This window comes from Cyphomyrmex costatus, unplaced genomic scaffold (genome assembly GCF_001594065.2).
Source record: "Cyphomyrmex costatus isolate MS0001 unplaced genomic scaffold, Ccosl1.0 scaffold8, whole genome shotgun sequence".
Taxonomy (NCBI): domain Eukaryota; kingdom Metazoa; phylum Arthropoda; class Insecta; order Hymenoptera; family Formicidae; genus Cyphomyrmex; species Cyphomyrmex costatus.
Genome location: NW_017280375.1, coordinates 1587804 through 1659892, shown reverse-complemented (window position 1 = coordinate 1659892; position 72089 = coordinate 1587804). Strand labels below are relative to the sequence as shown.

Below are 72089 nucleotides of genomic sequence, written 5' to 3'. Positions count from 1 at the left end.
GGTATTTAGTCAGAATGGATCATCCTGTTAGCCATGTTTCCTGGAACGATGCAGTTGCTTACTGCAATTGGATGGGAATGAGATTGCCAACTGAAGCAGAATGGGAAGTTGCATGTCGTGGTGAACTCTCTGATAGGCTTTATCCTTGGGGAAATAAACTAATGCCAAAAAATCAGCATAAGTAAATTGTTATATTTATGTATTTTACATTTTTTACAACAATACTACTCCCATTGTAAATAAATATCATTTCCGTTATGCATGTACAAAGTTTCCTATAAAGATCACATTTACTGAATTTCATTGCTACACCAAGTATGCATCATAATTTTAATTAATATATGTATCACATAATATAATATTTATTATAATATAATACGAATATAATAACAATATATTTATCATCATATTGTAGAGCTAATATTTGGCAAGGCAATTTTCCTACAGAGAATACTGAAGAAGATGGATACAAAGGTACATCACCAGTTACTATGTTTTCACAGAATAGATATGGTTTGCATAATATTGTTGGAAATGTTTGGGAATGGACAGCAGATTGGTGGGTAATAAAGCACTCAAGCGATCGATTAATAAATCCAGTAAGCAATTAATTTGTTTAAATAATTTCTTAATATATAATTATGTATTTTATTTATTGTATATACTTAATCACACATATATACACACACACACCTATACGTACACGTATATGCTATATATCGTACTGAAATAGTTCTTGTTAAATTTTTAGATTGGTCCTTCTAGCGGTAGTGATAAAGTGAAAAAAGGTGGTTCATATCTATGTCACAAAAGTTATTGCTACAGATACAGATGCGCCGCGCGTAGTCAAAACACACCTGATTCATCAGCTGGAAATTTAGGTTTTAGATGCGCTGTATCAGCATAAGTGATGTATTAAAGTATTAAAAAGATTAAAACTTTGAAGTTGGATATATCAAGATTATAATAATATATAAATAAATATATATTTTATTTACGTTTAAAATTTGTTTCAGATATTTGTATATACATGAAATTATAATGTTACGTCTAATAAAACTTTTTAAAATAAAATAAGAGATATTTCTGAAAAAAAAATCTAAATTAAATTAGGAATACCTACTTTTCAGTTTAAGCAGATCTTTGTGCTTATATATCTAAGTACAGTACGTAACAAGGATATTTGGAATTTGATTTTAGAAGTCTACATTTAATTTTTAGTTATTTTTACGTTTCTATTGTGTTTTAATAATCGGCTGATGTAACTTCAAATTTTATTTTCTTATTGACAAGTAAAAGCAATTACACTTTTCCAAAATCCAATATTTAAAAAAAATCGAATCTCAGACATTCTTGCTACATACTGTACATACTTCTGTGTGAATTTATGTAGATTTTGTATGGTATGCAGAATCACAATGCATATGTAAAATTCACATAGAAATATGTATTTTTGTTATCTCAATGAAAGTAATCTAAATTAAATTAAATCTATTCGAACCTGCACGATCTAATTCTGTACCAGGAGAAATTGACCGCGGATGAACGGGTTAAAAAACCTATTTTACGATTAAATAACAATACAGTGAATTAAAAACGCTCAAACTCGAAATAAAAATATATTGTAGTATAGAAATGCAGGAAAACTGGTTGAGATTGTCGGACAAGCCACTACGTAAATAGAGTAGAGAAAAATCAGGAATCAATATCGTTGAAAAATATTGCACATGTAAAAGGGCAAGATATTAAAGAAGCGAATTCCAAACGTTGAACGGACGGTCTGAAAAAGATCTGAAAAGACGCACGAAACAAGACACCGACCATAATAGACGAAGTATAATAAAATAAGACGCGTAAATAATACTCGTAAAAATAAGGTAAGAAGTAACAGTGAAGAATCATAGCGTACACTAGCGGCAAAGAAAAAAAGAGACAATAAGGACGCAAAGAACCTAAGGTGTGAAAAATTATCAAATTACACAAATGTGCGCACAGCAAAATGCCTATAATGCTAATGGATGTAGGGCTGTAGTATCTAATATAAAATGCTGTGAAAAAGATGGAAAACATCGGAAAAAATAATTAATGTTAAATACAAATATAATAATGTAATGTACAACTGAGGACATACTTAACATCATATTGTCTTCTCATATATAATATATTATAATCCTTTATGTAAAAAAATGGTAATTATTTGAAAATAAAAATGTGTGATACGTTATATATTTCTTAGTTTTTAATGTGCAATATTTTTCAAGAATGGCCTTGCACTAACAGTATCAATACTGTTCATTCCAACAATGATGATAACATTAAGTATTTTTTCTGAAATACTAGCCACGAGTAGTGTTCACCCAACATTAAACAAGGATAATGTGATATACGACGGCACCCGGATATCATTGCTGCATGTAACTCCACAAAAGTGTCTTGTTGTCATAGTGACTAGTCAACAATCACAATATCGTAAAAGCACGGAAACATTGCTACATTCATATATTGTCAATACATTTGTATAAAAAGTTATTTGGAATTAAAGTAGTTAACTAATTTAGAATTTTACAAAAGTTTACCCAAAGGTTCACATATCATAAATTAAATTTTGAAGGATTAATAAATCTTAATTTTGTGACAAAATATATATATATATATATCTTCGCAGAAAGAAATATTTATTTGCATATATATACACACACAATAAAGTGTAATCTAACCGATACATCATGATGGATATGGAGATGAATGCTGAACTAGACGGTGTAAGTAATCATTTATTATTTATAGAAATATATAATAGATGTGCGTTTGAGGAGACAGTATTAATGCCATTTGTATCATCCTATCTTTATTAGATGTAAAATAAGGGCAAAAGGAAAATAGCGCTAATCTCATCAAATGCACATATAATTACTAATTTATTATTTAATTCTTTATGATATGATTAAAAAGCTCTTTTTTTAAATTTATATCGAAAATTATTTAAAAGTACGAAATATTTTATTATTATAATTATATTATTATAATTATATTCATGTAATCTTGTTTTACTTTAAATGTCAATTTTATCGGATTATTTGTAGTTTGGATAAGTGACTACTCATATCAAAATAGCAATTAAATGATGCTGCTTTTTAGGCTGAAAGTGAAAGCAGTCAATCGTCCTCGGAAGGAAGCTCGGCAAGTAGCACATTTTGTACTTTGGAAAAAGATTATGCAAGGGTAAGATATTTTAAAAAATTAATTGTTGTGGATTTACAAAAATTATTAAAAAATATTTTGCTACATACTTATATTTATTCGATAATATATGACCGTTATCGTAATTTTGTACGGTTTAGTTTTCAAATTTTAAAATATGGGAAACTATATATGTTGAGTTTTTCTATGGTTTATTAAATTAATATTTTGCTAAAAATATTTTATTCAGTTTTTTATTAATATTAATACAAATTTATTAAATTTAAATACATTTTATTAATTAATTTCATAGTAAATAATACCTATACATATTTTATTTGAATTATACAATACATAAAGGATTTAGCTGTTTACATTACAATATTAATATAAACTTAATTATCTTATTAATACTCTTAGAAAGACAAACATACAGAAATATATAAAAAATATAAATGACATATTTATTACATTTTTGTATCTATTCATATACATACACATACATACTTATTGTATTATGTTTTACATATATTATACAATCTAACTTAAAGTAATATTTTTTTAAATTCTATTATAATAATTTTATATTTTTCAATTCTTTTGGCATATTAAAATTAATTAAGAAAATTAACAATTTATTAATTTTTTAAATTACATGAACTTTAAGGGGTTTATACATATAACAAGTTTTAGATGTTTATCTCTTAATAGCAAGATATATAATAACATACAAATGCAGCTATACTTATATTCTTTAAATTTTAAAGTTTTTTTATAATGAATTTAATTATAATCTATATACATATATGCTAATTGTTTGAAATTTTGCTTGAAAATTTTAGATCCGATTTATAGAGTGCTATTAAACATCTAACATCTCATTGCTATTAAAGTTCTTTCTGCTTCCTCCAATTAATGTTCTAAAAGTGAAACTATGATCACCTTATCTTCTCTAGATAACGAACGAAATGAGTGCTAATGAAGCACTGGCTCCCTTTGAAACTGAATACACGAGACTTTATGAATCCTTATACAAAGCTCATAGAAATGAGAAGGAACTATCGGAACAATGCATGTTGCTCAAGGTAAAATTGAATTGTACCAAATCGAATATAATTTTTTCTTTCCTTTTCTCGCTTTTTCTTTCTGTATTTAGAGAATTCATTTTTGTCTCCATACGTTTCCTATATATGGCAAATATTTTTTCAGAATGAAATTATGGATAACACGCATAAGATATATAAGCTGAAAGAAACAGTAGAAGCTCAAGAGAATGATATAGCTCGATTAAAACAGGAAGTCACTAAAACGACAAAGTTAGCCGATGCGGCACACGCACGTGAGCAAAATGCACAAGAGATGATTGAAAATTTGCGACTAAATATTACGAAACTGGGCCTAGAAATCGAGCAAAAGAATAAACAACTAGCAGCCGAGAAAGAGTGAGTCCGTTGAAGGATAATTAAAAGGATTTGGATCTGTGAAGCTAGCATGACATTCTGTAGATATCAAAAAATTTACAACAGTTTCAGTAGTACTTTTCGTAGTTCTACAGTTCCTTATAAAAATAAACAGTAGTTTCACATTTATAATACTAATCCTAACCAAAATTCAATTTATTTTTTATTTCTTTCCAATTCTACAATTAGAAAGAGATAAGGAAAATAAGTTAAACCTCAGTCAAGAATTAATAACCATAAGTTGTGAAATTAGGCCTAAGATGCATTTTCTCACTTAAAGTTTAACCATAATTATAGCATTACCGTTAGCAAGAAAAAGGAGAATCTATTGAAAGAAAGGGAGATACTCATTAGCGAGCTGGAGACTATGCGGCAACGCATGAAAAATATGTCCAGTTACGCGGAGGAGCTTGAGAAAAAAAATAGCGAAGTCAATCAGCAAATGACAGAGATGCAGGGAACCATTGGCATGCAACTGAATGAAATCTCGCGTGAAAAAGGTGTTCGAGAGAGATTAGAAATGGACGTACGACAACTTCAGGAAGAGATCATTATAAAAAAGAACGAATTGGAGGTAAACTGTTCGTTTATTAAAAACTGGAAGAATAATATAAATTTACTTATATGCATCATATATGTATGTTTATAGATATATGAATTTGAACAGTAGGTTATTAAATAATTACTGTACTCTTAACTTCGATTGTACGGAAACTATTACTTCAATAAATCCCACAAACATCTATAATGCTAATTATTACATTTTCGCAGTTCTAATTAAAATTAAATAATTGTATGATGTATTCAAGAATATTTTTTTAATACTTATGTTATAATACATATAGTGTTTCAAAATTTTATATCTATATGTATATATATTTAATATAAGTCTTAAAAAATTATTATAAATACATATAGGTTGCGAATGTATCAATTGAGGCAAACACGAATAACGTAACAAGATTAGAAAGTTTGATGAAAGATCAAAAAATAGCAGATGAGAAGCTGCGAAAGGAAATGAGTAAGCTGATGCTAAAGAAAATAAATCTACAAACAGATTTCGACAATGCAATCATCGAGACAGAAAAATTGGAAAAAGAACTCTCCGACAGAGGGAAGCAGATAAGAAGCATCATGTACGAGCTTAACAGGTAATAAATAGAAGCAAGTTACATGTTATATGAAGAACTAGTAATTTTATTGAATAATTAGTAACTATATTTATATATTATATATATATATAACAAAAATTCCTTATACAATTTATCCTTAGCATTATATGATGGTTTTGGCATCTTTACTAGACATGATGGATCTTTCTGGGATAAATTCCATCACTTTAACAGCATATGTAAAAATAATTACGTGAATTTTACAAATACGTTGATATCTTTAAGAAATATTTATAAATGTATATATACTGCTCAACAAAAAAATAGGGAAGACTTTTGAACATATTGCGCAATTATCAGAACATCATAATTCGGTGAAATGTCGGAGCAAAAAGATTAAAAAAGCATTTGTTACACCCAAGCTCCAAATTGCTTTAGGAGTATGCAAGTTCGAGGTTCCATCACGCTCAAGTCCCAGAAGGGGACTTCAAGGAGCTACAAAAGAGCGTAGCTAAACTCTTGCGGTCGATGCCCTCGGGAGCGTGCCACGAATCCAATACACTTTTGTGAGGGAGGGGGGTTCAGATATATGTCAGAGTACCGAAATACGGAACTCTATGACATTATCTGAGACAGTGTGTTTGTTTGGTCCTTTAACTTTCAGGTCAAGGAACGTAATCCATATGACCTGGGAGAAAATCTGTGCGACCTCGAAGGAGTATCGGGAAAGAAGACGGGGTATTTAATTAAATTTTATCAGAGTTGCAAGAAAAAGAACTAACTTTCATTATTATTTCTTTTACATACATAGATACTAACATTAGGGTTTGAATATATAATATATATAAAGTAGGGAAAAAGGCCGATAAAATCGATTCAGGGAAAAAGATCCCTGAATAACTCGAAAAATATGAATTTCATAGAAAAATATTGTGTACAACAAAAATAGAGCTTAAACAGATCTATTTATTGATCTTATCAGTTTGATCTTGAGTGGTATCGCCAAGGTCAAGTCAAGGTCATATTGATTTTTTTAAATGGAATATCCTATTTTTTTATTTCAGAATTGAATAACTTGCGTCAAGAACTCTTCAAAACACTGTAAAAATATATTTTTTCATTAAGTACTTTCCAAGTTATGAGAGTTGAAAGTTACAATACGGCCGGTATTATCATTATCCAAGGTATATCAATGAATTCATTTCTTCAAATAGATCTGTTTAAAAGCCCTACAAATTTTGTTGTACACAACATTTTTCTATAAAACTTATATTTTCCGAGTTATTCAAGGGTACCGATCCTTTTTCCTCACCCTGTATATTTCATTATATCATTTTTACAAATCCGATTTTATAGTAAATAATAAATGTTTTAGAGCAAAAGAGGACAGCGCTAAATACAAACATGAGAAGGATCTGATAGAAAAGCGATTCTTGAAAGCGGAATCTGAACAATCTAAACTAAAGCGAGAATTAAAGCAAACTCTGATTATTGTCAAGAATGTTGAACACGCTGCTCAAACCTGTCAGAAGGAACAACTCGAAGACAAGCAACGTTTCGAGATTCTGTTACGAGAGAAAAATAATATTGCCCTTAGTAAAGAGACCGCATATGAACAAATCAAGCGATTAGATCACGAACTATTGTTATGCGGACGTGGCAAGAAAAAACTAGAACATGAACTGAACACACTTACACAAACCATAGACGACATGAAAAAACAAATGGAAATTATAGAGAAAGACCGGGACAGATATAGTACAGCAGTACAGGGATTAGAACAGCAGGTGAAGTATAAAACATTTACAAAATACCAGAAGTAATAGTAAATGTGAACAAACTTTTGGCAATTGCTAATTAGTAAGAATTTGCTTTAATTCACTATATATAATAAGAAAAAAAATCATTTCTTGAGTTTTCGCGGCATTTTTCTTCAGCTGAAACGCGAAGAGAAAGCAATGCCTCAAATGCTGTTTTTCGAATAATATAGTTTTTACTACTATTTTTGAGATATATTTTTTGAGATTTGATTTGCAACATTAACATCTATTATACCTTATTTTAAAACTTAAGGATAACGCTTCAAAACGATTGTATGGTGAGAAAAAAATTCAAATTTGAATTGAATAAGTGGTGTAGTCGACTGAATATTGGGGGGGCCGAGAATTTAAGTTGTAGATCTGTAACTAATTGTGAATAATGAGTATATTAAGCAAAAAGTGATGATTAAAATATTATATGTTGGCAGCTAGAGAAACAAATAAGCGAGACTAAACAAAAACAAGTGGAAGTAATGGATTATAAGAAGCGCTTGGTTGATTCCGAAACCAAGTACCGTCAACATCAAAGTCTATTTGAAGCTGTTCGTGCAGAACGGAATCTGTGCAACAGAAATTTGATAGAAACGCAGGAGGAGGTGCAAGATTTAAAGAACAAACTGAAAGTTACAAGTCAGCAGACTGAGCAATTGAAGGAAGATATTACGATGAAGGAAGCCAATCTTGTCAAAAAGGAATTTCGTAAGCTATTCTAATTTAATATCTTAAACTCAGCATCAATTGATCCATCTTGGATACAACTTACTTATTAATTTTGAGATATATGCAATGAAATTTATTATTTATTAAAACAAATAATATAGAGAAAGAGGGCAATGAGCCAATAATTTTTTTATTATTTATCATTTTTTATAGCAGCTTATCAGGGTCAAGTATTTCGTTGCATTTATGTTAAAAAAAATATATACGTTATAACTTTATCAGAAGGCACGGGAGAATTTCAGGTATCAAGTCAATCAATTAGATTTTTAGATTGACTCTTACAACAAGGCTATATGTACATTAGACTGTCAAGGAAAAAATCATTTCCTTTTTACAGCTTAAAAGTTTCCATTTCATGTCAAGGACACCAGTATCCAACATTTATTTAGTAATAGAAAGACAATCTTAGATTAGTAGAAATAACAATAACAATAATCAAAACGTATAAGTCTAGAAAATCATTCATTTTGCAGTGTTACGGAAAGTTGAGAAAGAAAAAGAGGAACTTAAGATTGATTTGCGAGCTTCTCGTATGGAAATATCCGACTTACGACAACAAATTGAAGAAGCAAAAAAGAAGGAAAAGAGCCTTAGACAAGCCATACATCAGGCAGATTCAGACATCGTACGTCAGAAGAAAAATATTGACAACGTTATGAATGAGCGTGACATACTCGGTACACAATTAGTTCGAAGAAATGATGAACTTGGTCTGCAATACAGCAGGATAAAGGTATGATTCTTACATCTTTTACAGAGAGGTTGTTGTTTTAACTATTGTTAGAAATAATTTTCAAATTTAAAGGACTCTGCACAAATCTTATGGAAAATGTCCCTCGGGTAAATTGGCTAGAATTAATGTATGTTATTGAATAAAAGTCTTAAATAAAAGTCACAATAGGCATGATTTTTTAAATTCAATACTTTTCCATCCAGAGACGTTTAAAAGTAAAAACTATGGTTGTATCATGCTTCTTTATGAACCAAATATATGAATCTCTCTCTTTCTCCCTTCCTCATTTTTTTCTTTCCATCTTTATCTCTCTTTCTGTACTTGCATGTGTGCGTGCATATTATATGTCATAAATTTTGAATAGAATATTACAGTATATGTAATGTTAATTTTGTACAAAGTAGTACTTACAAGTAGTATTTAAATGTATATGTATATATATACAAATGCAATTAATTTCTATAAACTGAGCGCCGATTTGATTTGTCAGACTTGATATATATTATGAACTGTAATATTATTTACTACATCTGAAGTAGACAGTATTTTCTTCTGAAATGAATATACATATATGTATTCTTATATGCCATAGGTCTTGAATAGAACATTACAGTGTGGCGAGAAACAATACAATCAAAAGTTAGGAGATATTCGGCTACTCAAGTTTGAAGTGAAGAGACTTAGAACCGAGAAAATGTTATTAGAAAAAAATATTTTCAACGTTAGCGATTTGCGCCAAGAAGTTTTCCATTTAAATCGTGATCTAACAAAAGAAAAGCTTAAAGTCACTGCACTTGAGGAGGAAATTCAAACGCCACTAAATATACACAGATGGCGAAAGCTCGAGGTGAGTTTATTTAGGAGCAGGAGAATTAGAAAGTTGACTGACATTATGTTAAATAAAAAGAAAATTTAAATGATAAACTTAAGTAACTTAAAAAAGGAGAATATGGTGCATTTTATTTCATTATATACACTATTACACATATTTTCTTTTACAGGGTACAGATCCTACTGCTTTCGAGCTTGTTAAAAAAATACAAATTCTACAAGAACGTATTTTAAAAATGTCCACTGATATAATCCATAAAGAGAGGAAACTAAAGGATACTGAGAAATTATATATGAATCTTCGTGACGTTTTATCAAAGCAACCAAATATGCAGATAGATACAAGCTTAAATAAAGTTCAAAACATCCTACGTAAAAGGGCAGAGAAAATCAAAGTAAGTAAAACTTCAAAAAAAATTTGATTAATCGAAAATTCTTAAAAATCTGAAACTTCGCAGAAATCAAGACATGCATACCTAATCATGTAGTAATTTTCTATTTCAGTTGAGAAATGGTATTATAGATAAAAATACCTTTTTAAAAATGTCTAATATTAAAAAAAAAAAAAAATTAAGAAACTTTAACTATTGCTATTTACTACTACTTAAACTTTATAAACTTTTACTATTGCTATTGCTATTCCCTCGCATTGTGTCTGGGGCTTTAGAGATCTGTCGTAAGATTTACCTACTACGCAAGCACGCCCTAAGTACGTTGAAAGTAGGGTGAGGAACTCCGAGTTTCTTGGGAACAAAGCTTTCGCTGCTTTTTCTGTTTCCAAAGTCCCAACGGAGCGGATCAAAGCCAGTCGCTGTTTTCCGCTGCGTCATTTATGTCCATTTCCACCAATGCAGATTAACTCTAATCTCGATTCAATTTGTTCTTTGTCTTTTTCTAGTTCTATAAATTAGAAAAAGATGAACAGTAAGTTAAACTGAGATTAAAATTAATCTACATTGATTGGCATTAATTGTATAAGACACGTGTTTATCCTTAACAGAAAACAAAAAAAATTTTTTAAATTGAGATCTTTACCATATTTTGGTCCAATATATAGACCCAGTTTCACAACTCACAATTTTTAAAGAGAGATGAGGAATAAAATGAATCTTGATAAAGAGTCATTCATGAATGTGGAACTGGCCCAATAGTGCTGTCAACATCATAACGTTTGCGTGATGATACATGAGCTTTGCAATTTGTAGATACGAATTTGTAGTCTCTAGACTAAATAGCAGTTCACATGAACAAATGACATCAAATGCTCAAAATTAGACTCAATATCTAATTTGATATGAAAACGCGTTACGAAAATTTACGCATATGTATGCGATTATGACGCAGTAATATGTAGTAATAATGTGTCAATGATGTATATTGTATTTGTGAAGTCCTACTAAATTGATAAAACCGAGTATTTTAATATTCTCTTAAAGCTATTGTGATAAATAAATGCTTATTCTCTCTACAGTGTCTCATCATGGAGCTGAATATGTACGAGTCGCAAGTAAGCGAATTTAAAGATGATATAGCAAGAATGCACAATGAAATGTGCGAGTTGAAGAAAATGTTTTATACACAAAAAGGAAAACTCCAGAAGTTTAAAGCTATGACCTTGAAATCTACGTATAAAACTATTCTTCCAGATATTTCAGTACACACTAAAAAATTTTATGGAGGTGGCTTCAAGATAAAAACATGTACTTCAAAAATTCAATGTACTGTAAACTCTTCAGCAAGCAAGTAAAACAAATCTATATATAATGAAATAATCATGAAAGAGATATTTATCAATTAAGAGTATTTTTTATTTTTGTTTTTATGAAGTTTATAATTTATAATACATTATATATATTATGGCTCAAATAATAAAGAAATATTAAATTTATAATAATGCACCCATACATATAAAAGCAGAAATAGTTCTGCGTTCAGTTCTATAAAAATTGGTGACAGCAGCTAAATTAATAATTCACATTAATGGGAAATTTTTGACAAATTAATTCATATTGATTAAATTTACATCAATTGAATGCATGCTCTGAATTTAACTCGATAAAATCGGTGATAGCTTAAATAGAATTCCTACTAATCACGTAAAAAGAGGCCGAAGTTTCAATCTACGTCCTGCCATAATGAATGTGAATTCATCTGCATTTTCTTTGAGTTTCATAAACATAGAAAAGAAATAATTTATTTAAAGTAATACATGATTATAAAAAAAATTATATTTAAATACGAAATAAACTAAACAGTTATATTATTACTTTGTTTATTAATAATTACTTATCGCATTTACAAAAAATTATAACTTTTTTAAGTTATATTCTTAAAAAAGTAAAATATGCAAATAAAAAAGTAATTATAATTAAATAGTGTAATGCAGCATATTTTTCCCGTCCCACTTTAATCTCGTTTACAGTCAGTCAGGAGACGTCGTCTCCGCACAACATACAACTATCTCGAATCCCGACTGATTATAAACACGATCTTACAGACTGCGGACTGTCGGATATATAATATTTTTAATGTATATCCGGTGTGGTTACAAAAATGTGGTGTATTGCAACGCATTATATAATGTACAATTAATTCACCTATATAATTACATTACATTATAATATTATTAAATATACATTAAGAGAAAGGATTTTGTTATAAGAACAAATCAAAGAGTAACAAATGTAATAGTTGTTAAAAAAAATGATTAATTAGTTACTATTCGAAATTATTTTGTCAATAATTAACAGTAATACTAGCAAATAGAAGATAAAAAGAATAAATAGCAAACAACAAACCTATTTGTTGTTACATATTTACAAATCATTTATTAAAGGTACTAATGGCTTGTTAAATTAACAAAATCTTTTCTCAAACCCATATTTCAGAGATATTTTAAGTAGCGTATTTTTAGATATTCTAAAAGCGAAATTTTCTCCTAAATTTTTCCTCAGATGTGATTTAATTGTGTAAATATATAAATTATAATTAATCGGACAAAATAATTGAGCACGCATCTTTCCTCTGGCTCAATTAACCTGAAGGCACGTCTTCTAGTAGAGAAAATGTAACTTTTTCAGGAGATGTGTCTGAGTAGAAGTGATCTATATAATAAATATAATAAACTATACACATATTTTATACTATACTTACTAATAATAATAATAATAGTAATAATAATATTAACGATTTGTAACTCTAATGGTGTTCTTGATACCTTTTACATACTTATTACAAAATATAAAAAATATAAAATTACAAAATACTGGCAGTATTCTTTTTAATGATACTTATCATAAAATATAAACATATAGAATCACTGGCAGCTTTCGTTGCACATGATTACTATTTTTCACGCCACTCGATCTTAATTCATCCACAGACATTTCACAGTTCTATCGACGTGAAAATCAATCTCCAAAACTAAGAGAACAGTGGAAAAGTGGTGCTATACATTCTTTCTTCCATGTCAGAGTCGCTTTGCAATCTGCCTTTTAGAAGCAACAAAGTTGAAAACAATAAACACGCAGATAATAAATGCCAGTTCCTGGTACGAACTGAAACAATTTTTTTTTAAGGAGGAGAAAACCTTGCATAGGTTCTCCCAACCCCCGGGGAAGGGTCAGGAGGTATGTGAGATTCCTATACTCACTAAAAACTTCTCCGTGCCTTTGCTACTAGTAAGTATAAGGATATATAGTAGGGATAAGACCCCGTTTTCGATTTAGCAGTATGTTATAAGCGGTCATGTTTTTGATGACATCAATCCTGATCACATAAAATCCATATAGTTCTTTCTTTACTATAATCACGCTATGACATATCGCTGCGCTTGTCTAGTGACGAGACGCTACCGTGTCTCCTGAATAGATGATTACAGCTATTAATTTTATGGAGCATGTGACTGTGCGTGGATGTATTCGATTGATCACCGATTTAGTGGTTCTGGAAAGGTAAAATTTTTTTTATGTCCCTTTTTTGTTGAATATAGACCGGTGGTTCTTAATATTATTAATACGGTAGTTGGTTACCAAAGATATGGTGGATCCTGAAAACTCGTCTGAAAAAGATCAAAGAGGTGATTGTCCTTACTCTATATCTTTATACTGTACCCTTGTTACACCATATTGTAGAAAGAAGAGGGCAACTACTTCGTCTCCACATCCTCCCGGATGTATTTTAGAAGGTTGAATCGAGGCTCGAGTCGCCCGCTCGAATCTGACCCATCGACCTCAAAGGAAGATTGAAGATCTTCCATGGTTCATCAGTGAAAGCGGAAAAGGAACTAAACACGTCCTCTTTCGTTCTGCTCCATACATATTCGTTAAGGGTGGAAAAGTGGCGCTAAGCTTCCTTCCTACACCTCTGTCAGAGATACTATCACGATCATCTGCTTATGCTTTATTTCTAAAAATTCAACAAAAGAGTTAAGCATTCGTTTAAAATGAAAGCGGTTCCTTGATTTTCTAGTAACAACTTTTTCGAATTAGTAATGAAAGTCTGAACGCAAGTATAGCATAGCAAACAACGTACTGGTCTGTTATATATGCCAGAGGTCCCGGGTTCGATCCCTGGTAATATATTTACGCTCGTGTCTTCAATTCAGAATAGGCCGGCAACCTCCCGAGAGTATTTTTGCTCAGAGGAACACCTCTCGAAAAATCCGTCGTTCGGACCCGGCATTAAAACTGTATGTTCCATATGATGGTTATTTAATTGCTACAATTGTAACAATCACAATAAGCATCACAAGCATATGAAAAATGCAATACTTCATTGTTGCTGATGCCGTTATATAGTATAACTAATAGATATTTTAGTAGCCAAATTGCAGGGCCACAAGGTCAATCTCCGTCAAATAAATCTCCTGAGAAAGCTTTGATTGTCATGTTTTTCTAGATCTAGATAATTAGAATTTTTACACACCGACAAAAATTAAATGTATCTAAACAATCCTATTCCTGGAAAAGACTAAATCAAAATTTAAACTTTAAAGTCCGATTGACAAAACATCATCATCCTTCGTGAACAACCAAACTTTCGCCCACCAGTCTCCTACAAATCTTTTTTTCCTTATTCCCATATCTATTTTATCACCGCTGCTGCATGCTCACTTCACTCTTTCTTTAATTTGCATCTCTTGCCCTCATTTCTCTGGAACACATCTAGATATTCCTTTCATCACCTCTATCTCCCTTTTTTTCTACTTGTTCTTTCTTCATTTACTTCCGCCTTTTCCGAATCTCATAATCTTCGACTTCGCTACATTCAGCTCCAATCCTTTTCCCTCCAGGCAGCTCCCGAATCTTGTTACCATCGCCCAGAGAACACGAATGTCTAAAAAATGTCTTAAAAGAGATATCTTTAAGACTTACCTAAAGTTGAAAAGAAGTTAAATATAATATTTGTATATCTTTTTTTGTAAAGTCAACGCAACCTATTAATGCGAACTACTCAAGTGTCGCTAAGTTCTAATCCATATACGTGGATTTCCAATTTTCCACGATTTATACACAATCGGAGTGTATCCCATAAAAAACGAATTTTTGCTGCTAAAAAAATTAAAAAAATTGATTAAAATCACACACACGCGCGCGCACGTGCGAAAAATAAAAACAGAACTAAAAATAGTAACGTTTGTAAAGTCAATACTTTGAATTAATTTGAAATTACAATATAATAACTATATCAACCAATCTATACTAACGGTACATTAGAATAGCGTAGGTCTTTCCATAGATTAATTAAACAAGTAAAATTTGGTAAAACGTTTGTTTCAAACAAGTAATTTATTTCTTCCTTGTCTTCAAATTATTTGAACGATAAAACACTTTAAGAAATTCACAAATTACTTTTAGCTTGAAAAAAAACTTATTATATAAAAATTTTTTTCTTCATGGAAATTTTTAACATGACATCCTATGAACCTCTCTTACTCTTTTCTGAACATGACCCATAATATAAAATAATTAAAAAAATAGATGGTATAGCGTAATAAAAACACTGAACAAAAGCGGACAAAAATAGAATGTTTAATCGAATTGAATATTTCCATCTTAAGAAAAATCTAAGTTGGGAATTCATCTCAGATAATTCCATCTTAACTAAAACAGCAATAGAAAACGAGACCGTCGCATCGAAAATGTTCCCCTAGTTGATCTCACGGATAACAACTCCTTAATTCCTTGAACGATTCTATCATCGTATGTACAGATATATTTAAAAAATGTTTATTGGCCATTTCATTATGATTTTTTTTTAAATTAATAAAATTAAACGAGAGAAAGTCTATGGCAACAATAAGAGTTCTCTAGAAGAGATGCTATAAACGTTGAAAAGGTTTTTTAATAAGTGTAAACGCGATCAAGCCAATTTAATTTATTCAATCGAATTGCATGCATATAAAATATTCATATGTATTATTATAGTAAACGCGAAAAATCATTAAAAAATTGATACGTTTTAATCATATTTAATTAAAAGTATTAATGAATAAATTCATAGATTTTACGCAAATCATTAAATTCAGTAGTGCATCTGTTAATTTTCTTGATAAATATTCTAGCATTGGCTCTTAAGGTAGTGCACTTGCAAAATAAAAACAGCCAGAATTTTTTGAAATTGAAACTATAGATTGTAAAAGTCCAAGAGTCAATGACCGAGAGTTGTGACCTTACGTTCGAGATGATTGGTCCCCCATCGCTCTCATTATGAGAGAAAAACAACTGTATTTCTGAAGTAGTGGTGTTATTGAATGTTGTCTTCAGTTACTCTCGAATGCTTCGTCTATTTTATAAGTCTATGGTTCTAACAAAAGTGAGCATCTGGCAACACCGACGTCCGTCTACGTCTATCCGTATTCATTTTCTTTTCGCGTGTGCGTGTGGCCTTAGACAAATTTAGTAAAAAATTTCCTCACTGGCAGGAGTGGGTGTATCGCCAATAATGAGCGCGCGATGGGATTTAATTTTTAGATGATTTTGTCGCGAGTGTACTACCTTAAAATAAAATCCGCAATTTTTATTCGTTATTCATTCAAGCATTCCATAAAATCCACACATATATGCACTAATTACATTATACTGTATACATATCGATACTATATGTAGGCTGCTCCGAAAGTTTCCGCAAAATTGTATACAAACGTATAATTAATTTCTGAAATTGGCTTTATTGTTTCTCAAATACTCTCAAAATATTTACAATGTCAATACACTTTTCTATTCAATAAAATCAATCAACGAAGCATTATTTTGACCATCTTTCCAACACTTCTACCGCACTTCAATTTTGTTGAATACGGCTCAACATACACACTCGATTGTCGCTTGCTTTCCGATTCATAGCAATGAATCCATGATTCGTCACCTGTTACGATGTCATACACTGCTCTGGACCGACTGTGATCATATTTTTGAGCATTTTTTGCACCATTTAATACCTTTTTTTAGACTTTGGTCAAAACACTTTGGTTTAGGAGGCGTCTTTATGATTAAATTGTACAGTATTTAAAAAGCACACAGTTTTCTGACGCTAAGATTATCATGTAAGATTGTTTTGATTTATGTCATACCAGACTAGGAATGCTTTTATTTCTCTGTAAGTCGTGCGATGGTCTTCCTGCAATAAGTTACGTACAGCATCAATGTTCTTTGGAGTGACCGCCGTAGCAGAACGGCTTTCACAGGATTTGTCACTGAGTTCTACTTGATCGCGCTTAAAGTTCGCGTACCACTACTACCACTCATGAACAGTCATTTGAGATCGTGCTTCATCGCTAAATGTCAAGCGAAGACTCTCCACACATTATAACGGAATTAGCGACTTCTTCAGGGGATCCTAAAGACGATTAGTCATATTAAAAATAGCATTTACACACAAACGATTACGTTGACACATCACTACATCAATATCTTACTCACACACGCCACACATACATATATATATAATTTTTCGTATCGCAATTATATTGTAATTAGACATCTAAATCCAATTTTAAGAACTCCACGCTGTTTCTTCATGCAAACTACTAGTCTTTGGACTATTATGTATTTCATAAATACAGATCGCATAGCTTTTATATGAAGTAAATCTTGTCACAATGTGTAATAACGTAACAGCTCCATATTGGACTAAAAAATGAAAAAGTAGAACTCAATTTCGAAATTTTTTGTCATTTTCACCATAGGTTTTTACCTCACAGACGCGCATGTTAATGCATATACTTTAACTCTGGAAAAAAATTTTTGAATCTGTGAATGACAAAAAAAATATTTGCGATACAAAAAATATATGGTTTAGTCAGTAATACAGATGTTTTTAGGATTCCCTTAAAATCATGGATATAAAAAAATCATCGCGCGGAAATGTTCTCGAGATAAATTAATTTTTTCTTTCGAAAGTGTTAACTTTAAATATGTCTCACGGCTGAATGAAACGAATGTGTTTGTTGATATCAAAGGCAAAAGTGCCATTAAATAACAAAATAAAATTAGCATATCAACAGTTTTAATGTGACACGATGTCTAATGCTATTTTGCGAAAACTTTTAGAGCAATCTATGTATATGTATACTACACTATACCATACCATACCATATATATATATACAATAGCATACTATACAATAGCAATAGCGTACTACACTATACTATACTATACTACACTAGACTACACTACACTACACTACATTATACTATACTATACTATACTACACTACACTATACTATTCTATAAGACTATACTACTATAAACAATAGACTATATGTACGTTTGACAGAACTCGTATCAGAGAAACACGACACATAAACGTTTTTATTTTAGAATTATTCTCTATTATCATTTTAATGTGTGAGTTTCCTCCCCTCATCCTCCGTTTTCCCTTTATTCCCCTGTCTACTTACTGTCTGTAATTCATGACCAGGGAGAGGAAAAGAATACTTGTAACTGGTTTTCTTCTGTACTTTCATTATTTACTCAACTTTTGCATTGAAGAAAATTCACTTAATTAAAACATTTACGTTTATTTTACCTTTATTCAGTGTATGTCCCAATTGTTTGCGAATTGTACACTAGTAGCAAACCGAGTCTGTCTACTACATCACACTCGCGCTCAGTCAAACTTGCGTCGACAGAGTTACTTGCGCATCATTCTTATTTAAATCTTTATTCCTTTGTGACGAATCCTTGTAATCACTGCTCACTGTTATCTCAATGTTTGATCTTGATGTCATTGTTACTGTAGTGGTAGATGTCTTGCTAAGAAATCCTCTGTCCGTCTCCTCATTGTCAAAGTCCATTCTAGACGATCCATCTGCTATTATTTGATCACGTTGTAATCTATTAATTTTTTTTCGTGGAAACACACTATTTTCATTGTTCAGTATCGCGTTAGTGTCCTTTTTAGCACAACATGCCTTAACAAAACTTTTTTTAAAATTGTCACTTAAAAACGCATATAGAATCGGATTCATAGCACTATTGCTATAACTCAGGAAACCAGCTAACAGGAAAGTTGCAATACCAATATTAGTTTGACATTTTTTTGGAGGGGTATATATCAAGGCCACTTGAGTAACCCAATAAGGTAACCAACAGAAGACGTATACAACGATCACTGTTAAGACCAGCCTGGAGACTTTTCGATGTGATTCTTTCTTCTCTTTTGATTTATTTTTTGGTCCCACCGTTCGCAGTTTTTTTATCACCAGTGAGTAGAAAACCACTATGAATATCAAAGGAACGACGAAGCTTAAGATAAACATGTAAAACGTAAAAGTAATATGACCGCCGTGATCATTAGGCCAATAAATGTTGCAACTGACAGTACCATCTATGTATTCTTTGGTGTTTGCATAAAGAAATATCGGTGTCATGAGGAGAACGCTAGTAACCCAAGCTGAAAGCGAAATTATTTTTGAGATGAAAGGCGTCCGCATCTTCGGGGATGAAATCGGGTGGCATACAGCGATGTAGCGATCGGCACTCATGATGAGTAGAAATATGCTGCTGGTAAACTGATTGATACTTGTTGTTATCATATACACTTTACACATAATGTTACCGAAGATCCAATCACGTAAACTGATCGTCGTTACTAAAAATGGTATACCGAGGAGGAAGCACTCATCTGCGATCGCCAAGTTCACAATGTACATATTTGTGACAGTCTGCATGCCCGCAAAGCATAGAATAACATAAATGACCAAAGTATTTCCAAGAAGTCCAACGATAAAAACAACGGAATAGAGTATCTGATTAATTATAGCGATAAACGATAAATTATGTTCGCAATTTAATTCTGTATCATCGTACGTTAAGTTGTCGTAAGTTAAGTTATATATGTTATCCATTACATATATAGAATCTGAAATGTAAACAAAAGCATGTAATTAGTAAAGTATGTAATATTGTGATATATATAAGTTGCTTAAAAGATACATATTTTTAAGTTTATTTTTGTTATATCCGACAAAAAATTATATACCAGAAAGATAAATTACAAAGATTATACATGTCAGTAGAATCACCATTATGTACTGGATGTTCTCGTAGTTTGATACGACTCTCTTGGATGAATAACAGGAAAGTATTGATGATGAACAGGAATGTAAACATGGTTCTACGTATTTCACCGACTCTGTGCAACGCGAAAAATTATTATAGAAGTGATATATGTAGAGTAGTGCCATTGACAATGATGTGATAATGTACTGGCTCTCATGAAAATCATTTTAATCATGGAAGCCGTCGATATCTTGAGAATGGCTTGGAGAATGTTATCGATGACGGATGTAACCAAAAGATAAACTTGTGCTGAAGCGAATTGTCCTATGAAAACCTATGCTGTAATTTCAAAGTTGCAATCAGTAAACTGATTGTGAGAAGAATTGTTTATTTGATTAATAAAAATTTGATAATTTAAATTGTCTTTATTTTTTTCGTATAAAGCATATATTTAAGTCAAACAGTTACATTATATTTAACTTAAGTGTAAACGCGATTGTTATGAAATGAAGTTCGTTATAATACATGGACACATATCTTTTTGTATGACTTAGCACCGATATTTCAATTTTATTCATTGTTTGAAGTATGAGACTTACATGTAATTTCTGTTGATTTTTATGATTTTTATTTTGATTTCTCTTTTTCTCGCCTTCCAATGAAGAAATAATCTTAGTCTCTTCAAAAGTAATATGGATTCAATTTGATGTACAAAAACTTATCTAGTATTATTTTAATGCATGATAATTGCAAAATTCTTGCGGCATTACATAAATAGAAAATGTTGACAAGCCGAAACAGATTTGACTCTGAGACTTCTTCCTGTTTTCAAACTTGAAAAAATGGATCGGTGGAAAGAGATTCACATCGAATGAGGAGGTCATTGTCGAAACAGAGAGACCTATTTTGCAGAGTTCGACAAATCATATTTGTCGGAGGGATCAGAAAAATGGCACAGGCGTTGAGAAAAGTGTATATTCTTCTAAAAGGAAATTATGTTGAGAAAAATGAAAGAAAAAATTTGTTAAAAACTTACGTCTTTATTACTAACATAAGTACTTATTAATTTGCCTTCGTAGAGACCAGGAATCAGTTCATCGAATTGATGAGTAAAGGAGGAAAATTTCCACTTCATAAATGCATAATTCATACGAATGTGAATACAGGGTCCGGTTATCTCACGTATCCTATATTATACCATTTAATTAATAATAACGTGAAATTAATTAATAAAAAATTACAGTACAATAAAATTTAATGACGAAGGAAAAATAATTTTTCAAGGTAAATTTTGCGTAAGTAGAACTGTAGAACTTATAAAGCAGAATTTTCATTAGGAAAACGAAAAAACTCTTAAAAATTCTTTAATAAAGTCAGAATGAAAAATTCTTTACAAATATGAATAACTATCCCGGCCAACAGATTCTTTCTAATTGGTTCAATCAGTTTCGGTAACTTATTAAATATTTAATTCCTTTAAAAATCTATAAATTTTGATTGCTGTTTATGAATATAATTAAAAAATTAAAAGATGAGAAGTAAATGTATACTATCCGTGACACAATTGTATTGCAGATCGGGGATTGCTATAGTGAAGCCAGTTAGCGCCGAGAATTAGGTTCGGGCGCTTCCGGGAAATTAATTATTCCTAGATAAACAATAAGCTAGATACACGGTAAGTGTAATGTGCGTGATATAAATTTTCTCATCCTGGATACAAATATATTATGCAGCTCATTTGTGTTTTATGAAATGGTGACACTTTTGCTGAGATCGATAAAACTCGAATAAATGTTTAAATGCGATTCCATTTCGATCAATTGTTTCAGTGTCTATAAAAGCCTCTAAAAATCAATGTTTTAAATTATGGACAATTATAATTCGTATTTAAAGTTTCAAACTGAAAACGGATTAAGATATTTTTCAGACGAATTGTTTACGCGTTGTCGCCGTCACATCACAAATTGACAGACACTTGCTGTTATTATACTTGTTGCAATTAATGGCATTCATCCTTTCGGTCGAACCTTAATTAGAATCTCTTCACTTTACAGAAATACACGAAATAAGATAAATCCTTTCACGAGAATTTGTTTTCGGGTGTTCTTATGTAAATGTGATGTAAAATCATTCCTTTTATAGAACAAACATAGACCTTACAGGATTTTTATTTATTCTAATATGACAGAGACTAATAATTGTAATTAATGTATTTACAACAATTACAGTGTATAATGTTTTGTGTATGACTATAGAAATAAAAAATACGCATAGCGACCTCTGTCGTCTGTTGTTTAATCTCTGCTCTAGCGATATTGATTTTTGTTGGACTTGCAACAAATATTCAGCAGCTATTCGGTATTTTGTCTATTCGGTAAATGAATTGGTCTACTATTCAGCAGAATTTCCATTAGTTTTAATTGTAAAAATAATACAAAAAACAAGAAAGATAGGAAAGAATAAGAATAAAATTATAAAAATAAGAATAGGAAATTAAATTAAAGCATTAATTTATAATTGTTCAATGAATATTCCATTTAATATTGAAATGGCATGTAATGCATGTATAGGTGATATCTTCTTTTCTTGTAGAAGTGTACACTAATAGTATACGCTCTTCACTCTGTTTTACGTCACGCAATCCACAAGTTATAGATACTAAGCGGATGAATCTATCACAACATGCCATGCACACATGATGATGCTAAAGGCGCGGTCGGGAGTGTCGCGCAACCGCCGCATTGTTTCTTTACAATAAATTTAAAATTAATACTGAATATTATCGATTATACAACACATGACTTTGTCAAACATTCACGATTAAGTTCAAATAAATATATTATTCGTTTTATCTCTAGTTTTTACTGTTTTGTTAATTTTTGCTTGAGCTTTTCATGTAGATATATATACTATGGCAAGTAGCATGAATAGATTTTGATGAGCTTACAAATTGGTAATAGGAAATAGTATTAAATACATACGTAAACTATTTTAATCTTATATATATATATATATATATAAATGTCACAAAAAGATATTCTTCCATATGTTAACTAGATTTTAGACATAAGAGTTTTGCAATATTGTTTTTATTTTTAAAATCCTCCGATTTATCGAACTTTAGTATAAGAATTGAATTTTTTATCTACGAAATTATTAATATAATATGAAATGATAACCACACAAGATATTTCACGCTTCAAGATGAACAGTAGTGGACGGCGTTGAATTGTAATAAGAATGAGATGCATGATTCGTATTATTCTGCAAAGTGTCACTTGTGAAACAACTTCTCCGCATAACCGTACATTTTTTTTGTACAGAGAGAACTTTAGATCAGATTAATCCCACTTAAATACGTACTCTTACGCTATATTGTGAATATCTCTGTTTTCTTTCGAGCATTTTTTGATTCGTCATAAGAACAAAGTATTAAAACTACACTTCATTTAATTGATTGGTATTAATTACAATTACTAATAAAAAGTATATTAATTATATATCACATTTTATTAATATAATAAAATTAAATTAAAATTAAAATTATATAATTTTAATTTTAATAAAGTAAAACCAATAATAATAGCTAATGAGAGTTATTGCGTGGTTTTTGGAGCAAAACAGATATTCTTTTATATTTACATAAAACCAATTATGTAAAACATGATACGTTTTAATTGATTTTATGTAAATATTTCAAAGAATATATTAAAAGTTTCACATCAAAAACCGTGCAATAACTCTCATTAGCCATTATTATTGTTTTTACTTTTTTGACATTTTCGAGAGTTGAATTATTTGTATTATTTTTAATTAATATTATTATATATGATGTATGTAATATACATATCTACAACTTTATATTAATGATAAAATTGAATTACAGTCTTATTATTAAAAAAAAATGTATCTAAAAAACACTATTTTCTCCATTACTATCTCAAAATTTTTGTCTCTTAGCCTTAAATTCTACAAATGAAGAGCAAACTTTCAAAATGCATTTTGTTTGTCTCTAGTTAGAAAACATATATAGTGCACTTCAAAATGTTTGTATTTTTTAAATATATAATTTGACGATGAGAAAAAATGTTTATAATATGAATCTTTCAACACTGTATGAACACTATGCTACTATTTGCAACCAAAAAATGAAATTTTGGACAAAACATATTTTAAATGTCTATACTCATCAAATAATTATGTATCATGAATTCAAAAACAGCTGCAAATTAATTTTTTGTTTACACTCGCGAAAATTAATTTTTATTGTTTTATTTTCTACGGTTATATCATATGCTATACTCACACAAATAAAATTATTAACATTAACGTTATCATTATTATTATTATTAACATGCACTCACCACGAAACTGTCGTTTCTGCAAGTCTTCATTAAAATCTCATGTAGGTCTATATTAAAATCTCGTCTCTCTCCATAAGATGCGCGATCACACGAAAACACTTGTCTCACTTTGCCTCTTCATTGAAAGACATTCTTCTGATGCAATTGAAGCGAATTCTAACGCGATTTTGTCAACTATTGGTCGATTAGTCAAGATAATTAGTCCATGACGACGTGATGAATATTTACTCGAATGATTGACGAATGAAGTGACGAGTCAGCCTCGTGAAATGATGAGAGAGCAAACTAAACACATTACACGCATGTCTACAAATATTGGCGATTGCGCAGATATTCGTAAGTATCTACAATTTCTGATAAATCAATAAAAGGACCTTAAACAGCACACAAATTTAAAAGACATTTAAAAAGTGCCTTAAAATGTTAGGACGTCTTTCAGACTTTCTGAACAAAAAACATTTAAAACTTATTTTTATTTTGGAGAAAGTGTGCAGTTATTAACATTATCGACTGTAATAATATTATACTTATCCAAAAGTGAGATCCCGAACTACATTTTCTATCTTTTCAACGCTCAAATATATATGTATCTCATTTTAAGTACATTTTTTTCAAAGAATTTCAAATAACACGAACAAATCAGTTGATCTAACATACATAATTGACATTAATCTTAATTGTATTGCGTACGTGCGTGTGTGTGTGTGTATATACAGGGTGATTCAAACTAACCATTTGTTCTTATTCTTTGTTATATTCTAAGACGACAAAATAAGTCATTTTTAACGTATAGGTTATTACCAAAAAATATTGTTTTAAATTTATTTTACATTAACTTTTTGTGATACACTTAATTGTATTGTACATTTAAAATAAATTTTTTCAGTTTTTAAGTTTTTTTTTTAGTTTAATGTGTCGGTGTGTGAAAATTTGATACGTGAACAAAAGTTACGATCAGTCTTACTATTTTGCTTAAGATTGACTTATTAATTACAGAAGGTATCTGTAAACTTAGGAATGTAACATGTGATTTTCTATTTTCATAAGATACGTGCGTCAAATCCATAAATATTCCATAAGTACTGGGAAATAAAACGTGATAAGACATGCGGAATAGTAATAGTAACTATACATGTAATGAAATACACTGATATTATTTAAATTCGCGTATATTCACAATATAGATACAATTAGACCTTAATTTAGGTCCTTAACATATATGTACCTAATTCTAGAATATTAACAAATTATTCGTTTATTATGAGATCCGATCGATAAACAATTTACATTTCCACCATAATTTGTTTTTGTACAGGCACGTGCAATTACGTCGGGAAAATATTAACAGTTAGCGTTTTTTTCATTTCTCGCTAACTCTGTAGAAAATCACTTGATATAGAAGCATGTGCTAAAATATATATAAAGTGTGTGTCTAAAGTAGTCACGTAATTGTCCGCAATGGTCCGCATTTCGTCGCCGATATGGTACAGAGGCTCGGTTGATTTCGCGAGAAGGACGGACTAATCCAAAATGAACCGTTCGAAAATTGGCTGCGCAGAGAACTTTGCGGCAACACTCTCTCTTGTATAGATATTCCGTAATTTTTACAGTTCCGAGAACCGACTCGTTGTCTTTCATTAAACGTATCAAGTGTGCCTGATATCGCTCTACACGCGACACCACTAATTGTTGATTAATTAAACGACACAGCACGTAGCATCTGTGCCACAACGGCGAGATTTCCATCGTGTCGCTCCCAGACGATCTTCGTTTTATGCTGCAATAATGAATTTCCAATCTTATAAAAATTTAAAAAGGTTACAGTACATACCGCCTTAATAAATTGACAAGAGCTTCCTTCTTGAGGCCAAGAAATAAATATCTGCCTCAGATCTGAGGGATTATTATTTATATTATACAAATTACGCACATAACATTAGAATACTTGGATTGACTTGATCGAATGCTCGAATTATCTGTGAATTATCTTGATGAAAATGATAGTTTTTCATTAACACCGCAAATCCGCGTAAGCAGTCTCAGTTGGGATTCTCACGGCTTACATATTTTTACTTTCGTTTGCACAATTTTAACCTATCAACAAATATCTTCATTCATTTGTATAAAAACGACGAGAAAGTATTATATTAATTAATCATTATAATTTATCAAACGTTGAAAAAAGTTCAATTATATTTGTAATATTTACATCGCCACGTATCTGTATTCTAAGATTTCCTTCTCTATCTATCTCTTTGCCTGAGTTTCTTTTACGCGCATTCGATCAAGCTACGGGTAGAAGTCGACTCGAAAGTTGTGAGTCTGTTTACGGGTTTGTTAATGATATCACAAAACGCGAATGTAGCGTCGAATAAAAACTACTTTTCTTAATAGTAATTTCAGTTATTTTTGCTCCTAGATTAATGCTGTTACACAGTAAAATGCTTCCGTTATAAAAAAATAAATACAGGTGCCTTTTTTCTAAAAAGACAGACGATGTAAAGCCATAATTATAAAAAATATGCCGCAAAACTATGCGTCAATTTATTATACAAATCTTTCTTTATACAATAGTATTTCGGACTATATTGTAAATATTCTTATCGAGAATTAAATGAGCAACAAATGATGTAAACGTTAAGTTATGCAGGCTTTGCTCTCGTTTTATCGAGCTGGTGACAGTCATTATGAGTAAATTACTACTACCGTCGTAATGTAGGAAGAAGCAATAATTACGAATCTCTTCGTCACATCGTTCAAAGATGTCCGTGCAATATACAAAATATTTTCATTAAAAATATTGAAGAGACGCGTTATCATTTTGTAACTCGAAAGTTACTTTTTTTTGTTCACGAAGTATAATTTTTACAAATACATCTTACAATATCGGAATAATTTCAAGTCGCAGCATCTACGTATACATCTATGATTCTCGAGATGAAATATATTTACAACCACGTGCATAAATAAATGCAAAATCCGCCGTCTGATTCACAGAGACGATGATAATGCTTGGAGCGTGACGAGAGTGTGTGCCGAACTATACTGACGAGCAACTGAAGGTATCGTCAATTCGTCAATTTCACTAATTTATGTATATTTACAAATGCGTTTGCTAGTAATGAATTCCTTCTCATCTCGTCATCTCGAAGTATCGTACGGAACAAATTCTCACCCCCTACCGAGTATTAATGCAAATATCGTTATATAAATCCGTTAACTATATACATATATGTATATTTGTACAAGTAAAAAATATCTATAAACCGAATACCTAACTATGTAAGGAAGACTATTACTCAATTCGAAATAGCAAAACTTCGATCTTCACCGGAAGATCATTCATGTGGAATCTCGCTCTTCTTTATCTTCCTCTCTCTTTCTCTCTCTCTCTCTTGGATTTACCGTATCGCATGATGTTCTCCTGCTTACTAATGTTCAAATGCGTGTAAAATCATCACAGCAACGAGTTTAGGACGGAAATAGGGCGTATTCCAGTAGATTAAGCTGAACCTAAAAGCTCTCTGCAACAACAATGGATTGAGGTGAAGTGACAGTGGATAAGTGTACATATTTAAGAAGACTTGTGTCAATAAAAATAAACGGAAGTACGCAAAGTCAATTATAGTGTTTAAATAAAAAAAATTGTTTAATTTTATCATTACCTCATTAAAGATTATTACAAACCGTTGTGTATCTTTCGTGAACATGCGAAAAATTATTATTTGTTTATACATACAAAAGATATATGAATATAACTAAAGACATAGAAAATGGACTGAGCGATTCGTATCTATGTAGTGTTCAAATGTTGTCAAGAATAGTGAGGGAGGGAGGGAGAGAGAAAGAGAGAGAAATCATAGAAATCAGCTAATCTCTCTCTTTTTCTAATCACAACTTCACTGTTGAGTAGAAAGAGATAGAGATTTGTTTTCCAGGACATCTTCCACAGTCGCTCTCATTTCTATTGACTATTTTGACATACGGATCGCGCAGTTTATTTTCTATTTTCTTTGGATATAACTAACGAAATTAAAATTAGATGTTCCTATATAATGACCGTTATATTGTTTTCCGGTAAGCGAGTAAATTATTCGTAAAACAAGCAAAAATTCTAAATTAATAAATTGACAGTAATCGCTATTAATTTTCCATAAATGTCGCATAAATGTGGTGCATATTTATATGTGCGTGCGTGCGTGCGTGTGTAACAAACTGAGTATTTTATTCAAGCGTGTCTCGTTCGCGCATTCTTTTTGTATTAATACGGTAATACTTACGTCGAAAGTTCTCTCCCTAGCAAGCCAGTTCCGACTAATCCAGTACGCGATCGACTTCTATTCAGTTGTGCTCTCCTTTCCGCTGCAAAATTGAAGCAGAATTAAACGTTACAGTAAGCTTGATATTATTCGAGAATAATAGGATTTGTATTAGTAGGAGAAGGAAACATTTTGAAAGAATTTATGCGCTTTATAAGTGAAATGTTTTTTTGATAGGTACTACACAAAAGAAGAACGCGTGCGCGTGGAACTTTATTTTATATATATTATTCATATACTGACACTCCAAAAGTATATTTTTGTGTTATAAATAGTATAATTTACTTCACAACATTGAATATATCAAGGAGAACAAGATTAAGATAGTCAAATAAATTTGTTGCTGCATTTAATTATAAATATATGTTTTTATACAAAATAGTTTTTGGTATACAGGTTTGAAGTTAGTCTTTGGTATACATGTTTTATCAAAACACTCGAATGCTTTGTGTCACATTTAAAATTTGTAATCAGAAAATACATAAATAATCATAAAAATAATTTAAATTTTTACAAAAAGCACCAAAGAAAAAAATTGTAAAATTACATATTCATTTCACATCTCATTGAACTTTATAATCTGAATATAAGTGATCGGAACGTGCGCGCGCGAGAGAGACAGAAGCACCTGAATTTTATCTTTATCCTCTACTCTCTTATGTTCTCGTAATTTCTACAGTAATCAGAGATAATCAGATTCTCTCGTTTACTTAAAGAATTTGATACATTAATTAAATGTTACATAAAATTTATACTATATGAAAATAATATTGCACACTTTCAAATTTTTCACAAATCACAAATATTACAATTATCAGTTTTAAATAGTTCGCACGATACGTAAATGTATTCACAAATCCATAGGTAAGCGAAAGTTTTATTTATGTATTGTACATTGTATCAAAACTACACTTGAGTCTAGCTATTTTCAAATAAATAAAAAAACATCAAAGATTATTGACATTAACATTACTGGTACAAAATAATGATTCTTACACCGTATTTTGAAAATATTACGTGATATCAGATTGTAAAAATATTATTGCAATATGTACAACATGAGAATGTCGCTCATTTTAATCGAAAAATTAGATGACTTTAAGAATATGTGCGTCATAACGCTTTTCAAAACAAGTTTCTTCGCAGCAACAGTGTTACAAAATGTTTTTTTTCTTGCGTAAGTTTTTTCTATTTTCAGTCTTGTATGAATACTAAAGCAGCATATAATTTTATTAAACAATATTTATCGGTGTTTGCCAAAACATCCATTTACTCTTCCATGAATTATTCTTTGGTTTTTTAAATTTATTACAATGATTTCTTGCAGCTAAGTTACTTGTTTCCGGAGTGAATTGCTTGTATGTATTTGCAAGCTGTTCAGAGGTTTCGGACAAATTTAAATCTTTTGTAGCAACACGAATAGAGTTTGATTTTATAAAATGCAACGGGCTATTTTCCGACAATAACATAACTCCGCTTATTTCTGTCATCAGTGGCGATTGTGTTTTAGTTATCTGCTCACTACTCGAAAACTGAGTAGACGGGCTCGAATTTAAAAAATCAGAGTTTTTAAAATTTTGTATGTTTTGATTTTCGTCATATCGTGTCAAATTTTCAAAATTTCTCGATCTTAAGAGTCTCATCGGAGTGAAAGCCGGTTTGAGTATTTTAGTATGAAAATCGTCGATCGATTTTGACATCTTTTGATTTACAGGAGTCATGTCTACAACTGGCGTATTAACGATCGATGGCATAGTGGTATTCATACTGACTAGATTTTGCAAATAAGCAGAAGGCTTATTGCATTTTGCAATTGTATTGCTCGCACGTATACGTTTGCGATTTAATATAGCGCGGCGTACAATGCTGTTTCTTTTGCGTATTTTGTTGACTACAACGCGTTTTTGCTTAACCGAACTAAGAATACACGCTCGATTAATAGAAACATTTTCATCGATTAACGAGTCCCAGTCAATCTTAATGCATCTGGACTCCAAGTTTCTAAATGTTTTTAGCAAAATGTTTCTTTTCGGCGTCTCGTCGAATACCGGCATCGTTGAATAATACGCGCGATTACAACGACTGCATAGTTTCTTTTTTTGAAAAAACGTAACTTTGGACGAATGCTTCGTCTGCCGAGGCGTTTTTTTGGCCTCATCTATTAGCATTCGTTTGTAGAATTCTTGATTTTCTTCCGGCGTAAAGAAATTTGTTGAATTGCTCGCCGTACATATTTCAGCCATAATCCTGTTCGGGAGCATATGGCATCTCGCGATTTCAGTTGAAGTTAGATTTTCACATTCGTGCATTAACTTATTTCTAGCAGATTTGTCTATAAATAAATGTGTTTGAGCTGCTTGGTCCTTCTTCACCATTTGTCTCCTGACGTATTCCCTATACAACTTACCACCAGCTACGCGGGTTTGTCGCTTGCGTCGTTGGTCCGGTCGACTGAAGGCCGATCCAGTCTGTAGCGCTTCCATCAGACTGTCCATAACACCTTCCTGAGTCTCATGTGCATTCATATCGACTAATGCGCGTTTACGCGCGGCTCGCGCCGCCTTTTCTGCTTCTGCTTTTTCACGCGCTTCTCTTGCCCGTCTCTGTTTCTCCTCGCCTTCCTTCAGCTTCATTATCTCCTTCTGCGATTGCTACAGTGAGAATACAGAATCGCATTAGATAGCGATTGGATAGACTGCGGCGTGACGTATTAGCGCGTATTTACCAAGAAATCATCTTTGAACGTCTTGATGTCGCCGAAGAATTCCTCTACGGTGTACTTCTGCTTGTCGAAGGAGAAGAATTCTGAGATGTCCGTATACAGAGTGTCCATATTTTTAAACATATTTTGCAGAACCTCGTAAGATTCCCTAGCTTTCTTGGCAAACGGCTATAAAATAACATGGTCAAGAAAATACTTTTGATTAACACAAAATCGACATATAATGTCATCAATGACTATGCTCAGTAGATAAATTTGCTCAATGGACTCTCAGTGATCCTTTAATTCAATCGATATTTGCTCTTAATTCTTTAGTAAAGTATAGAAACCAATCCAAATAAGGAATAACTCATTAACAAAAAATTAGTAAAGGATACTTTCATGACATTAATAAATAAATCCTCCTCGCACTGCGGAACTTTGGCATTCGTAAGATCCTGTTCAAGATTACGGATATTGGTCTCCATTTGACGTAACGTTCTTTGAACATTTTCTAAAGACACTCGACTGGCGCGATCTACATGTGCTAGTTCCTCAATGAAGGTAAGACATTCCGGGAACTTTCTCTCTATCGTATCCACCAAGTAATGCATAAGAGTTTGCTTGTTATCGACGTCTTTAGTACTGGTCAGCTAAAAAAAAAAGTCATGAAACTGCGTCGAGGCAATAAGCGATTCGTGCATAACATACAGACATACGTGTATGTTACAGAACTAACCTTTGTAAGAAAACTAATCTCGAATCCGAATGCTTGGCCATTTTTGGAACCAGAATTCATATAGTTTCCGAGTAACAATATTAATTCGAGAATCCGTGCAAATTTTTTACTACTTTTCACTTCTTCGCATGCTGCTGTAGCCGCCACTATGTCAGGTTTTATATCCTGTATCAACTCTTCGTATCGCAACATAAAGCTTAATGATCTCAATCTAGGCAATAACCTTTTTATTGTAGATATCTGTAACACACACATCGAGTTAGTAAAATAAAAAGATATAAATAAGTTTTGCAAAAATTAAGTATATTACCGTAACACAAAACTGTTCTGCTTCAGTCAAGTCATCGTATTGATCTTTGTACATCTGTAATTTTGACAATTGATCCGGCGGAGGTAAATATTGAATTAATCCTTGTAATATATTGTCAGAAATAACTGATCCTTCACATCTTAATAAACATCTTTTTACTTCCACATAAGGCATGTGCTTTAGTGTCCCACCGAGAAGTATTGATATATTTTGAGCCGCCTTACTATCCAAAACTTTGAGATCCTTTACTTTTTTCGACGGAGCTGACCTACGTGTGTACGAAAAATTTATTAATCTCTTACATAACATAATTGCAAAAATAATTATTAAAATGAAATTTACTTATCGACTACATCGTCTATTTTTTTCCCACTCGGTTTGGAAGCAAACTTCTGTGCAAGACCATCCAATATTTCCGGACTAGCTAATTTATCTTCTTGTACTTTAGTCCAGAATGACTTTTCTGTCAATTTGTGAGGCAAAATCTGAAATACATAAAGTTTTATATGGCAGAAATTATAATATTCTAAAAAAATTGTTAATATTAAAATCATTATACCATCTACCAATCATTTATTTGATCTAATACTCGTATAATAGTACATTTATACACATACCGCTTTCCAATTTGCTCTTTTCAGTGGACCATCTACTTCCCATTTCTTTTTCGGTTTTAATCCATGAGGCAAAACTTGTATCATTGGAGGCGGTGGAGATAACGCCCCCATCATTGGTGGTGGAAGAGGGCCCATTCCTGGCATAGGTGGTGGTGGAGGTCCTCCCATTCCAGGCATAGGTGGAGGTGGAGGTCCTTTCGAACCGGGCATAGGCGGAGGAGGTGGACATGTCATTCCAGGCAAAGGTGGTGGTGGAGGCGGGCCGCCAGGAATAGGAGGTGGCGGCGGCGGTAATCCACTGCCCATTCCGGGCATAGGTGGCGGAGGCGGACATACAGTAGTCCTCTATATATAAAATAAAATACTGAGATTTTTAACATTATTCAATTTGTACGCTAATTTCATATCGATAAATAATAATATTAATAACACATTAACTACAGATCTTAACTTTTTTATATTTATATTGAGATATTAAGCCATGACGTCACACATCCAATAGAATCGTCTCAATGAGGATAAGGAGCTTAAAGATAAGAGAATATAGGAATAGGAACAGAGAATACGAATTTCAACCAATCAGAAACGATGTCCTATGAAATACACAGTTTCTGACAAATTAAAATTCTCATTCTCTGTTCTTGTTCCTATTCTTTGTTCCTATTCCTTGATTATGTCCAGTCCCTTATCCTTGTTGAAGTGACCATATTGGACATGTGACGTCACGACTTAAAATTCCAATAACTGAATGAAGATCAATCTATAAGAAATTCTTTTTGTGATTACAAAACCGGAAAGGAAAAATGCAAATACACATTAAGGCTATATTTACTTTGTCACTCTCTGAATGTCAAGAAATATAGAACCAGTTATATACCAAATATAGAACTCATTACCAGATGCGCGGCTCACTGACATGCGTCCGTCTAAAGCACAGCACCAATTATATTAATTTTATTCGGTAATAACTATTTCATTAAACAATATGGAAAAAAATAGTTTAAAACTTTTTCGATCAGGAAAAGAGCTATATGATTACTAAACGCTATGTAAGATATACCCTACAGATCATATGTATACTTACGAAACCACCAGGTTTCTCTGTTCCTTGCTCTAGTTCTTTAATCTTGTTTTCCGCATGCTGAAGTTTCGCTTCGGCTTCTTGTCTACTAGCTATAGCTTCCTCTAACTTTTGCATCACTTCTACCAATCGGCGTTCTTCCTCGGCCCGTGACTTTTCGACTAGGGTATCGATCAACGGTTGTACGTCAATCTGGAAGCGCTTTGTCGCGCTGAAATCCGGGTCACAGCCTGAACGATGTAACACAATTTGCGATATACATTCCTCTATCAATTTATAATATGCAGGTCTAAAAAATAAAAAAACAAAAAATAAGTAAATAAAAAATTAGTTAATAGAGTAATGAACAATACATATTAATTACTTAAATCGCAATAATAAAAGTAAATGCGATTGTACATATCTATATACTTACCGAACCAAAGCATCATCTCGAATAAATAAAAGATGTTGAAGTATAGATAGAAAATATGGCTCGGCGGAAGTATCCATTACCATATTTTTAACTACTTCAAAGCAATCATTAACGTCGTCTAATTCTAAACGTACGTTGTCAAATCTTTGTACAAATTCCTCGTAATCCTCCTCTTTGTGATCATTAAAAATCTTCAAATGCGTCGCCAAGTCTTCCGACTCATCTTTCTCTAGCATTTCAAGAATATCGGCTAGACCTACTCGCATTACCTCATTCCTAAGATGTAAGCGAAAATCTAGATCCTCCGCAGATGATATTATCGAGTTTATGAGTTGAAGGCACACTACCTGGAATATATAAAAATACAAAAATAAAAATAAATTTTATACATCAAATTATTTACTTTTGTTTCTATAAAGAATCACATAATAATACGTTAAGGATTTTTAGGATATAGGTATAATAGTTTGTCGTTAAATAAACTTGATTAGTTCTTTTACTTGAATTATAATAATTTATACAAATATTATATCAATTTAACAATGAATAAAATTATTGCATTTTAACTGTACATATATAAAAGAATAGTATTTCTAGAGTAAGATAACGTTAGATTTTTTATTTAATTTTTTGTCATAAAAAACGTTATTTATACAATAATTAAAATCGCACGAATCTCTAATGAAAAATAAGAGAAATAAACAAAACGTACCCTTAAATTTTCGTTCTTCTTATTCATCAAACCCTGTACGATTGGCAGAAATCTTTCACGACCTTTAAATTCGCCGTTCATAGTAACTGCGTCTAAAACCTTTTTGTGACTATCACTGGATATGAGGCACACCGCACCGAGTAATTTTACAGCTTCGGACATTACGGATGGTTTCGTCGGCTCCAATGACCTGGCCACAATAGTAAGGGCTTCGTGATGAGCCAACATCTCCTTTATACCAACGGTATTATTCATAATGGCCTTTAAACAACGAATACATTCGTATTGTATTCGCTCGTAACGGTTGTCACTAAGAGAAAACAAATTTTTCATTAATAAAGAATAACATGGATTTCGAATTTTAATAAATTCTGCTATAAGCAGCATGGGTCTTGTAATAAATTCTGTTAAGCATCATGCAAAATTGAAGTGATAATAAAGTAAAAATTAAGAATATTTTGCTAATTAAACAGCATAAATAAAATAATTCTCAAATTAAACTCTTTCGCACAATATACGAAAATATAATCTCTTATAAAATTAAACTGTTTATACTGTTACTAATAAAACTTTGTTCATATAAAACGTAAGCAGTTAAAAAATATTCAATAAATATCATTGCAAAACGACATTCAAGCGAATAATACTTTTACATAAATTACCTATCGTAATATATGAAGGCACTGGAATAGAATAATATCAATGTTAGAATAAGTTGTGCATTTTAGTTGTTATGGAACATTTTGTTCGAGCACGCGGAATTCACTTACTTTCGATAACATTCATTGAGAGTAGCCAGAACCTGCTTGAGACCCTTGGTGCCAAATTCCTGTACCCAGCTAAGCGGATTGTTAGTAAGTGCGATCCTAAGAGACTCGATGCAGTTGTAGATCTTATTGACACTCAAATCAGGTTGCGCCAGGTATTGTATGTAGTCCGCCGGTTTGTCAAATTTCGATCGATTCTCTTGTATGCTACCCTTGTAGTGCAACACCAGCATCTCCTTCTTCTTCGACTCCGATTGCTGACGTAATGGTTCCTTCTTTTCTTCTGTCAGATTCATATTGGCCTGAACACAAAGATAGTAATGATAAATATTCTACTATTTATAAGATTCCATATACGATATCCCATTATTTAATAATTATACTGAACACTGTGCATTTTAATGAAACGAAATATATAAAGTAAAAAACCTCAACAATTTAAATTTTTATAATATTCTGTAATTTTAATGACTAAGATAAATTCAATATCAAATAAACAAGGGCAAATATGTAAAATTGTAAAATATATATACGACGTGAACGCACCAGCATTTCCTCGAATCTATCGTTCACCGTCTCTTCATCCATCCTCTCAATGATGCAACGTTGTTGCTCAATCTCGTTGATATCGTCACCGGAGTGTGGCCTGGGCATGGTGTTGCTGCCCGAATAACTGCGCGACCCACTCCCGCGCACGGATTTCTTCGGTCGGCCAAACCATGTATCCAACTGCAATAATAATTTTAATTTCGTATCATATTTTAACACACATCTCAGATTATCAAAAATTAATTCGTTAAATAATATGACAATTAGTCTGCGTTTTAATTTGGTAAAGAAAAAGTTCTCTTGAGGTATCACTGTCACTATTATACTGATTTTCTGAATAACATATAATATTCGAATTTCTTTCCACATTAATAAATAATTCACGTCTAAATAATAAAATAAAAACTTCTAATTGTGATATATAATAAGATTTACAAAATGTTATAGAAACTTCAATAAACGCGTTCATTGAAAATCTAATTTTTTTATCTATGAGAAAAAATATTTTATGTAGAATATACTAATAGGAGGCTTGGGATCCAGAGATCTACAGGAGCTTCGGGTTTCAGAATCAACGAAAGCAATGACTCGCAAAAAAGTAACATTGACATATAAATTCAATAAGTCTAACTTTAAATCGAGTGCAAATTCGATTGGGTCGCGCGATCATTCCGATAAAACTGCATTCCGACATCCGAGTTCCACTGTAAGTAATATTTTCCTTTGCGGTAACGGAACGAGTTCGCGTTTTACAATGATATAACTGTCCAAACAGCAATTCATGCTTGCTCATGGTTTAGCGACGTGCTCGGAAGCATGTCGAATTTTTTCCAAGTTGACGCGAAATCGCGCACTCCGAATCTGGAAGCAATTATTCCGTCCGCTTACCGCGAGATAACTGGATACACGTTTACGTGATACGCAGCGCATTTTGACGCGAGAACGTCGCAAAAGAGGAGCGACCGGAGGAATTTGTGCCACGTGTTATCTTCTCTCCACCGCACCGGTTAAACCGAACTCCGAAGGTTGAACCGCTTCGAAATTCGAAACTCTATCGGCGCGACCGGAGGCTACGAATCGTAATGAGCACGCAGGACGTGACTTACGTGACACAAAGTAGTACGCGCGTGTAAAATTAATTGCTATGATTATAAATTCTTCAACTGTCCCATAATACAGCTGAATAACAACATTAACGACAATTATGTCCACGTAGACCATCTAATGATGGTCTACATAGCATCTGGCATTTCGGCCAGATATATTATAGTAAATGTTCACGTTTCTCGTATGCGAGAAGTAAAGAAAAGGCTTTTATTATTAAAATAATAAGTTACACGTCAACGTGGGATCTCGATGTCTTATACGTATATTAGACATTATAGATGTTTTCGCGCTGCATAGAATATCTTATATCATTGGCGAGCCCTACAGCAGCTACACGATTATACAATAATATTAATGATGATGCAAAAGTCGTAATTTTCATTCGTACAATGGATAATAACACGTAACATCGAGGATGATAGAGCAACTTTTTTTCTTCTCTTGGCATACCTGACAGCATTATTCATTTATTGTTTTAAATTTTTGCGCAATATTAATGACTATTAGTCAGAAATTAATTTCGCTTAAAACGCTAAGTGAATAATACTGCCAATTACTTTTTAAACTTGTCTTGTTAATAACTATTAAACAAAGAATAATCATCAACTAAAATCTATTAGAGACCACTCAGGATCATAACCTTAACAAAATATTTATATCGTGATTAAGGTCGTCGAACCCGGATCCCTTTTGTCGAGATTTACCGAATTTAATTCCGAGTAAAAAATATACAGGACAATAAAATGATATATAAATTCATATTTAAGACATTAAATAATAATGAAAATAACCAGATGTCAAAATAGAAAATAAATTATAATTATTATGGATTATTATGTTTCTCTCTCAAGGATTATAATTTACTTTATGTTTCATTTTTTTATGTTTATATCCTATATTTTACTACGATACTTATAAGTTGTAAATCAAATTAAGATTAACACACAATTGAGTCATTCATGACGTGTGCGTGAGCGTATTTTTCCCTTGAAATATTAGAGACGCTTGGCTAAATATTATATTTATATATTTCTAACTTTATTAATGACCTATATTCATATTTTATATTTGTATTCATATATATTTTTTATATATGATTATATATAGGTATTATAAATATTATATTTATATTTTAATATATGCATATTTTATATTTGTATTCATATATATTTTTTATATATGATTATATATAGGTATTATAAATATTATATTTATATTTTAATTATAATCATAATTTAAAAATTAATGATCTATATTTGTTTCCTAAAGACTTTGGCATCTAGAAAATAAATTTTGTACATTACCTGCAGCTTCCGTTTCTGCGTATTCTTCAATGAAAATGTTTCAAAAAGTAATTTTAAGACGCAAAAGACCTATCATGTATAAAGTGTAATTTTTGCGCCTAAATTTTTATTTTTTTTTTTTTATTAACAATTGATATGAGCATTTGATTTTAAATTGTTAGGCAATTTAATTTGTGATACTTCTATAAAGTTCTGTCGGTATGCGGCATTCAAGACCGCGCAGTTCTGGCAGAATTTGATACGTGTTGCTTGTGTATGAATTCACACGGAATTATTTAAACAAGATTCAGCTTTGATCATTATGGGCTCTATTGGTTGTGTATTATTCACACGAACGATTCAATAAGATTCTTATCGCTAATATTTTTCAATTTAATATCAGTATGACAGCTTACCCAATCCGTGATCATTTTGCAACGTTTACGATGACACTTCGAGGACGATTAATTCTTCGATCAGTGACTCACATCGAACACACACATAAGGTCGCGTGTCCAAGCTGATTTGAACGTTGTAGTGACGGACGCACCTTTATTTTTAGGCGAACCCACGCAAGCGCGCGGACACTTATTCTCACTTTTTCGCGACTTTTTTTAGGGTGCCTCGAAGACAAGATGAAAACAGAAATGGCTTTTCCAGCTCGGGAGAGCAATCGTCAGCTTTTCGTAGCAATCGAGAAACGCCTCGCATTATTCTCTCTCGATGGAAACATGTTTCCGCAATGGTATCTACAACCGTATGCCCATACATTCGTATTTACGAACGACGGAATAATTCAGCTGCTCGCAATGAAACAGAATGATCGAATAGGCGTTTCAATGCGACACGCGGAAAAATGGATATGATGTGCACGCATATACGCGTGCAACTGATACGTCGTTCAGTGCGGCAAATTAACGTGGGCAGAATAGACACTCGATAAATGATTGTCGCGACAGATGAAATTATCTATAACATTAGACTGATGAATTACGGAGAGAAGAGTTCCGGAGAGATTTTAAAGAATACTTCTTTGTTCTCTCTTCAATTAAAAAGAAATTAAAGTAAAATGTTAATATATATAAAAAAATATATATTATCTGATATCTCTAATATTGTTAGTAAAACGTGAATACCAATTATTTAAGATCCACAGACATATTTACCGTCTCAAACAAAAATATCTAATAATTAATATAATAATCGGAAAATATTAAGGACACAATTTTTTTTCTCAACGACCGAAGAACTCGTGTATGCGATAAGAGCATTTAATATCATGTGTTATCAACAGTTATTCTTTCCGCTTTCTTTATCCAAGATATTCTCACGATAACGTGTTTCAACGCAACGCATCAGTTTACAATTACACGCACTCGTGAATAATCAAAAATTCGAATAACAAGCAGGAGCTCTCGAACGAGAACCGCATTCACAGTGGAACGGTAACAAACTGACTGGCGATTATCGCCGGACGTCGCGTGCACGCGCGCGGTCCATGACGTCGATATACAATACCATTACTTCCTCATCACTCCAGTCTTAAGTCATGAGTTAGCGCGATGAGTTTGCGCTCAAGTGAGACCATTTATTAAATCATTATCTGATATTTGACACGATAATGGCACAACTCACGAAAAAATGATAAAGCAAACTAACTGTATACACGGTATTTCCTTATTAAATTATGACCGACATGAACCTGGTGCCCAACATTATTAAAAATAAAAATGGATACCGTAGCGCGTTTATACTTCGTTTGTATCTCAAAACAGTAAAAAAAAAGTAAAATATAAAAAATGACCAGCGCGTAACTATATGTATATATAAATAGAATTTTAATTTTTAAATACAAATTCCGAAATTTTCCCCAACTATCAATAAAATTATATAAAAATTCTTGAATTTCAAGAATAAAAAAGAAATCTCATGAATATTCCAAGTTTCTCAAGTTTATGACAGTAATAAACGCCCTACATTCTCACTGTTTTGTGTGTGAACTGTTATAAGTAATTATTTGCGAAGATATTGACGTTCTAATTTCTAGAGTTTATTTTCTCCTCAATTCAATTTCCACGATAAAATAATAGGTTTTACTGCGTCAGACAAAGACAGTTGCATATCGCGGAATGTACCTGATCGTAATCAACTACGTCACAGCATCTTATAGACAACGTTCCGACAATTTCCGATAAGAAAGGTATGATCAAATGTTTTGACAAACAATGTGGCTGTAAGCGACTGCCTTTAAAAACGATTAATATTTCAATGTTTCGCTTTACTATAGCAACTATAAGCATCATTAATAACAAGCATCGAAAGTATAACTTTATCTCTGATATAGCAGTATCAAAATGATATTCTGCTCTGTACAACATTATAATCGTGACAATTGTATTTTGCAATGTGTTTTCTATAATTTATTTTTATATAATAATCTTAACGTGTAAAGTGGTTACTACATTAATTACATTGAACTATATCTTGTAAAAATTATAACGATAAAACAACTTATATGCTTTCGAGTGTAGATTTAAACGATTCGCGTTTGTCATGATTTCGAATTATTATTATACAATATAAATTTTATTTATCTGTATTAGCTGCTTGATGTAATTTGACATTAAGTACTTTAGGAATTTATATTCAGTAGTATGTGATTCTCGATATTGATGACGATTTCTGCTTCTCACATCGATCGATATATACGCTTTTTCCATTCTGTCTATGAACCACGATCATGTTAGGTATAAACTTGACACGAATTCGAGATGTCTTCAGATGCCATCTTTATCATGTACACGTATAGTGTGTACGCGTAGTCCGTAGATATATATATATATATATATATAGAAGCGTAAGTATTAAAAACAAACCACTTTGTCTCTTTTATCCTACGAGCTTTAGCATTAAGGTTGTCTGCCTTTTGCAGAACCCCACACCAACAAACGTCTATACGACGAGGAGCGAATGATCTAATCAATAAGATCGGCCAACCGTTATATTCTATTACTCTCATAATTAGAGATTCAACTCTGTATTACGTTGTCACATTATATTATACAGGACATATCATATACCTTATACATCGAATGCATTACTGTGTGGCTGCTATGAAAAAGAGAAAAAGGACAAATACCGTTGTAAATGGCATACACGAAGCTACAAACTGCACGAGTCTTGATGAAGTGGAAAAAGCACTGGAAAAAGAGTGCTTACATTAATTGGAATTTTGATTGAAAACGGATAAATCATAATTTTCCTGTTAAATTATTATAACATAATAGTTGAGATGACCAGAATTTTGACTGATATAGACCAAAATCTTTTGGTACGTTCTGTTTCAATCGGAAACTTTTCTCAGGGCGAAAAATGAAAAAAAAGCGGAAAATATTTCGCACGAATTCTGCTAATTTTTCCGGTATGCTCAAAATACTGTTGCTGGAATTTCGACGTAATATCAAGTTATGTAATGTTCTAAATACAGCAAGCATTAAACGGTCATCTGTTCAATTAGCGCGGGCATTGATCGCGCTGAGTTTTGCATGCGATTGAGAAAAATACTTTCAATGCCACTCTGTGTGTTAATAATGTTCGACACATTAATAGGCGGTTGCAATCAGCCCGATTAATACAAAAAAAATATACGAGCGGCTTCGCAGATGATCTCACTTCGCGAAGCAATTGAGTGATGACGCCAGCAATCCAAGCGGCCTTCTGCTACGTGAGAAGAAGAGACCGAAACGGTGTCATGCGAAATTCCGATGGGCACGCACGAGTGCCACGCACGCGGAGGCCGAACGCAAACTGACTCTTCCTTTTTTTTTTATTTTTTTTTTCTTCTCTGACCTACACGCGTTGCTGAGAAGATAATCCTTCGCGTCTGAAAGGTTGCGTCTTTGTCTCTACGTGAGATGCACACCAGTATTACACTTGATACAATAACTGCAATATAAACACGTATATATATATATATATATTATATATATACGTGTATATATATCTATTGTATATATATATATACATTTATATATAAACTTAACAATATATCTAATTAAAGAAGAAAATTCCTATATTCGGTCAAAGACGTCAAAGAGAATCTATCTTAATGTTTATGATAAATATTTCTGTATGAATTTATATGCATTGATTATATATATATTTGGTTCTATAAACTGTACCGTAATTGTTTTCGTTCTTGAAATGTATTCATAAGAATAAACCAGACACAGTCTGGTTCTATTAATTAATATCTATTCTTATGTTATTTACAAGACTCGATTTATACCACAATTATTGTATCGACTGTAATAGCTTTGTTGTAAAATAGGGTTTACAATACATGGTATTTAACGTCAATAGTTATAACATCGATGTTATTACTCCGGCGTAAATCGGACCATGCAAACGTAGTAATTTAATTGCTTTATTACTCTGTTTCTACAAGAAATAATTCTCGTAAATGCGTTTCAAGACTAAACAAACATTTCGGCGTGTAGAATCAGATATGTATTTAAATTCATACAGAAATACTAAAGAACTAAAATCCTCTTTGAACATATATAGGATTTTTCTTTTCTTTAATTACAGATTTATTCTCATCGGTCTAAATTTCATATAAATGTATTATTAAAATATACGGTATAACACTACTTAAAAGTAGGACCCGCTCAAAGCAAATGATAGTATTTTAAACGTTTTACTATGATGATATAAATGGCGACAAATACGATAACACAACAGGAAACTCAGCGTATGATATCATTATGTCCTATACTGCAAGTTTTATCATGTTGCGTGAAAAGTTTCATGCATGCGCATTTTACTTCCTCTTTTTCCGTCTTTCTCTTTAAGTAACAACTTTCTAAACTATAAATACACAACAAAAGCATTATATTTTACAATTAACACGTTTTATCGTTGCACAACAAGACTATATATGACTTATCTTACATTTTCGTATTAAAAAAATATCTACGTTTTTAATCTTCTAAACATTTAATTTAAAAAACTTTTCTTGCTTTATCGAAAACTGGTTTTCGAAAGTAGAGATCCAAAGATCATCTATATCTTGATACTGGCCTCGACTTTATGATACTCTTTCTTCTTTGAATGCCAGACATTCTTTTATTTCTATCGAGCTGTTTTTTCAAGTAATTCTAATTTATATTTGTAACATTAATGCCTGCACTTTGGTTTAAATGCGTGTTCAAATGCGTTATCGTGTCATAACATAGAAATGACGTTTGTTAATCGATTAAACGGTACTCGCGATATGTGCGATAGAGGAAAAAATTAATAGTCAATAATGTCATTAATAATTCGATAGTATTTCGAAGATATTTGAAATTACGACCGTCATAAGTAGACAAATGGTAAGGAGTTGATACTCCGATATTATGATCAAAACTTGCAAAGATAAAAAACGTAGAAAGGTACAAATATTTTTAGAATATACTACCTTGATAGCACAAAAAAAATTCTCTGCTTTACAAATACAAATTCAGTACTTTAAAAATACATTATTCGTTTTAAAACACAAATTCCGAGCTTTAAAAACACAAGTTTATTGCTTTAAAACAAAAATTCTCTACTCTAAAATACAAATTCACTACTTTAAAAACAAAAATTTACTGCTTTAAAAGCACAAATTATTTTTGTACTTTAAAAGCAGAAAATTTGTTTTTAAAGCAGAGGATTTGTTTTAGAGCAAAAATTTATGTATTTTTAAAACAGGATTAATGTTTTAAAGCAGATAATTTGTTTTTAAAGTAGTAAAATTGTTTTTGTAAAGCAGAGAATTTTTAGAAATTAAATAATATTGAACATAATGATCACACATACAGCGCATGCTCGCATCATAGCATTTCGTAGTTGACAGATTTCCTAACCTGAGTATCATCAATTTTAACGCTTAATATATCAGTTTGTGGGAGAGAGCGATGCTTTTTTTCTTGTGGAATCGTTATTTTTATGCAAAAATGCATTGATTGAGTCTATTTTTATCAAAATTTGACCAGGATATTGTGAAACTTTACCCATTGTTTTAAATGTACTGCATTTTATTATACATTTTCTTTTTTTGTATATATCTTTATTAATAAGTTTTCTTTAAATGTGGACATGCATTAGAATTTAATGAGTCTACTCACAAAGCCAGCAGGCTTGTCCCTTCTGTTTGCCATGATCCTGTCTTCTAGATTTGTGTTACCTTCTTTGATACATCTCTTCAAACCTAAAACACAGAATTGTGAAATGATTATTGAAGTAAATGCATGAATTCATAATATAAATGTTTTAAGAGCATGCATAATAAAGTTAAACTTATATACTCTGCTGTAAATTAAGTTCATATAACAGGATTTATAGGATTACAATATAATGCTTCTTTTATCAAAGATGTAAAGATATACTCAAAAGTTCTCAAAAGTTATTGTCATACAAATACATGATTAATCCATTAAAGACAATATAATAGAATTATAATTACAGATTACAAAAATGATAAATGTATTGCAAGTGAATATTAACCTTGTCTGAATACATGTTAATGTATAATGTACATAATGAAGATCGCAATTACCAACGCTTCTTCAATGATAAAAATTTAGCCACCTTGTCGCGAAAAGAAAAAAACAAGAAAAAGCAGATAAAGGAAGCATATTATGATACTTGGTGGATACATGAGAAAAAGAATCTGTGAATTTGGCTGTGCGATAGAAATGAGAGAATAAAGAATATAAATGATCTCTTTTACTAGGAAACATAACCAAGTCGTGTCCAAGAGAGATTAGTTTGAAAACACAGTTAAATTCTACGGAACAATATCACAGACGATGTCGATGTTGTTGACAAGTGTGGATTCAGACGGACGAAAAAAATCGGCCTTGATACAGAAATGTGATTGGATCTTTTCGCCGAGTGATGATTTGGTCTGTTAAATAAAGCAACGTTCCGTTAAGGTTATTTTTCGATGCGGTGCACATCGTGTGTACGTCGATTATCGTTCCCCGCCGGAGCAGAGGTTTCTATCAGTTTCTATCCCGTCCATCAAAATCATTTGCCCATGGCGTTTCGTATTACCTAAACTTGTCGACAGCCTCTCGCTCGGATTTTTGCGCGCTTTTACGTTGGAATCAGGCACCCTGATCCGATGTGCCAGCGTCGTCGTCTCGCAGTTTCTCTCTCCAGTGAAAAAACCGGTGAATCGATCGGAGTGACGTGCAGCCGCGAATTAACGCGCATCGGATAATTTATATGCGCGCGAGACACTTGAACGAATTTCCAAGCAGTTCTTTCTAAACGAGGCGCCGTGAAAAACGTTCAAACACCGTACCTGCCTGACCGTACTTCACCCACCCTACTTGTTGCCGTTGCGACAACTCCGAAATTCCGAACTAGGATGGGCGATATAGTATCGATAATCGACGTATCGATATTTTTCCGACGAGCGATAAAAAAACATCGATAATTTTAAAGTGATGGATAAGCCGCGTTCGAGAGTCGGAATACCGACGATACTATTAAAAACGCTCGATCCTGGGTAAATTTTCGCGATTATCAATGGGATCCCGGAAATCATTGAAGAACGATAATATTATCGACAATTAATAAAAATTTTCGATTATTAACATAAATAACGCAAAGTATTTTGCGATTACAGGTAAAAGGCTGTCATGTTCTCTCTCAGGTTTCCTCTCTGATATACGTATATGTAATCTTTCGCATTGCACTATGGGTAATTGTAGGAGGATGTCTTAAATCTTATATATATATATATATATATATATAATTTTAAATACCAGTAAGCTGTAAGCTCTCACTGTATAATACGTACAAAACTAAGTGGTTTAATTATTATACTATATAATATACCATGTATAATATAAGATAAAAGAACCTCGTGTGGCCCAACCCTGCTGTTTTGTGCTGCTGGCACAAAAGTTGGTACCCCTGGCACGAAGCGTCGCATCACGTCGTTCCGTCGTCTGCATCGTATGGGTGTCACAGTGACAGTTCTGTCAGTGCTAATGACGTTTATCGGGGCTGACTATAAACGCCCGGTATTTCTTATACGCATCTCGTATCGCGAGCAACGTAGAGTATCCAGCGGCGAGAGCACGTGCGATGTCTCATGTGGCCGATTATGGCTAAAGTGGATATAACGGCCTATATGTACTATGCACATCACGATCGAACATCCTCTCATCGATGCTGTTTGTTCTCGGCCCGCTCGATCATTCCTTGAATCTCCTCGCCGAGCATTTTCCTCATTCGTCCTCTCGTTTCGGTCGTCACCGACACAACTACTGCGAGCGAATAACTGGATCTTTGCTGTTGCCATTATCTCCGTATAACTCTCTGTGCTATCGTCGATACTCTCTCTGTCATTAACATAACAGTTACCCCTGACACTATCAACAGTTTTTCCACGACGGTGTTTTGACTTGACGTGATGCTCGTGATACGGTGATTTTGAGTTATTTGGCTACAAAAATATTTCGTCATTTTTCAGAACCAATCGTGTATTTTTCCGTGAAAACTGTTAGGAGATTGTCTCGTGGCAGGGAAATCGAGTCTTTCATCGATGCGCGGAGTCTAAAAAACGCGCTTTGCTTCGCATTGCCGTCGACGAAGTGAGTGAAATTACTTGCAAGTGACAACCTTGGATTTTCTAAGGGTTTTGCAGCATTTTTTTTCGAGATATTCCGTGGACGAAAATCGTTTTCTTAAATTACCGATATTTTCCAGAATGCGGACTCGATCGAGTCTCTTTTTAAAACAGAGAGGTGGGCGTTTGTAGATAAATTATCTATGACTATACTTTATTTATGAGTAATTCTTTAAAAAGTTAAGCGCATTTCCGGCTATGACATACAACGCAAATCATGTGCAATCATGTGAGAATCATAGAGTGCTGACAAAATAATAGAGTAACATATGGATAAATTTGCTTCTGTTTTTTCTTTTCTATATATACATATGTATATAAAACATTTTAAATTTCCAATATAATTTTTTCTAAAGATAAGTTAATTTTATATACTAGCTCATTGATTTTACTTGTATTAGTTTATTGTCACAGCTATAATTTTTTGCTTTCTTTTATGTAGCTTGTAACTATCATTTTTTTTTGTTTTCTAAATAGAATGTGATATTAGTCCGTAAAACAATAATTCAGTTTTGGTGTTTTATGGATTAAAAACCCAGTTATAAATAATTTCTTTCTGTTGACATTTTGTCTCTTAATTTTATTTTTAGTATCTATTGAATTTTATATACACGGATAATTTCAGATATTAAAATTATACATTTATTGTATTGTTGCTTTAAAAAAAAATATATATCAAAAAATTTTTTAATGTTTTATCTTTCAGTAATGTAAAACTTTTGTTAATTGATTTGTATTATATTTAAGAGTAAATATTCTATGCTACCTACGTTAGTATAATTTTTATTCAAATGGTTTACTGTAAGAAATATAAGTTATAAATTTATTTATAAGTAATGTTTTTCATACATTAAGTGTCAATTTCTTTCTCTTTTAAATGTTAGTTGAAATATTAACATTTAAACTAACATTTAAAAGAGAAAGAAATTGACACTTAATAATGTATGAAAAACATTACTTAAAAAATATAAAAGGACAAAAACGATATGAAAAAAGTTAATATTACTAATGTAATGATGATCAATCTCTTGAAAAATTAATATTATACTTTGCAGCAAAATAAGTACATCAAGAAATATGAAGAGATATAACTAAATCGAATGAAAATTATTTTGCTGTTGAAAAGCAAAAATCTTGCTACAAACAAAAAAAAACAACAAAGGGCAACTGCGAATTCGGCATGATCCGTGGCGGAAGTAGAATCCATTCAAAAACGTTAGGTGGGGTGGTGGAGGCATGGAAGCTGAAACTGACCAACCGTCTCTTCAGAGGCTCTTCAGAAGCACCTTGCCATCACCGGGAATATCCAGATTAGACGTCATAAGAGCTTTACATCAAGTACGATACATTTCCATTTTATTCCATATATTTCCACTGTTTAAACATGACCTTTGCACTTTTCGATATAAAGTTTTTATTATTTTACACGTACAGAATTAAAGAGAGTTATTATTTGACCGGATAATTAATCTAACTTAAATGTGATATGAAAATTATCTATTATATTATTTATGTTATTTATGTTAATTTATATTTATAAATTTATTAAAATTATTTATAATTTATATTAGAGACTCTATAATATAATCTTGCCACAAGCAATTTTGTCTAAACAAGAGTGAGAAACAGGGTCCAGTGACCCATGAATGTCTTTGAATTCTAGAAAAAATTATCCTGGAATTTAATACATCCTGAAAAACTGAAACCCCCTGCAATGTCAATACTAATATGGAATTTTTGTTAGTCTTTTATTTAAAAGATATTAAAAAAAAATAAATAAAAAGATATTAAAAAAAGAGGACCATGAAAAGGGAAAGTAATATTTTCCATGCGCCGTGCACTAGAATTATGTCGCTAATGATGAATTTTACAATCCTCGGACATTCCGTGCGTCTTTTTATATATGTTATATTATTCTAGTCTACTGAACTTAACAAAAACTATGAACCAATTAAAAGTTAGCTATACTGTTACAGAAAAAGTACTCTAATTTATATATAAACTTTTTGTCGTCTTTTTAAGTCTTAGATTTTGAGTCATAATTATTTCTTATTACAGATTTTAAATCTTTTCGTTCATTCTAACAGTAATATAGCTTTGAATCAAAAGAATTGTATTTGTCTAATTCAATTATCTATATCAGTTAATTGTAGATTTGTTTAACAATATCGTTGAAACATGTAAGGTTGGAATTTTATATTACTATACACATTATCATAATAAAAAGTTTCTATGATTTGTCTTCATGATGTAGACAGTCGTGTCACTGCGCTCGGCTTTGGATTCATCACGCGAGGAGCTTCGACGATTGCAAGAGAGCGTCGGGAATTTTTGCGGCGAGAACTACGTTGATGCGGTGAGCCGTTTAGCCCTCGAAAATCATGTGCTCAGACGAAAGATCCTGAGTAGGAGCTGCGAATTTTCGTGCGACGCAGCGACTAGTCCTCCACTTCAATCAAGTCACGTTCAACTTGTAGAACTTCATATGGAGTAAGTTTAGAAAATTTGTTTAATTACTAATATAGGAAATGAATTTCCCTTCGGCACAAGGATTCAATCGACAAATCAATAGCAAATTCATCAAATTTATTATTCATATAACAGCGAACCAACAGATCCTGAGAAAATTACTATGGATGTATCCAAGAAGATTACTACTGATGCTCAGAATTCTTTTAATGAACCAGTATCTGAACACAGCAACGTTAGTAGCAGCAACAACAATAGTCCTGATCCGTCTTCTCGTGCTAGCCAATCCAACAAGTTCCAAGATTCATCAAAATGTTCGAAAATTACAGTTACCAAAGATATAATCAATACCAAAATTACCGAAGCGACGTCCACAATGCTGAACGTTCCTCAAAATGAGAATCACAGATCTCCTCCGACTTTGACAACGACTGTGACTAATGAAGAAGAATCCCGAGTGGAAATCTCAGGTAGAACACAATCTCCTAACAATATATAAATATAATATAAAAAAGAAAACATTTTTTTGCATTTATGATAATAACAATAATGATATAACAGTACGTCACTAAAAAATTTTCTTAAAAATTAGATATATTACAAAATTTGTAAAAATTTATATTTAAAAAAGGTATTTTTTAAATTCTTAGACGGTGCTTTTTCATAATTTTAGATGATGCAACTAACATGGGTCATTTAGATATTCCTGAAAAGGATCCTGAAGACTTGAGTTTGAAATCTATTTCTGACGGTGATAATTCGGTATTCAGCGATCATGTAGATCATCCTCAGGTACCACGACAAGGTCATCCAGGTGATTCGCCGAGACCGAACGAACACTCGGAAAACGAGTCTGAAGAATTAGATGATATCGAGCTGATATTCACAACAGATGAGATATGTCGCGATCTCGGTCTGCAGGAGGATCTGGTTTCTATTACTGAGACGGAAACATGGCAGCATGTGGGTACCGGTGGCGGTCAGCCTATTTTACTTAAGTATATAAAACCAACAGAGGGTGAATCATTAGTCAATGGTGAGAAAAACAGCTCTGTCGAGGAAGCTGTCTCATCACAGAGTTCCAGCATCGACCGCGAAGAAAGTGTCGACAGGTTCGACGAGAGCTCCAGTACTAGGCTCAACAAGATGTGGTCGCAATGCTCCGTTCTAGTGGAAACTGATATCAGCAAGTGTGGTGTACTGGAAGATGTTGACAGCACGTCAGGATCATCCTTGCGACATGTCACGAGAAGAAATACTCTGGCTGCACCACCGACGGCTTACAGGTTTACAATAATTCTGATATTTTCTTCGGGAAACGATCTTTTAACAAGAGTCGTGTCTTCTTAAATTCATAAATAATGCATTTACTATTGACGTAATTCTCTCTCACATTGATTATATTTTTCAGCTTAAAATCGAGCAATCGATTAAATGTTATTTATCATTATCAATTTCTAATTTTATAGATACATTTTATTGTTGGTATTGTGTTGTATATGATTTTATTATTAAATGTATTATTATATCATTGTTATTCTCCCAGACCTATCATTCATCGGGAAGCTCTGGCTAATAATCGGAGAAAGAGTTCTGTCCCATTGCGACCGGTGATGGACCGTAGTAGTGGTGCCCGAAGGGAATCTGGTGTCCAGACGGATATTTCTGCGCTTCCAGCACAATGGCGATCCGAAAGCTATCTTGCACACAAAGTCGCACATACTTTTACGACACTACCGAGCAAATTTGCGCTACCAACGGGAGTGCCTGGCCGACTGAGGTTGTCGGATAAAACCCGAGAAGCTAGAAGAGTAATGTTGTCGGACATCAGTTTCACTAGTATGGTGCCAGAATTATCAAGAAGTGCAGATCATTTGTGTCATGAGCCACATGCGCAGGTGAACTTAAAACATGAACTATTAAAAAAGTTAGAAATAAAAGTTATTAGTAATAGCTTTCAAGAAAACTATGAAGTTTACGAATCATCTCTGTTATCTTCATACGTCGTTAATTGCCAATGTTTCATAAATGTTGCAATGTTTACTTCATCAAAGTGAGAAGCAACCTATTGCTATTGTAAATGCTACAATAAGAGTGAGGATACTACAGCAGATATAAATGAATCTATTTATATATATTAAATATTAGTGTTAAATACTAGTATCAAGTAAATATGTTATTTACTTAATACTTATATCAAGTTGCTTCTCACCCTGATAAAGTAAATTGCAATGTTCATGAAACGTTGGCATTTAATGTATAAAGACATGAAGATAATTGCAAACTTTGTAATTTTTTTAAAAATATCCATCTTGAAGTATTAATAATAGGTTTGTTTTTTATTTTTGCACAGGCCTACACTAAAACCTGCCTTCTCGCTTTCATTAAATTTCAAAATTATTTTACTTTAAATACAGAGAATATACAATATATTAGTTTAGATTAAAATAATTAATTCAAAATTTATTTACAGTCAAAAGAATTAATGAAAGTGAAATTTTTATACCAAAATTTTGAATCGTTGAATTAAAAACTGCATAGAAATGAATTTTAAATTTCCTAAAGAATCCGTGAAATTAAAATCAAATTTAAAATGGTTTTCCGTTTTTAGACATGTTTTAGTTCACGTGGTTGTGGCCTCCGTACATCGGAAGCCCATAGACGCGAGTCCTTAGGCTCCCCTGCGGGATATTGGCCTCGTTGCAATCCCACAACAGGTCTGCCAAGTCCCTGCGACTGTCGGTTATCAACTGATCTGTATTCTTCGCGATATCGCGGTTCTCTAACATCGATACCATCGCCCGGTCTCGAAGTTGTCGGGGGTCCTCCACGAAGACATTCCTGGAGAGCGACAGCGGCATCTCTCGACACATGGAGAGTTCCGGTTGCGACTTCCACACCACGTCCAACATGGTCCTCGATGCCATCTTCTCCGACACATGTGCATCCTCCGTCAACCTTTTCCAAAACTTTAAAAAACACACCAAAGAGAACGCGATCCAAGGTGACTTTCCAAGGTACGATATATGCAGAGCGTCCTATAATTTTTAACAAAATACTTGTGCAAATAGAACAGACTAAACTGAGTTAAAAGATCTTATACCGTTTCACAATTTTTGCAATAGTTAACTAGAGAAATTAATTATTATATAAATGACGAGTGTGATTGATGATTAAAAGAATGAACGCTTATTCTCTTAGTGTACTGCTAAATGTAAATGCGCAGGGAGATATACGAGTGGTGAAAGAAAACATCTCCACGCATATGGTGATTGTATCTCCGTGAATTTAGTAGGCCAAACAACTACGCGCTTATTTATCAATCTTTAGTAATTAATTTTTGTTAACTATTTGTATAATATTTACTATTTTAAGATATTTGAGTAGAAATTAAAATCCTTTATAATACAACATCCTTATTATATTTTAAAATGACATAATGATGCAAGTGTATTTGAGAAAGAAAAATTTACATTGATTCCATTATAGTCAGTTCAAGATGAAATTTTCAGAGTGTCCAATGACGCGCGGTAGTTTACCCAACTTGCATTCAGACTCGGTTGGCGGCGAAAATAGCGGAGACTCTACCGAATCATTAATCGATGAAGCCGAGGATTATCTACGGCGAAGCATCGATTCTATGCTAACAATATCAAGTATCGGTATGGATTATTGGAACAAACAGACAACAAGACGAAGAAGAACGCGAAGGCATTCGGAGCCGAACTTAATACGTGATTGGCATCCTCCTCAGGATGCCAAGCCATATTTGCCAAAGGTATTATATTCATATTTTTTTTACAGTTTGATCATTTTATTTTGAATACTTTAAATTATATAATTGCTCAAATTTTTATATGCACTCTTTAGATACCAAGAGATCTCAAATTGGATCATCTTGTCAAGGTCATATCGCCGGAAGGCAGGGTCCTCCAAGGTCGCGTAAGATATGTAGGTCCTGTTCCAGGTCGAGAAGACACGCATGTGGGAGTGGAACTGCCATATGTCAATGGTTCATCTGATGGTACTTTTCATGGTAGAAGATTTTTTGATTGGTAAGCTTATGAAATAATTTTAAAATGCAGAATATTTTGCAGACATGTATTACGAATAAAAATTTAAAGAATAATATTTTTTTTTATTTGAAACTACATTTATAAGAAGAAAAGTATAATTTTTGAATATGAAAAAATTATAAAATTAAATTAGCCTTTTTTGTATTTGTTTCTCTAATTTTTTACACAATTTCACCAAAAAGGTATTTTGTAATACACTTTTCGTTTTTAATATTTCTGGATAAATGCTACATAGAATATATGTCATCAAATTGGAATTTAATAAATCCTTCATTTATATTTTAATAATTTTAATAAAGATAAATGTCATTAACAGCGATCCGGATCGAGCAATCTTCGTCCCGTTTAAGAAAGTGGTGCTTGCTTGGTGCACCATTTGACCCGAAGCATCGGTCACTATAGTCACCCCTCGTATTCTACTCTCCCAGTACACTATGTAAGAATTCGATGATATACAAGTCATACTTGTGGATATCCATCTTTAAAAACTAATCAGTTTTTGATTAGCGAAATCAGCGAGATGACTATTCCTGATCTGTGGCGATTCTATCATTCTACTGTTCTCTACTATATGAATCATCTAATTACATGTTAAAATATCAAAATTTAAAAACCTTCAAACACTAGTCATAGCAAATCTATCGAAATATGTACATTAAAACTCGTCTTAAATTGCACCCAGAACATTCGATGTCTCTTTAAATGCAGCAAGCATTATGTGATCATAATTTTCACACATAACACGCACGCACACGCGCATGCAGAACAGGATGTACATTAAGTAAGTAAAAAGAGTTTAAGGGATGATTTATTGCACAAAACATTTAAGATAAAAATTATATGATGTTATGTTTGAAATGGCTTAGTTTAAAAGATATTGAGTATTAAAAAATTTCGGTTTTTTTTTTTAAGTAAAAAATCGTTCAAGTTTTTTATTGATAATATATTGGATTGGTTCCTGCTTACATTATGATCTTACGGTCTTTACTATGATTGGCCAATTCACTTACTACTTATGTTTTATTGCTTAAATTTTTTTTTGTGCTATAGCCCTTACGCTTCATAATGCATAAACCCATATAATTTCAAAATAAAATGAAAGTTTATTATTTACGTTGCAGCTTTGTGCCAAAAAATGATGATTTGCATTATTGGCAACGCCAGTTATGCAATCATAGTTATTCCACCATGAGTTATGTCAATCGTAAATCAATCAAAATAAAAAGATGCGACTAGTGTGCCTCTTATGACACGTTCAGATTCCCACCCTAGTATTATGCTTTCCATGTATTATGTTATCCTTGTTTAGTAATTAGTGAACAACAAGGATAAAATGATATCAGAATTTTAATATAATTGATCATTGCCCCATCTCAGTATGAGGAATCACCCCTTAAAATCTTTTAACATACTCAATAAACATCCTGTATATATCTATATATGTATGTATATATGTATGTATGTATATATGTATGTATGCACTAAATGTATATACATATACAAGGTGTCCGATAATGACCGGATCATAAAAAGATAGAGTGAACCAAATTGAGCGGTTTGTTATGTGAAAAATCCTATACTATTTTGAAAATTAATAAAAAATTAATTACAGGGTTGCCACAGAAAATGAATTTTGAAATTCCCTGACTTTTCCAAGTTTTCCAAATAACAGAAAATAGAAAATTTTTTTATAACTAATATCAAATATGTAAATTTTAATATTTAGAAGCAGGGATTGTAAAAAAGTTATCCTGTATTATTAAAAACGACATATATTTAGAAACTTATATCACGAAATCTTGATTTGGTTTTCCAATTTAAATTTTCTTAGTTTTCCAGGTCTATAGCAACCTTGAATTATTAAAAATCGTCAAATGAGCGCTTATCCACTCGATCTATTATCAGATACAAGTACACGGCAAGATACAATCATTCTATACGGGGAAGTATTTTCTTTCCACTCTTTGTTTTCTTTTCCACTCGTACGTTGCCATTGCCGCTTGTTATAGTAAACAACTTTCTACCTAATAATTTGTTAGGCTGTCGTATTTTGCTGTGCCTTTACATTTGGCAGTAGGGATGGTACTAAGCATGATACTCATTCGAAAAATTTCAATAATTGATTTCTCAGTTAATCATCAAATAGTACAGGACTTTTCGACAGTCCACTCAGTTTTGTCCGCTTTACTTTACCCTGTATACATACATGTATATTCAATAATATATTATTCAACTCCGTTTATGTGATACCTTTAATGAGTGGATTATTGCCACTATCTGCAAAAATAATGATGAATTCCGCTGTATCAATGTATTACTGTATCTGATTTTCTAAGAAATGATGAGAGAAAAATGAAGATCGAAAATATCTTTAAGAAAATTAATTGTATCGTTGTATCAGTGGGTGTTCTGAAAATAAGAACAAATAGTAACGATAAAAAAATTGAAAACGAGAGAATTAAATTACAGTTTCATGTGATTGAAAATAAAAGAACAGATAGAATCAGCCGCCAATTAATTTTCAACTGAAATAATCAAAATTAATCAACAGCTTCTATCAATAACTGAGAGGCTATATATGCAACAAACACTGGTGTTTTATTTTGCATCGTGCTACACGCATTATGATTGTATATTTCAGAGTAATCTCGACGATGATGATGTTTGCTTGCCGCGATATTGTAACGTTAGATTGTTAAAGAACTGTGTTCCTCGTTCAAAGAAAAAGGATAAATTTGTGCTCATTTTGGCTACTGCGATTAATTAATTCTTATTAATATACATATCGAAAAAAGTTTCGCGTCTTACTCCATTTTCATGAATTTCTCTCTTTATATGAAGATAAGAAATAATTTTTCTTATATAATATCACTTATTGACGTTTTATTTCCTCCATTGTATAATGTATTAGTATTATTGACGCTATTTCTCTGCATCACATGAGTAAGTATTAAATTTAATCGATATAAAACTTTTTTTCGATGTGTATTTTCTACTGGAACTAAAAAAGATGAAGATGGTCTGCGTATGACAGTCACTCTTGAGTAGTTGTAACCATATTAGATTGTGACGTCATAAGGGAAAAATAAGTTTCTTGCCATTTGTAAGTAAAGAGAATTGGAGTAAAATAAAATAATGAAATTGCTCTAAAACATTTAAAAATAGAAAAAGCTATCCTCTCGATCCTATCAGTCAGTAAATAGACGTAAGAGGCACACATTTATTAGAAGTGCGTTTATTAGCGTTTATTAATGCACATACACATAGCATATTCACTATACGTGCCTTTTAGAATTATTTTTACTGACTGTCAAGGAATGTTGCTAGGTCTGCTCAAAGTTATTTCCATGTATTATAAATTTTTCGATATTTTAATCGGAATTTGGATATTTCTTTGTATTTTCCTTCCAAAAAATTCTTCTAATTTTTGTTCCACCAAAAAATTTCGGTGGAAAGATAAATGTTTCAAATTTAACGGAAAATCCACCTGTCAACAGTGCTGTTAAGGTAGATAAGGAAAACTTTCTTCCATATAAGAGTTTTAAAGTGATATTATTATTTTGTTTTATCCTAATTTTTTTTATTTACAAATGACACATAAAACAGCTTTGTGTCATTTCTCGTTTATGATGTCGAGATTCAATATGACCGCAACAACTACTCAAGATCCTCAAATATTACTAACTTTGTTTAATTTAATATTTTCGCGTAGCTTATGAGCTTTCGATGAGTAAATGTTTTTAGCGTACGTATATGTATTTTATGTATTGTATTTTATATATATATATATATATATCTGTACATTTTAAAAGAGACGCATATATAAAGTGTAGGCATTACACTTGGCTGTATAAATACAAATATAATCATATCCTGAGGCTGTACCTATATATTGTCTTACCGATGATTGCGACATTTTTTGATTTATTGTAACAACGATGAGGATTGATACGTAATTCCATCGCTGGATTTTTAGATCCATGGATATTTAGCTAAATGTTAATGCAGAAATGATGAGATGTCAATCTCCATCACTATTTATTGTAATAAATACCAGAAAATAAAGAAAACTTGATCTCAAGTTATACATTATTTTTTTTCGTCGAGAAAACTTTTCTTGAAAATGAAAACCTTTAATCTTTCGATATTAAAATATTGAACTTGCTTATGTTAAAACTCTGACAGTTGTATTATTTATTTTTATTAAATCTTACTTTTACTATTATATTACTTTTATCTAAAAACTTCCAATTTAATATTTGTTTATGCGGTTTTTGTCGCTATAAAAACAATTATACATACATAACTTCTAATATTATGTACTATACTAACAATGTTTCATGATGTTCTATATTCTTTTCGATTTGTCCCCGTAAGCTATTATTTCAGAAAATTACAAACGATGAGCCGGATAATCAGCATACCAGCTGTAAGCTCCATTGGAGCCGGTATGTCCACCAAAATCAACATAGTCCAGGACATGCGCGGCCGATTGCTCGGAATACTGCATCTTGGAATCGTCTTGATGAGAAACGCTAGATACAGCAACGGGTATATACCCCTCCGTTTGTCTTTCTACCCTTGATAACGAAGGTGCGATTGAATTCACCTCGATGACGTCGATACTGTCAATATTATCGACAGGAATAGCGATGTAACGTCGATCTCCTAATATACCGCAAACGACGCACAGCAACGTCAATATAATATCCTGAAAAAAATAATCAAATTTTATTTAATAAACTGAAAGCCTATCAATGGCTTTCCCTACCCATTTACTGTCTGTAGATCATCTATGAATTGGATATTTATTTGACAACAAATATTTTAATTATTCTTATCATTCTGCTACAAAAGTACGTTTGGAGAAACGCTATTATGTCATTCTATCTTTATCATTCATTCATTCATTAAAAGTAAAACAAAGATAAAAACACAAACAGCACTAATAGTGCCTTCCCGAATGCAGCTTACACATACAGGTTTTATTCAAAAACGTTTACAATAACTATGTGTCGAGAGGTAATATGCATATCGATTTCATTCGCGAGGTAGATAATAATATAGTTATCCTTTTTTCATGTTTTTTTGATGATTTTGAAATCAAAACAGCCATTGTTACACAATATTTCATACTATTTTAACATTAAATATTTATAAATGTATATTTTTCCAGAATAGCCGTTGACTTGTTATTTTTTTTACCATTACAATCATAATTTTTTAACTAGTATAATCTCGTTTTTTATAGAGGTCTATAATAATATTGTGTACATTATATTCAAAGAATAAGCGTCTCCGATTCTTACGTGTTAGAAGTAGGTTTTACTTTAACTAATTATATAAAAAAATTAGAAGACATTTTTATTGTAACTCAATTTACTAAAAAATCACCTTAATTATTGATTTATTGGTTTTCAACGATAATTAAAAATAAATTTTTTCAATATAAGAAAAGAACACAAATAAAAATGAAAATTAGTTCCAAAATTTGTGAAATATTTTTATTGATTTTGTTTATTATTGAAAAACAAAATAATATATTCGTTCGAGAATGCAATTAATTCGATATAAAGAGATAAATAAAATGATTATTATACAATAAATTTGTTATTTACCAAATTATTCATTATTCTTGTGATAAACTGAAAGTAAACAGGAATTTAATTCGTCAAACTAAAGAGAGGAAGTCCGTCGTTGCAGTTTTATACATTTCGCTTCACCACAGCTTTCTAATCTTTGACAGAAATCGACAATTCTAGCCACTTCTTGCACCGTGTTTATCTCATTACGAGTCAGTTGTCGCGCTAAGCTAGTACGACCGCGATTTATTGAAACGTGCAGTAAAATACACACAAAAAAAATCATTATATCCTTCTTCTTAAGTTACGCTTTAATACTCTCGATCTTTTTGATTATTCTTTCTTTTCCCATACATTGTTCTTCTCATAATTCGTTCTGGTTCGCTTGTCGATTTAGCATGATGATTTAAGATTTAATAACTTCAACAGTAAATTTTTCAAAACAATTTTTATTCTTTTATTTACATTATATAATTGACAAAATTTGTTTTTTTCGTCGTTATACAATTGTCTGTATTTGAAACTTATAACTATACATACTATAAAAATTATATCAATATTTTTTCTTTCTTATCACATTTAACGTCATTTTTAGACGATGTAAACAAATAAACTTACACAATAATTAATAAAAAAAATTTAATCTTGATATTACTGAAAGAGTTACTTTAGTTTAACATTTTATTTTATTGATTTGTTCACACATACACACGTACACGCACACACACACACACACACACACACACGCACACGCACACGCACACGCACACACACACACACACACAATTAATTGCTAATAAAAATACGCATTAAATATATTTTTATTTCCTCTAATAATTAATTAAGTTTTATTAAAGGCAAAGAGAAACCCAGTAGCCTTTTTTTGTCAGTATTATACGTATTACATATGTGTTTTTGTTCTTAACACAGAACGGTGTCGAAAAAGATTAATTTTTTGCTAATCAAAATAAATCCTAAATTCAAGTGAAGTTCTTTTTTTATAATTTCGAGTGTGTTGAATTCAGAGATGATCATTTCATGATGGACGAGTTTTTTAATTCATCGATTGATCAATCGATGAATTAAAAAACTCGCCCGATATTAAAAATCAATAAAACCCTGGGAAAATGCCTTGAATTCGAAAATATCAGTAATCTGTGCGATGTTGCTAGGAGTATTTCTCAGTAATTTTTCAATAACGTTGCAGACAGTGTTTACTGATATCTAGATAAAATGTAGATGTAATTAGATGATCAGATAAAACTTATCTTTACCAGAATATTATCTTTATTTGTTTTTTAGATAAAAGTTTTGTATGCGTTTCTTGCACTCTTGTCTGCAAGTTTTTAATTTGAAATCATCACTGGCATAGAACCATGTTGATTTTAAATTTACATCCGAGCAATCACTCGACCTGTTATGCAGGATTGCAGGAGAAACTATTGTTCTAAACTATCTATAATTTCACTGAGGATAGCCCCAAATGTAACTGAAACTTTCGAATTCTAAGCAAGTTGAATAAATTTATGTTTAATTTTGATTACTTAATTGTATATTGTATTGTAATATTTGCGCATCAAATTCTGTGCCGTACTCACGTGTACCTTTTCTAATTTTTAAAAAATAACCGATTTTTTTCAAAGCAGGTTTTTACCCCTTTAATGTGTGACTCAACTAATATAAAAAAAAACGTATCTCTTATTTTTCTCCATAGAGCAATATACTAAAAGCTAATCAAAATCGAAGAGAGGTAGTTAGTTACGTTTTCTTTGACAAAGATGAAATTATCTAGATAATTCGAGAAAGGTAATACTTTTTTATCCAACTATTAAAATGAAGATAATATGTATTCTAGTAAAGAGAAACTTTATCTAATCATCTAATTATTTATAGATAATTTTATCCAGATACCAGTAATACCAGCAAACACTGCCATATCTAAATTCCTTGAAATTATGAAAAAACATTCAAATTCAAGGTTTGTTTCGATCAGCAAAAAAAAGATATCTTTTTCGATATCCTTTTTTAATATTTTTTCGATTTACAAAAGGCCATTACCTAAGCTTTAAATCTAAGTTATAACATCATAAAGAATCCAATCACAGTCGACTTTTCACATTTTACTGTGATTGGTGATCGATTTCTTACGGTTTATAACTTATAATGTTAAAAGTAATAGCTTATTATAGAAACCCTCTAATATTTAATATAAAGAAAGAAATATTATTACCTCTTTTAATGTATCGCTATAATTTAATTATTTCTTCAGACTGACATTGGCGTCATCATAATTGAACCGCGTTCAGTCAAGATATAAAGAATCAGGTAAAGATGGTGTAAATGGAAGATGACATTTATCACGAGACAACACCGAATTTGCTGTCAAACGAATATCTCAATTTAGACATAATGACCAGTTGCTCTAGAACAGAATCGCCCATGAACGTTCCTGAAGTGAGACTTAATTCTCCTGATCCTGAAATAATGCTTACTAAATCTAAACCTACATTGCCCAGATCGAAAGACAGCAGCACATTAAAACCACCGTTAAAACCGCCATCGTTGAATCTTATGATCCAAGCTTTCCAATTTGAGCCATTCCCAATTGTATCAAACTGTCTCCAATATTAATGTCCTGTGACAATAAAAAAAATTCATAAAATTTTTAAACAAATAAGTATACACGATGTCTCAAATTTAAATAGCCAAACTTTGAGAGTATGTAAGGGATCGATAAACAAAGAAAAAATTCTTTATTCTAGATATGCTGGTTTTTTGCCTTGTTTTAAAGAAAATCGAAAAAAGGCAAAACGTAATTTTCATTTTTGTACTTATTCATTACTTATTTGTTCTCACTTCATTTTAAAATACACAAATTGACTCCCAATACGATTCAATAAAAAATAGGGAACATTTTCAAACACGCTCAAAATTGCGTGTTCAAAAACATAAAAAATCTAAACACTTCATAAAACCGAAAAGTATTTACGTTATATAAATTAAAAACATTGAGAACCTAGTTCAAGATTTACGAAATGTATAAATCTTTTTATCTCTTTTGTCTCACCTTATCGTTATCTTTGTCACACAGATCAATACAAGGAATCAGTGAATTTTCACGGCGTGATCCTCCGTAACCAACCGGACGTTCTTTGTAGCCTTTAACTTGAGCAACGAGCGGTTTCCATCTCGCTAAATGAGTAAGTTCGGCGAACTTGTCATTAGCTTCGGAGCTCCACTTACTTTCTCTAAAAATATTATGTTTCGTTGGAGAATAATTGATAACCGTTCCGTAAAATCCATTGATCAGTGAGATATTAATTTACCGTGGCTTTACGTTTGCCAATGAACACTCTACAGCCTGTAGGCGTAAGCTTAACATGTCTGTACGAAGTTCTAATATATCATCTATAGAAACAATTTCCAAATCTCCATAATCCACAAAAAAGACTTTGTATTCAAAAGATTCTATGATGGATATAACTTCTGCACGATACCACTTGTTGTCATATTTAAATTTGGCTGCTACCATTTGGCCTACTGTTATCTAGAATCAACACATAAATGGTTATAGATATAATTAATTAGTACTAATGGATCAATTATAAGCAGAATCATAAGACTCATAACTATGTTTATATTTACGTTTTTTAAAGTATGAAGCTGACGATTTTCATTGTCATCATAATACTTTGTCATATTGTGCACTAAATCTTGTAAATCAGTATTTGCAGTACCAACCACTTGAATCCAAAACAAACTTGGCGTTTCCATTGCAGATACATAGATTTCCATTACACCATCTACCAAAATCAAAATTTAATTATAGTACAATATACAAAAATCAAATGTTTCACAAATATAATTTTTTTCCAAATATCTTATTCTAACACAGTTTTTGAAACATTATTAAATGTTCTAGTACCATTGTTACATGGAGAATCAAATATTCTTTTTATGGTCTTTGTAGATTGATAATTCCCTTCGTTATGAAATTCAGTATCCTCTTTAATTTTATTTTTTATCTGATTAGTAGCTAGTTCTATTTGTTTACCAGTCCCAATTATTGTTACAGTTCTTTGATCACCTAGAAAAAAAATTACTATTGCATTAATTGCTATTATAGACTCCAACAGAATACAGGGATTAATCCAAAAACAAATGTGTCCTATTTTTGGTTAAAGCAAATCTAGATGCTTAATAATGAAGCTTATCTATCTAAATTTAATTTATAAATTAATCGTACATCATAATACAGTTAATAATTAAATATCTTATCAATTCAGAGAAATTATGAAAGAAATGTTAAAAAATAATATATACTTTCATTAACATTTTCAAGCATGATTTTTGCGCCAGAGATTTTTTCAATTTCTTGCACTGTGTATCCATTTCTTCCTATGATCGTTCCACAAGCTTCATGTGGCACTAATAACTGATAAATTTCAATATCAGAATTGTCTGTTGTATTTTTAATATCAGTATCAACATGTTCGGATGTAGATATTATTGCAGCCGCAACTTGCATTCCTAGTTTATCTTCAGCTACAATTTCATCTTGAACTTTGTCTTCTATTTGATTAATGGCTGCTGCTATTTGATCAACAGTTCCCTTTAGTATTATCCTTCTCTTGAATCCAGCTATAAAATATCAATAACTATTGTAGTAACATAATAATAATGTTATAAATTTGATGTAAATATTAGAAACATACTTTCAGTTTTATGAGGTTCACTCTCAAGTATAAGTTTTGTACCATGAGTTTTTTGAATCATTTGTGCAAATCCAATATCATTCCAATTTCTTTTAAAAATTCTTTTAGAAACTTCGTAAGGAATAAACAATTCAAAGGTTTCGATGACAGGTAGATTGTTTATTATAGATTGTATCATATTCTGTGCTGAGTAAATGTTTTCTGTGTTATCAGACCGAAGGTAACAGACACGATCTAGACAAGATAAGTTTGCCTTTTCCATTTTAATATGTGTATTAGTTAATTCTTCTATATTTCTTATAACAGTTCCACCTTTACCAATGACAGCAGATACATATTTCTCAGGAATTTTAAATTCTACACAAATTTCTTTGCGTTTAGATGTTGCTATCTGATTATATTTCTTTTTATCATCATCATCCTGCAACATTAATAAGCTTGTATATGAAATAAATAAACTTTATTGAACACTTTATAAACAAGTTAGCAATTGAGAAAACACAGTATAAAAAAATTTTTTGTCAAGAAAGCAAGCTTTACCTTTTCAACCATAGTATACAACAAAATTGCCACTGATAGTCCAAAAGTTGTTAAAGATATGCCAAGTAAAATCGGTAACACCGATTGCCTGTTCACAGTTGTTAAAAACCCCATTTTTCTATAAATTTAAACCAATACAATATATTGTATAACTCTGCAAGTGCAACAAAAAAAAAAACATTTATGTAATTAATAATTTATCATCAATTTATATAACATATATTTATTTACATTCGTCTAATATAAGGTAAATTAAAAAAACAGCTAAAATGGAAAAAGTGGTTTTTATAATACCAGTATATTCGGATTGATCGTGGATTGATCTGAATCATGGACTACGTTCATACTTGATTACGTCGAAATTACACGTTGATGTAATCATGGATGTAAAAAGACAGATGTACCATTTCTATGGATGCGCAGTCGTCTAAAATAATAACCAATCAAAAATCACTCAAGATGTCAGGATTCAATATGGTTGCGACTGCACATGTGCTTTTAGAATTTTGACTAATAGATTATTAAATTCGTGAATGTTTTTATTATATAAATGCGGTGTAAATAAGTACGCATACTTTTAATGTTATAATATCTTATATATTGTCGAAAAATTACAATATTTTCTCTGCAGTTATCATTAAGCGCGTTCAGCAGACTCAACAGTTGAGTGAGCGCTCGCTATTTTGGTGCATTCTTCTAGATTAAAAATTCTGATTGGATGATCTAAAAGAATACACCAATAATAGCGAGCGTTCATTCAACTGTTGAGTCCGTTGAACGCGACCATTCTCTATTGATAATCGAACTCGGATGATAACATAGAAATTACAATTTTAATAAAAATCGAGTATTATTAGGTTTTAAACATATATACATGTCTACGACACTAATAAATCATGAAATTAATAACGTATTATCAGTGCCGATAAAGGGTTAATTATATTTATGATACGATTAATTTAGCGTTTAAACTTCGCTCCACTTCGCTCTGTACTTCTAGGCATTTTTTATTGGCTCACTACGATCTGTATAATAACACGTGACATATGGCCGGTATTCATAGTCAGTTATCATATTCAAAACCGTTTTTAGTTCAGTCTTAAGATCACACAAACCAATCGCATTTATTATCAACCGCATTTATATAATAAAAAGACTCACGAATTTAATAATATATTAACCAAAATTCTGATAGCACGGGAATGATACACCTGTTTTTTTTACATCATGGGCCGCTCAGTGAGCTCTATCATCCGATTAGCATATTCCATTAGAATCTAAAATATAGACCAATCAGATGAAAGAGCTCAATGAGCGCTCAGTGAACGGTCGTGTTTGGATGCACCCATTATGAGCTTACTGTTCGCTAAAAACAGGTCATGTGATCAAAATTGACGAATAGCAAGCCCACAGCTTGATGTTCGACATTTGACGCTACTATGTAAAGGTACCTTTATTTGAAATGGTCGAATTCCATTAAATCGATCTTAACGTAATTTCAATTCTCGATGTAAATACGAACTTTTTAAATTATTAAAAATTATTCTGTTGAACTGTAATTTACAGCTTGCACTAACAACAACTAACCAGTAGCGATTAATGCATCAAATTTTGATGTATCTAGTTTTTCATTCACCGTATCAAAGCTCGAGTTATATATAGCGTGAAGTTCTAGGATGTTGCTTTGCGCATCAGAATAAATGTGTACAAAATGTGTACGTAATTGTCTTTCGCGTTAAGCTCTCGTGTCGTCGTGGTTGCGTGAGGTGAGAGTGCTGTAAATATATTAGTAATAAACATGATTCGATCCAGTCGAAGAAATAGACTCCTATTCGTGTGTTCAAGGTCGAGGGTATAACGATATACTGCGTGTATACTACAAAACCACACGCCGGAGTCGCGCGCGTCGAGAGCGTGCAATTGGTGTCCTGTTGACTGCTCGTGTTTCGCGAACCGGAGTACGTGTGTATGTACTACGCTCATATGAACACACGTCGCGCATCGCTCATTTCCACGAAACGTGTGCGGTATAAAAACGAACCATGTGTGGCCCTGGTGATGCACTGTTGGAATAGCAATCAACTGCGCAATGAGCGATAGGTGTGGCATGTGAAAAAGGAAAGGAAAAAAGCGCGTCACCGAGTTGTCGCGAGTGATCCGAGAGAGAGAGAGAGAGAGAGGGGACGTAGAGTGTACTCCAGAAGAGATTTCATGAGACACGCAACATTATTTCATTTTCTCAACGCAAATCGTCATTTCGAGGAAGATCTCGCGTTTCAACCCGCACGTAGACGTTCTCGTAAGACTCCAACGTATTTTACGCGTACTGTTGTCCGTGAGTGTACCGTGCCTGCGCCTATGCGTCTCCATTCGTCGCGCGCTCATCTACGTAGTAAGGACAGTGGAGGGGAGAATAGTGGTGCCGGTAGCGGCGGTAGTCGCGGTAGTGGGGAGGGAGGACGAGAGGAGGCTTCACGCGAGAGAGTGAGGTTAGCTTGTATGTGTGCTCGCTTTCTTTCTCTCTCTCTCTCTCTCCTTCTCTCTCACTCGCGCGTCAGATCTCGGGCTCTGTCTCGCTCATCCCTGTCTCGTGCGCGCGGAACCGTTGCGCTCCTTTTTGTCTCTCTCTCTCTCTCTCTCTCTCTCGTACGCGCGCGCTTGTCGCACGTTTGTGCTTGCTCGCTCCCTCGCCCGTCGGCTGGCGCGTGCGCGCGCGCACTAACGGAATTTGCGATCGAGCACGCAGGGACCACCGACTAATGTTTAAATGGACGCATCGTCCATTATCACCCAAGTGTCGCGGGATGACGAGTTAGGCGCGTTCAACAGCGAGAAAGGTGCGTACCGCGTAAATATATCTGTGCCATCCTGTCTTCCCTCCACCCCCGCGGCCGCAACACACTCCACCAGATGCTGCCGAGATTTTATATCCTCCGCACCTGTTACGGAACTCCGCATCCGCGTTTCTCTACGTTGCCTAACTTCACTCCTCGTCTTGCCTCCCGTCCCATCCGCAACAACTTCTCGTATGTCGTTTTCTCCTCCTTTCTGTCACTTTCTGCTCCTCGACCGTAGTTGTCATCCCTTGTCATTTTACCATTTTAAATTGTTTTACATAGCACATCCACTGAGCGATGTCACAAATTTTCTTATTTTCTTATGCCCTTTAACCTTTCACGTGCCTTTTATGAGACTCTAAGGGCAAGCCATAAAGACAGCAAAAAAAGACTCGCTGTAAAAGATTAAATGCAGCACGTCGGCCGCTTCCATGATTGTGCATACATACATATGCACAAGATGCAATTGCTTATTTTATTTGGTAGTATCAGTTTAGATTGGATGATCGGTATGCTTCTGTGTCAATAAAATTTGAAAAAATATGTATATATATACATGTGCAGAAAAAGAGACATTACCTTTTTAACCTTAATCTATAAAAATTTCTAAAATCACATCTCAAAAATATTAAGTTCCTGATACTTTCATAAATTTTTGTCCCAGTATGCGTTACATATGTATGTACAACAAGTATGAAAGGTAGTAAAATTTATTTAAATGTACATACAGTTTAAGGAAATGTAATTTATATTGCAAACTTAAATATATTTTTCAAATTTAATCTGCAACATTTGCATAACATTAATTGACACTGGTAATTATTTATTACTTTTGTTTTCTTTGTATTATAGCTCAGTTACCTCGAGAAAATGAAGCAGCCAACAATACTTCGTCAAATAGCAAGAAGCCAAGAGGACGTGGGCTCTTACGCTCACTGTTCTGTTGCTTTGGAAGAGGTCGTAGTGGCAGTTCAAAGAGCTCCAAGGCAAGTTCTTTACAAGGTGAGGGACGTGGGTCGCCACCACCTGGCACTGGTTCTCCAAGATTTCTCTTACCACCAGTTAGGCACCAAGACATGCACAAAAAGTGCATGGTAATCGATTTAGACGAAACTCTGGTGCATAGTTCTTTCAAACCGATCAACAATGCAGACTTTGTTGTTCCTGTAGAGATTGATGGAACGGTACATCAAGTGTACGTCTTAAAGAGGCCTTATGTGGACGAATTTTTACAGAGAATGGGTGAATTATATGAATGTGTATTGTTCACTGCAAGTTTAGCTAAGGTAGGTTTATAAACAAACAAGTAATTATTTTGAAATATGAAATATTACAAATTTTAGTTAAAGTATATTAGTATAATTAAACATGCTTTTGCAATAATTGATTTAACATTTGTATAATATTTAATTTATTGTAAATTTACTAGCCAATAAAAGGTGCAATAGAGATTTCAAACATTTATATACTAGTAAATTGTATTGTTACATTATTAATATTTTTATATATGAAAAATTATCTTGTTAAAAAGATTACTTTATCTTCAGAGAGATGTAATCATAAAATAGAGAAAATTACTTTTACTATAAAAAATTTAATAGAATTATGAGACTTGAAAAAAATAAAGAAAATAAAATTCTACAAATTATTTTATACATTTGTAGTATGCCGACCCAGTAGCAGATTTGTTAGATCGATGGGGGGTATTTAGAGCAAGGTTATTCAGAGAATCCTGTGTGTTCCATAGAGGAAATTACGTTAAGGATTTGAACAAATTAGGACGGGATTTGCAACAAATCATTATTGTAGATAATAGTCCTGCCAGTTACATTTTCCATCCAGATAATGCTGTAAGTTATATATTTATAATAATATGAAAAAGACTAATTTTTTTGGTGTTGAATAAAATTTATATCATTATTTTTATTTTTATAATCAAATGAGGCATTAAATGAATTTGTTAAGTGATTAACATTAAATAATAAATAAACACCACGCTGGTTGCAAACATTTTTTAAAATATTTGATAGATTTGTTTTAGAGAACAAAACTATGCTTTATTTTTGTGTGATTGAGAGACGATTTGTTAATTGTCCTAGCATCACTTTGTCATTTATTCTTTTGTTTACTTTAGCCCATGCACCACGCATGTCTCTCCATTGATGATATTGTGCACCACAAACGAAAAGAAATAAAATAAGCTCGGCGCCAGGATTAATGAATCGTCTGTCACACAAAAGACAGTATATTTGTATTCTCTAAAGCATATCTATCAAATATTTTGAAAAATCTGAGACTGGTGTGACATATAAACGGAAAGTCCTTCGGCACCACTGTAGCATTTAACGTATTAATAATACAGATAATATTTGTTTATAGGTTCCAGTAGCATCTTGGTTCGATGATATGACGGACTCTGAGCTACTGGATTTAATCCCCTTCTTTGAAAAGCTCAGCAATGTGGAAAACATCTACACGGTGCTGTGTAATAGTAATCATCCTTACAATCAGATACCGGCGCACGCGGTACAGAGCAATCAGAGCCTGCCGACTTCAATTTCGATGGCTGCTTCCTAGCCCCACCTGAATCCTGGCAATACAGCCAGTCTTGTTGCTCAATGCACCTTACGGAGGATTCTGAGGGGATTGCTTTATGTGACTCATTCGCTATGTGGCGAAGGATCTCGAAATGTTCCGCCTCGTTGATATTTGGAAAAACCGCTTCAAAGCGCAGCCAAATGTCTTATATCTTGAAAAGCGCATCATTTCAGTCGACGTATATCACAGCTGCTGATATCCTTCTTCCTGGTGAGCAACGCAACGAAGACTGAATCAGCTTCGAAGCGTGAGTGTTCTTCCATTTTGCACCAAGCATAAAAAACGACCAACTATATCGATCCTGTCTGCTTAGGCAAATTGAAAATACTGTCTATACTTGACAAAAGAACATAGCGAAGGATGAAACCAGGAATCTCCGTCAAGCAGAAAAGTTAATTGATCGCTAGAGAAGAAAAAGCGAGATGGTTAGGGTGACTGCCTATGGTGATTGTATACTGGAAAAATGTTAAATGTTAAAACAAAAAAGGAAGAAAGAGCAAAAGTATGAAGAGAAAAAAGAAGAGAGATCACTCCGAGTCGTTTGATGGGCCATGCTGTTGTTGCCGTATAGTTTTTCTATTCGGATCAAGACACTGCAAACTTTGTTTACTTAGATTTGATTACCGAGAAGAGACATCAATGCTCCAATTACGTTTATGAATAAAAGAAAAAAAAACGTTGAAAAAGGAGGGTAACAGTAGCAGGTAGAATTTGAAATATATATTTTATTTGTTAAAAATTTAAGATAGAGAAATTTTATTTTAACTGTGTTATTTTAATTACTTAAAATAATGTAAAAATTTAAGGCTTATTTTAGAATGTAAAATATAGCTTTTAAAATGCGTGGATACAAAAAGATCAAAACAAGTACCTTAAGATTCACATACTAATATATAAGCATTTATAAAAAAAAAAAATAAAGTGTAAAATATAATTCTAGGATTCTAAAATTTTGGAAATACAAAAAGGAAATTAGAAATTTGTTTTTAAAAAAATTAAAATGTTTTAAGTCTTATTCTTTTAAATGTTTAAAAATTTTTCAGAAACTTAAATAAGCAAGCTTGATTCCAATAAAGTCCAAAAAACTTTGTTCAAAAATATTTCGAATAGGGATGCACCGGATCGTATAATTATTGGACACCAGATATTGCATACCCGGCGTTATATTGTTTTATTTGGTAGAGCAATTATCTGACTGGATATCGGATATTTTCTCGGTTATCTGTAAAATGGCTTCCGAAAAAAGGCAGCAAGAAAAAAATAGCGATAATAATCT

General features: G+C 32.1%; 8 protein-coding genes across 13 annotated transcripts in view; 4 read left to right on the top strand and 4 right to left on the bottom strand.

Annotated features, from left to right (window-relative positions):
• LOC108781312 (sulfatase-modifying factor 1) overlaps positions 1 to 907 on the top strand; it is a 1651-nt gene extending 744 nt beyond the window's left edge. For both annotated transcript variants that reach the window (XM_018549246.1, XM_018549245.1), the window contains 3 exons: positions 10 to 181; positions 416 to 599; positions 752 to 907. In XM_018549246.1, the coding sequence (XP_018404748.1) occupies positions 10 to 181; positions 416 to 599; positions 752 to 907 (512 nt within the window). The remainder of the gene's footprint in view (positions 1 to 9; positions 182 to 415; positions 600 to 751) is intronic.
• Positions 908 to 3194: 2287 nt separating this feature from the next.
• LOC108781320 (cilia- and flagella-associated protein 58) lies at positions 3195 to 11603 on the top strand. The gene is made up of 11 exons (XM_018549259.1): positions 3195 to 3222; positions 4137 to 4265; positions 4390 to 4622; positions 4938 to 5214; positions 5559 to 5791; positions 7128 to 7539; positions 8001 to 8271; positions 8766 to 9025; positions 9618 to 9872; positions 10027 to 10251; positions 11328 to 11603. The coding sequence occupies exons 2-11, from the start codon at positions 4149 to 4151 to the stop codon at positions 11601 to 11603; spliced, it is 2559 nt and encodes an 852-aa protein (XP_018404761.1). The 5' UTR covers positions 3195 to 3222; positions 4137 to 4148.
• A 7117-nt stretch (positions 11604 to 18720) lies between these two features.
• On the bottom strand, positions 18721 to 20207 carry LOC108781286 (somatostatin receptor type 2). The gene has a single exon (XM_018549215.1). It carries the CDS (start codon positions 20205 to 20207, stop codon positions 18972 to 18974), a length of 1236 nt encoding a protein of 411 aa, XP_018404717.1. The 3' UTR covers positions 18721 to 18971.
• Positions 20208 to 27288: 7081 nt separating this feature from the next.
• Positions 27289 to 46605, bottom strand: dia (diaphanous related formin 1). 2 transcript variants are annotated; one of them, XM_018549176.1, is made up of 17 exons: positions 46409 to 46605; positions 45478 to 45560; positions 36933 to 37115; positions 36390 to 36688; positions 36282 to 36302; positions 35620 to 35929; positions 34908 to 35254; positions 34496 to 34781; positions 33412 to 33756; positions 33137 to 33279; positions 32795 to 33062; positions 32485 to 32724; positions 32144 to 32398; positions 31770 to 31934; positions 31452 to 31695; positions 29006 to 29087; positions 27289 to 28249 (listed from the first exon to the last, which is right to left on the bottom strand). In XM_018549176.1, the coding sequence occupies exons 2-17, from the start codon at positions 45508 to 45510 to the stop codon at positions 28228 to 28230; spliced, it is 3243 nt and encodes a 1080-aa protein (XP_018404678.1). In that variant the 5' UTR covers positions 45511 to 45560; positions 46409 to 46605; the 3' UTR covers positions 27289 to 28227. The 2 variants fall into 2 exon arrangements, with proteins under 2 accessions (XP_018404678.1, XP_018404680.1); XM_018549178.1 differs by lacking the exons at positions 45478 to 45560; positions 46409 to 46605 and adding an exon at positions 39742 to 39820.
• An 825-nt stretch (positions 46606 to 47430) lies between these two features.
• Positions 47431 to 55337, top strand: LOC108781301 (uncharacterized). Its single transcript, XM_018549234.1, has 10 exons — positions 47431 to 47500; positions 49052 to 49334; positions 50251 to 50486; positions 50601 to 50935; positions 51139 to 51751; positions 52012 to 52363; positions 53077 to 53482; positions 53978 to 54243; positions 54336 to 54520; positions 54858 to 55337. The coding sequence occupies exons 2-10, from the start codon at positions 49233 to 49235 to the stop codon at positions 54919 to 54921; spliced, it is 2559 nt and encodes an 852-aa protein (XP_018404736.1). The 5' UTR covers positions 47431 to 47500; positions 49052 to 49232; the 3' UTR covers positions 54922 to 55337.
• A 3597-nt stretch (positions 55338 to 58934) lies between these two features.
• On the bottom strand, positions 58935 to 60171 carry LOC108781248 (uncharacterized). Its single transcript, XM_018549165.1, has 2 exons — positions 60160 to 60171; positions 58935 to 59252 (listed from the first exon to the last, which is right to left on the bottom strand). The coding sequence occupies exons 1-2, from the start codon at positions 60169 to 60171 to the stop codon at positions 58935 to 58937; spliced, it is 330 nt and encodes a 109-aa protein (XP_018404667.1).
• A 2201-nt stretch (positions 60172 to 62372) lies between these two features.
• Positions 62373 to 65733, bottom strand: papi (tudor and KH domain containing protein papi). 2 transcript variants are annotated; one of them, XM_018549261.1, is made up of 10 exons: positions 65673 to 65733; positions 65379 to 65496; positions 64839 to 65259; positions 64447 to 64764; positions 64049 to 64210; positions 63769 to 63926; positions 63450 to 63670; positions 63191 to 63371; positions 62706 to 62758; positions 62373 to 62519 (listed from the first exon to the last, which is right to left on the bottom strand). In XM_018549261.1, exons 2-10 carry the CDS (start codon positions 65490 to 65492, stop codon positions 62426 to 62428), a joined length of 1722 nt encoding a protein of 573 aa, XP_018404763.1. In that variant the 5' UTR covers positions 65493 to 65496; positions 65673 to 65733; the 3' UTR covers positions 62373 to 62425. The 2 variants fall into 2 exon arrangements, 1 of the variants encoding a protein (XP_018404763.1); XR_001940938.1 differs by having other exon boundaries at positions 62419 to 62545; positions 62631 to 62758.
• A 2192-nt stretch (positions 65734 to 67925) lies between these two features.
• On the top strand, positions 67926 to 71558 carry hzg (CTD small phosphatase herzog). Of its 3 annotated transcripts, none has more exons than XR_001940936.1 (5): positions 67926 to 68215; positions 69068 to 69501; positions 69880 to 70065; positions 70595 to 71023; positions 71127 to 71558. XR_001940936.1 is itself a non-coding variant. In XM_018549222.1 (4 exons), exons 1-4 carry the CDS (start codon positions 68146 to 68148, stop codon positions 70790 to 70792), a joined length of 888 nt encoding a protein of 295 aa, XP_018404724.1. In that variant the 5' UTR covers positions 67926 to 68145; the 3' UTR covers positions 70793 to 71558. The 3 variants fall into 3 exon arrangements, 1 of the variants encoding a protein (XP_018404724.1); XR_001940935.1 differs by having other exon boundaries at positions 70595 to 71060; XM_018549222.1 differs by having other exon boundaries at positions 70595 to 71558.
• The last annotated feature ends 531 nt before the right edge of the window (positions 71559 to 72089 follow it).

Bases quoted from the DNA above. Each gene is read 5' to 3' on its own strand.
- LOC108781320 (XM_018549259.1), top strand. From the start codon at position 4,149: ATGAGTGCTAATGAAGCACTGGCTCCCTTTGAAACTGAATACACGAGA. The intron at 4,623-4,937 runs GTGAGTCCGTTG...CCATAATTATAG, and splicing joins CAACTAGCAGCCGAGAAAGA to CATTACCGTTAGCAAGAAAA. The intron at 10,252-11,327 runs GTAAGTAAAACT...TTCTCTCTACAG, and splicing joins AAAGGGCAGAGAAAATCAAA to TGTCTCATCATGGAGCTGAA.
- LOC108781286 (XM_018549215.1), bottom strand. From the start codon at position 20,207: ATGGATAACATATATAACTTAACTTACGACAACTTAACGTACGATGAT.
- dia (XM_018549176.1), bottom strand. From the start codon at position 45,510: ATGGCAAACAGAAGGGACAAGCCTGCTGGCTTT. The intron at 35,255-35,619 runs GTACGTTTTGTT...TATATATTCCAG, and splicing joins AGAAGAACGAAAATTTAAGG to GTAGTGTGCCTTCAACTCAT. The intron at 31,935-32,143 runs GTATCCTTTACT...GTTATTTTATAG, and splicing joins TATTTATTAATGTCATGAAA to CCGTTTGCCAAGAAAGCTAG.
- LOC108781301 (XM_018549234.1), top strand. From the start codon at position 49,233: ATGGAAGCTGAAACTGACCAACCGTCTCTTCAGAGGCTCTTCAGAAGC. The intron at 50,487-50,600 runs GTAAGTTTAGAA...TTCATATAACAG, and splicing joins CTTGTAGAACTTCATATGGA to CGAACCAACAGATCCTGAGA. The intron at 54,521-54,857 runs GTAAGCTTATGA...TGTCATTAACAG, and splicing joins GGTAGAAGATTTTTTGATTG to CGATCCGGATCGAGCAATCT.
- papi (XM_018549261.1), bottom strand. From the start codon at position 65,492: ATGGGGTTTTTAACAACTGTGAACAGGCAATCGGTGTTACCGATTTTA. The intron at 65,260-65,378 runs GTAAAGCTTGCT...TTAATGTTGCAG, and splicing joins TGTATACTATGGTTGAAAAG to GATGATGATGATAAAAAGAA. The intron at 63,372-63,449 runs GTAAATTAATAT...TAATATTTTTAG, and splicing joins TTGGCAAACGTAAAGCCACG to AGAAAGTAAGTGGAGCTCCG.
- hzg (XM_018549222.1), top strand. From the start codon at position 68,146: ATGGACGCATCGTCCATTATCACCCAAGTGTCGCGGGATGACGAGTTA. The intron at 68,216-69,067 runs GTGCGTACCGCG...TTTGTATTATAG, and splicing joins CGCGTTCAACAGCGAGAAAG to CTCAGTTACCTCGAGAAAAT. The intron at 70,066-70,594 runs GTAAGTTATATA...ATTTGTTTATAG, and splicing joins TTTTCCATCCAGATAATGCT to GTTCCAGTAGCATCTTGGTT.